This window comes from Peromyscus californicus, unplaced genomic scaffold (genome assembly GCF_007827085.1).
Source record: "Peromyscus californicus insignis strain IS unplaced genomic scaffold, ASM782708v3 Scaffold_12__1_contigs__length_115047231, whole genome shotgun sequence".
Lineage (NCBI taxonomy): Eukaryota > Metazoa > Chordata > Mammalia > Rodentia > Cricetidae > Peromyscus > Peromyscus californicus.
The window spans coordinates 10,261,348-10,333,436 of record NW_026294413.1 but is presented as its reverse complement, the minus strand read 5'-3'; the positions used below and the strand labels follow the sequence as shown (position 1 = coordinate 10,333,436).

General features: G+C 38.2%; 1 long non-coding RNA gene across 1 annotated transcript; it reads right to left on the bottom strand.

Annotated features, from left to right (window-relative positions):
* Positions 1–47,602: 47,602 nt before the first annotated feature.
* Positions 47,603–52,708, bottom strand: LOC128107823 (uncharacterized). Its single transcript, XR_008217220.1, has 3 exons — positions 52,578–52,708; positions 52,330–52,403; positions 47,603–51,248 (listed from the first exon to the last, which is right to left on the bottom strand). It is a non-coding gene; the product is annotated as an uncharacterized LOC128107823 (long non-coding RNA).
* Positions 52,709–72,089: the final 19,381 nt, after the last annotated feature.

Sequence of the window (72,089 nt, the reverse complement as noted above, 5' to 3'; positions counted from 1 at the left end):
TTCTCTGTCATTGGGCGATCCCTGTGTCTTTCTTGGGGTCCTGTTTTCCGGGTAGCCTCCCTGGTGATGTGAGTAGCAGACAATTCATCCTTGTTTCATGTCTAGTATCCTGCTATGAGTGAGTACATACCATGTTTGTCTTTCTGAGTCTGGGTTACCTCACTCAGGATGATTTTTTCTAGATCCATCCATTTGTCTGCAAACCTCATGATGCCATTGTTTTTTTCTGCTGAGTAGTATTCCATTGTGTATATGTACCACATTTTGTTTATCCATTCTTCAGTTGAAGGGCATCTGGGTTGTTTCCATGTTCTGGCTATTACAAACAATGCTGATATGAACATAGCTGAACAAGTGCTCTTATGGTGTGGTTGAGCATTTCTTGGGTATATGCCCAAGAGTGGTATAGCTGGATCTTGGGGGAGATTGATTCCCAATTTTCTAAGAAAGCGCCATATTGATTTCCAAAGTGGTTGTACAAGCTTGCATTCCCACCAGCAGTGGAGGAGAGTTCCCCTAGCTCCACATCCTCTCCAGCATAAGGTGTCTTCAGTGTTTTTGATCTTAGCCATTCTGACAGGCGTAAGGTGGTATCTCAGAGTTGTTTTGATTTGCATTTCCCTGATGATTAGGGATGTTGAGCAATTCCTTAAATGTCTTTCGGCCATTTGAGTTTCCTCTGTTGAGAATTCTCTGTTTAGTTCTATAGCCCATTTCTTAATTGGACTGTTGGGCATTTTGATGTCTAATTTCTTGAGTTCCTTATATATTCTGGATATCAGTCCTCTGTCAGATGTGGGGTTGGTGAAGATCTTTTCCCATTCTGTAGGCTGTCGCTTTGCCTTGTTGACCGTATCCTTTGCTCTACAAAAGCTTCTCAGTTTCAAAAGGTCCCATTGATTGATTGTTTCTCTCAGAGTCTGTGCTACTGGTGTTCTATTTAGGAAGTAGTCTCCAATGCCAATGCGTTCAAGACTACTTCCTACTTTCTCTTCTAGCAGGTTCAGAGTAGCTGGATTTATGTTGAGGTCCTTGATCCACTTGGACTTAAGTTTTGTGCACGGTGATAGATATGGATCTATTTGCAGCCTTCTACATGTTGATATCCAGTTTTGCCAGCACCATTTGTTGAAGATGCTTTCTTTTTTCCATTGTGCACTTTTGGCTTCTTTGTCAAAAATTATATGTTCATAGGTGTGTGGATTAATGTCAGGGTCTTCAATTCGATTCCATTGGTCCACATGTCGGTTTTTATGCCAGTACCAAGCTGTTTTTATTACTGTAGCTCTATAGTAGAGCTTGAAGTCAGGGATCGTGATGCCTCCAGAAGTTGTGTTATTGTACAGGATTCCTTTGGCTATCCTGGGTTTTTTGTTTTTCCATATGAAGTTGAGTATTATTCTTTCCAGGTCTGTGAAGAATTGTGTTGGTATTTTGATGGGGATTGCATTGAATCTGTAGATTGCTTTTGGTAAGATTGCCATTTTTACTATGTTAGTCCTGCCTATCCATGAGCATGGGAGATCTTTCCATTTTCTGACATCTTCTTCAATTTCTTTTTTCAGGGACTTAAAGTTCTTGTCATATAGGTCCTTCACTTGCTTGGTTAGTGTTACCCCAAGGTATTTTATGCCATTTGTGGCTATAGTAAAGGGAGATGTATCTCTGATTTCCTTCTCCACTTCTTTGTCCATTGTATATAGGAGGGCTACTGATTTTTTTGAGTTGATCTTGTATCCTGCTATGTTGCTGAAGGTGTTTATAAGCTGTATCAGTTCCTTGTTGGAATCTTTGGGGTCGCTCAAGTATACTATCATGTCATCTGCAAATAGGGAAAGCTTGACTTCTTCCTTTCCAATTTGTATCCCTTTAATCTCCTTATGTTGTCTTATTGCTCTGGCTAGAACTTCAAGTACTATATTGAATAAGTATGGGGAGAGTGGACAGCCTTGCCTCGTTCCTGATTTTAGTGGAATTGCTTTGAGTTTCTCTCCATTTAATTTGATGTTGGCTGTTGGCTTGCTGTAAATTGCCTTTATTATGTTTAGGTATGTTCCCTGTATTCCTGATCGCTCTAATACCTTTATCATGAAGGGGTGTTGGATTTTGTCAAATGCCTTTTCTGCATCCAGTGAGATGATCATATGGTTTTTTTCTTTGAGTTTGTTTATATGGTGTATTATATTGACGGACTTTCGTATGTTGAACCACCCTTGCATCCCTGGAATGAATCCTACTTGATCATGGTGGATAATTGTTTTGATGTGTTCTTGGAGTCTGTTTGCCAGTATTTTATTGAGTATTTTTGCATCAATGTTCATGAGGGAGATTGGTCTGTAGTTCTCTTTCTTTGTTGTATCCTTGTTTGGTTTAGGAATTAGGGTAATTGTAGCCTCGTAGAAGGAGTTTGGTAATGTTCCTTCTGTTTCTATTGTGTGGAACAATTTAGAGAGTATTGGTATTAACTCTTCTTTGAAGATCTGGTAGAATTCTGCGCTGAAACCATCTGGTCCTGGGCTTTTTTTGGTTGGGAGACTTTTAATGACTGTTTCTATTTCGTTAGGGGTTATTGGACTATTTAAATAGTTTATCTGGTCTTGATTTAACTTAGGTATGTGGTACCTATCCAGAAAGTTATCCATTTCTTTTAGGTTTTCCAGTTTTGTCGAATAGAGGTTTTTGAAGTATGACCTGATGATTCTCTGGATTTCCTCAATGTCTGTTGTTATGTCCCCCTTTTCATTTCTGATTTTGTTGATTTGGATGCTCTCTCTCTGTCTTTTGGTTAGTTTGGATAAGGGCTTGTCTATCTTGTTGATTTTCTCAAAGAACCAACTCTTTGTTTCATTAATTTTTTGTATTGTTCTCTTTGTTTCTATTTTATTGATTTCAGCTCTCACTTTGATAATTTCCTGGCGTCTATTTTTCCTGGGAGACTGTGCTTCTTCTTGTTCTAGAGCTTTCAGGTATGCTGTTAAGTCTCTAGTGTGAGATTTCTCCAACTTATTTATGTGGGCATTTAGTGCTATGAATTTCCCTCTTAGTACTGCTTTCATAGTGTCCCATAAATTTGGATATGTGGTGTCTTCATTTTCATTGATCTCTAGGAAGTCTTTAATTTCTTTCTTTATTTCTTCCTTAACCCATTGGTGATTCAGTTGGGTATTATTCAGTTTCCATGAGATTGCAGGTTTTCTGTAGTTTTTGTTGTTGTTGAAATCCAACTTTAGACCATGGTGGTCTGATAGAACACAGGAGGTTATTCCAATTCTTTTGTATCTGTTTAGATTTGTTTTGTGGCCAAGTATGTGGTCAATTTTAGAGAAGGTTCCATGGGGTGCTGAGAAGAAGGTATATTCTTTTTTGTTAGGATGGAATGTTCTGTAGATATCGATTAAGTCCATTTGAGTCATGACATCAGTTAAGTCCTTTATTTCTCTGTTAAGTTTCAATTTGGGAGATCTGTCCAGTGGTGAAAGTGGGGTGTTGAGGTCTCCCACTATTAATGTGTGGGGTTTTATATGTGATTTAAGCTTTAGTAATGTTTCTTTTACATATGTGGGTGCCCTTGTGTTTGGGGCATAAATATTCAGAATTGAGACTTCATCTTGGTGGATCTTTCCTGTGATGAGTATGTAATGCCCTTCTTGATCTCTTTTGATTGATTTTAGTTTGAAGTCTATTTTGCTGGATATCAGGATGGCTACACCCGCTTGTTTCTTAAGACCGTTTGATTGGAAAGTCTTTTCCCAGCCTTTTATTTTTAGGTAGTGTCTATCTTCGAATTTGAGATGTGTTTCTTGTATGCAGCAGAAAGATGGGTCCTGCTTTTGTATCCATTCTGTAAGCCTATGTCTTTTTATAGGTGAATTAAGTCCATTGATATTGAGGGAAATTAATGACCAGTGATTGTTCATTCCTGTTATTTTTTGGTGGTGATGTGTGGGTACTTCTATACGTTGGGGTTTACTGCTGTGGCTTTATCTGTTGCCTGTGTTTTCGAGGGTGTATCTGACTTCCTTAGGTTGGAATTTTCCTTCTAGTGCTTTCTGTAAGGCTGGGTTTGTGGATAAGTATTGTTTAAATCTGGCTTTGTCATGGAATGTCTTGTTCACTCCATCTATGGTGATTGAAAGTTTTGCTGGGTATATTAGTCTAGGCTGACATCCATGGTCTCTTAGTGTCTGCATTACATCTGTCCAGGTTCTTCTGGCTTTCAAAGTCTCCATTGAGAAATCGGGTGTTATTCTGATGGGTTTGCCTTTATATGTCACTTGGCCTTTTTCCTTTGCTGCTCTTAATATTCTTTCTTTATTCTGTACGTTTAGTTGTTTAACTATTATGTGGCGAGGGGACTTTTTTTGGGGGGTCTAGTCTGTTTGGTGTTCTATAAGCTTCTTGTATCTTCATAGGCATTTCCTTCTTTAAGTTGGGAAAGTTTTCTTCTATGATCTTGTTGAATATATTTTCTGTGCCCTTGAGTTGGTATTCCTCTCCTTCTTCGACCCCTATTATTCTTAGGTTTGGTCTTTTCATGGTGTCCCAAATTTCTTGGACATTTTGGTTCATGACTTTGTTGGCTTTAGTGTTTTCTTTGACTGATGAATGTATTTCTTCTACTGTATCTTCAACGCTAGAGATCCTCTCTTCCATCTCTTGCATTCTGTTGATTATACTTGCATCTGAAGTTCCCAATCGTTTTCTCAGATTTTCTATTTCCAGCATTCCCTCTGTTTGTGTCTTCTTCATTTTTTCTATTTCGCTTTTCAGGTCTTGGACTGTTTCCTTCATTTGTTTCATTGATTTTTCTTGATTTTCTCTCAGTATTTTATTGTTTTCTTCCAGGACTTTATTGATTTCTTCTAATTTGTTTGCCCTTTCCTCTAGTTGTTTACAGCGTTCTTCACATTTTTTTGTCTTTTCCTCTACACAAGCCTCTAGCTTCTTCATGATGTCATTCATAAGGCTGTTTTCTTCTGCTTCTTCCAATTTCTGATGTTCAGGTCTAGGTGTTGGAGGAGGGCTAGGGCCTGGTGATGCTGTATTGCTATTCATTTTGTTGTATATGTTTCTGCCTTGACGTCTGCCCATCTCCTTGTGCTTCGTTACTGGCCTTATCAGCACACTTGGTTCAGCCAGACCAGTATTCCAAAAGGGAAGTCCGGAGCAAGATGGGAGCTGAGGGCCGGCCTCTAAGTCTCAGGAAGAGGCTTGGGGCTCAGGCGGATGGGCGTGGGGGCAGGGCGTGGAGACTGCAGGGCCTGCCAGGGGTCTTGGAGAAGGGGATCCTTCCCGGTGGGGCTAGCAGGGAACCTGCCCGGTGGCCAGAACCTGGGGCCAAGTTGGGTAGGTCTTCCCTGGAGTGGCTGGTGCCCAGGGATGGGGTCTGGGGCAAGGAAGGGTACTCACCAGTTTTCCAAAAGGGAAGTCCGGAGCAAGATGGGAGCTGGGGGCTGGCCTCTAAGTCTCAGGAAGAGGCTTGGGGCTCAGGCGGATGGGCGTGGGGGCAGGGCGTGGAGACTGCAGGGTCTGCCAGGGGTCTTGGAGAAGGGGATCCTTCCCGGTGGGGCTAGCAGGGAACCTGCCCGGTGGCCAGAACCTGGGGCCAAGTTGGGCAGGTCTTCCCTGGAGTGGCTGGTGCCCAGGGATGGGGTCCGGGGCAAGGAAGGGCACTCACCAGTTTTCCAAAAGGGAAGTCCGGAGCAAGATGGGAGCTGGGGGCCAGCCTCTAAGTCTCAGGAAGAGGCTTGGGGCTCAGGGGGATGGGAGTGGGGGCAGGGCGTGGAGACTGCAGGGTCTGCCAGGGGTCTTGGAGAAGGGGATCCTTCCCGGTGGGGCTAGCAGGGAACCTGCCCGGTGGCCAGAACCTGGGGCCAAGTTGGGCAGGTCTTCCCTGGAGTGGCTGGTGCCCAGGGACGGGGTCTGGGTCAAGGAAAGGTACTCACCAGTTTTCCAAAAGGGAAGTCCGGAGCAAGATGGGAGCTGGGGGCTGGCCTCTAAGTCTCAGGAAGAGGCTTGGGGCTCAGGCGGATGGGCGTGGGGGCAGGGCGTGGAGACTGCAGGGTCTGCCAGGGGTCTTGGAGAAGGGGATCCTTCCCGGTGGGGCTAGCAGGGAACCTGCCCGGTGGCCAGAACCTGGGGCCAAGTTGGGCAGGTCTTCCCTGGAGTGGCTGGTGCCCAGGGATGGGGTCTGGGGCAAGGAAGGGCACTCACCAGTTTTCCAAAAGGGAAGTCCGGAGCAAGATGGGAGCTGGGGGCCAGCCTCTAAGTCTCAGGAAGAGGCTTGGGGCCTGTTTTTCAACTTTTTATTCTACAATTTCTGGAGTATGAGAAATCCCCTTCATTCATCTAACCATTAAACACCAGGAGACCCAGCTAGATTCTAGACAGCTTAGAAAATACATTCATCCTAAAAAAAACAAACAACAACAACAACAAAAAAAAACTCAGTTTGCTACAGAAAAGAGGCAAACAGCAAATTAAAGTGGCCACCTAATCCTGACTCATCTTTGTTACAGAGAGCAAGCACCCCACAGAAAGTGGCAGTAACTTGAGTCTCACAGGTAGAAGTTGGGGACCAAAGGAGGTAAAGTGATCCATCATGTCCCACACAACCTACACAGCAGTTCACACCAGACATCAATGAAAAGCACTGCAGACAGCCAAGGAGATAGTTCTTTTCTACAAGTACAAGGAAACCCATTGGCCTTTTGTTTGGGTGTAACAGAGTTAATGACACCTAATGGTTTCCTTCTAGAAAACTTCCTCAGGAGAGTGTAGCTTAAGCTTCTGCAGTTGGCTGAGATAATAGGGCAGAAAGTGATTCTCTTCACAGAACTGAGACCAAAACAGACTAAAGGTCTTAGAACATGGTAAATGATGGGTTTAATTCAGTAATATTGAACTTGTGATACTTTTAAGAATACACAAGAGAAGTCTGGCAACAAGATAGCTGAACAGCTATAAAAATAAAGAAGAAAGACATGGCCCCCAGTGTAGATTTGGTGACGGTAACAGTGATCATTTTAATCAGTGATTGAGTTAGGATACACTCATGACATTACCAAGTCAGTAGAGCAAGAGCCAATGCACCCAAACTTAAGACCTGGATGAGAAAGAAGCTACAAGAGATGAGGACAGCCTGTGTGGGAGCCCTTTCCCTGCACCTGCCAGAGACTGTTTCCCTGAATTGACAGACATTGCTAGCAACAGGGGATTTCTTAAAAAGATGTCCGTTTATTGCAGTGATGCTGTCTTTCTTGAAAACACTTCATCTGGTGCTCATTTGTCTTGACTCTATACTAGTGATATTTTGTTTTTTATATTATCAATGGTGGCAAAACTTTATACTTTCACAATCAATACATTCCCTTCCATAGTGCTTAGATGTCAAACAGGTGCAGCTGCCTAGGAATGATCTGTAGTTTTCATCAGATACATTAAAATTTGACTATAAAAATGATTTCAATGGGAGGAGTTAAAGGTTAAAATAAAACGTTATACATTAGCCATTTTCAGAAAAGCATAAATTCTCAGGCTGAGCAGAAGTGACAGGCATGTTTCTGCTAGGTTGGTAGTACTTTCCTTTACCTCTGTTTTTCCTCTTCCCTTTCTTAAAGCAATAAAGAGCAACTCAAGATGCTTTTAACTTCAGAAATGTAAGTTAAAATCTTCATGCCAGAGATGTTTTATCTTCTTCAAGATATCTAATTCATCACCTTGCTTAAATGTAAATATTCCCTTACACTTTTATATACATTTCCCTTCCTAAATGTATATGATTTTCTATTTTGCAAAGAATATTTTAATACGTCAGTTTATGATTCATCATATATCATAATGTGTATACTACTATCATAAATATCCTGACTTCTGAAGGTACCTGCACACACATGGTGTATATACATATACCCAGACGCACACACACGCACATTAAATAACTCATAAGAGAAGACAGATCCTATTAGTACTCCATTAAACATCTACTTATTACTGCATTCTGTGCTAGGGTACTCTTATACATTAACATAACTATGGTGTTAAAACTCTGTGAACTCCTGAATTGTGTCCAATTTATCAATTTAATTCAGATAAATATTCATTAGGCCATTAGGAATTCTAGTGTGATTGAGTAATATTGTCCCTTAAACTTTTTCTCATCAGTACCTTTCACACACACACACAAAAACATCAGAAAACAGGCAGTGGACTTACAGATTCTGGTGGGGAGGGTCTCTCCATCACTGCATTCATGACTGTGATGAATCAGGTTTTCATACCTTAGTGCACACTTATATTATGTTTCAATAGCTATCATAACTTGCAACTCCTCTGTTCCATGTCCACCTCATGTGATAGACTATTTCATAATCTTTTCCATGTATCATATCACAGAATACACCACCAGCTGCAAGTTTTCTTACACATCATGATAAATTTTCAAAGACATACAGCAACCTTGTATTTTAATCAGACACACACCCTTTATGTCCGCATAGCCTTTCACAGTTTGTGTAGTCAAGAGTCAACCATTAATATATTACTATGAAAGTACATATCCCATATGTCACAGAATAAAGCACGGTAGTTTAAACATCCCATAGATGCCAATACAAAGAAGCAACAAAAAATAAAATTATGGAATAAAGGAAAATACGTGGCACTTGTACTTTTCTAAGATGGAAACTATGAAATCATTCACTATAAGCATGTGAATAATCATAGGACATTTGTGCTTATATGCGACATATGTATAAGAATACTAAATTGCACTAATAAATCATTATACTGTTTTCATGGTAAGGCCATACAATAAAGTTTTTTAGTAAATAAATAACAACCACTGAATCTTATAAAAGAAGGAAAATAAAATGAATAAAGCATCAAATAGCTATTGAACTTAAATTACACACAAGACAACATGTTGGATCCATCTTTGCACTTGAAATACTATTCAATACAGCTGGGTACTCATGAGACACATGTGTCAGTCAGCCTGTGGGAGATTCAGACATCTTCTAGCATAATAATTAGGAAAATTTCTTTGGAATAATGATAACAAGTGCTGTGGTTTGAATACGAAATGTCCTCCACAGGCTCATACGTTTGAATACTTGGTCCCCAACTGGTAGTGGTGTTTGAGAAAGTCATGAAGCCTTTAGGAGCCAGAGATTTTCTGAAGGAAGAATATTACTGCAGAAGGCTCTAAGGCTTTCTATCCTGGTCTCACATCTTGTTCTCTCTGCACTTCTGGACTGATGATGGAATGTGACAAACTGGTTTCATGCTCCCTCTGCTGTACCTTCTGCAGCAAGGGATCGAACTCCCTGTGGAACGCATGCTAAGACAGCCTGAACTCCTTAGGTTGCTTTTTAGGGTGCTTTACCACAGCGGCAGAAGTGAAACTAAGATGCCAAGGATGAGTTGCTCACTTGAGTATTGTAGGTTTTGACACTCAAGTTGACTGTCACCTTTCAGTTATCTCTAATTCCCCTTTTCCTTAGCCTCAAGTTAGAGATTCTCTGCTCCAACCCCAGTTACTTAAAACCCACCAACAGTCTAGACTGTGAGCCAGGTGTCACCCAGAGGGACAGCCTGTGATCTGATCACGGCTTCCAAATTCTCAGTGGATTGTCAATAGGAGCTTTTTCTTTTCTTTTCTTTCATAATACAAGCTTGATAGAAGTTGGTAGCCAAGTTTATAATCACTCAGAGACTCAGTCAAACACAGCATCTCTACCAATATTGATGCCCCCTATGAAAACTGAGGCAGGAGAGAGCACTTCAGGGTCTCAACGTAGCAGTGAAATTCTCCCACCTAAAAGTGCACAGAAGATCTCACAAAACAAGACAGAAAAGTCTGTGTTTGTGTTCTATGAGAATGAGGTACTGGACTCCTCCCATAACGAAAAGGAGAGACCTCCTATGGACAGCCTGATTAACTGTCACACCATACCAACTCCTCCTTGCGCACAGACACACACTTGTTCTTCTACACTCTATACTATATTGGGCATAAAGAATTAGCTGTTATGTCTAATTCATTTGTCAAAGTAGGCCACTGGGTAGTGGCTAATCATCTGCATTTTACCGTGTCCACACTGAGGCACAAGAAGCTCCACCTTCTGTTACCACACCAATCACACTCAGTAAATCAAGCCTTCAGCCAAGATCTTGGGCTTTGCACCCTCAGCAAGTGCCCAATATCTAAAAGAAAATTTCAAATGCTTTTGCATATTATGTATATTCCCCTAAGACTGTTTTATTACTCTCTAGCATCATTTCTTATTGCCTTCAGCCCTTAAACTCTGATGTACAACCGTAACAAATCTCTTGCAATTTTTTGAGCTTTGTGTCTGTATACTTTTCACATGTAACAAGTTCATTTTGAACAGCTCTTCCTTGTCCTTCTGACAAACATTCATCTTATTTTCAGTTGCAGTTCATACATCCATGACTTCTATGACGGCTTTTCTGATACCTCATTCTCACACAAGACTTAAGTGACATATCTTACCGATTCACTGTATTTCTGCTGTACTCTATGCATACCAGTTTTTGTTGTATTTATAGTCTTTCATACCTGTCACTGTCACACACTCAAGTTACTGTGGGGATCCCTCTCCATCACTTTTATGACTGAGCATCAGTGAGGTTGTGTTGATGATTAATACATAGGCTTTTTATCAAACATTTCATAAGCACAGAGGATCCATGTAGCAGTGAGAAAGCACAGGCTCTGAGAATCAGCTTCTCTCAACTGCAATCCTGCCTCTGCCCTGGTGGCTGCCTGCTGCTCTCCAAATTTGCTGCTCACTCACTTTCTTCCTTGATCAAGTAAGACAGTACTGCTATCTTTCAATTGTTCTGTTAAGGTTGTTGTGAGGATTAAAGAGAACATGTGTGAAGGCTTTAAAATAGTACTTACTAAAATCAATAGCAATCATGCTGGCAGCAATTATAGTAGCTGTAGAAGCAGAGGTAATCTTTGACATGTCTTCAGCCTATACAGTTATTATAAATCTTTCTTTATGGGTCTTATTTCAGAAGCCAACAGAACAAAGTTGCACAAAATTAGGAAAATAATCATAACTATATTGCTCAGTTAATGCATTCAAAAAACAATAAGTTAACAAATAAACATATTAAAAGTATAACTTTGAGGGTTATTTTTTCTTGGTGGTAGTTAACAGTAAAGAGAGAAGGCTATAGGGTGTTATCATGCCAAAGAAGTGATTGATCTCAAGTATAACTATACACATTTTCCCCATTTATTTCACAGGAAATTCAATCAATGGCTACTTTGAGTAAAAGAACGAATTCAAACAGACTGATAGGTTTAGATAATTCCTTCCTGACTTGTGTTCTGTTCATATGGCATTAAACCCCCTGTAGAATATACCCCAACACCACTGGAAATGAAAAGGCTCAGGATCCATGGCTAGAGCTACACAGATATACTTAAAATGTTTTCTTCATTTGTTACAGCTGAAGAAAACAGGAAATGGCCATAAAGAAAGAAGAAATATTTGAGCAATATTGGAGAGTTATCTAGCAAGAATGAGATCACCTTTATTCATATTAAGATAAGCATTAAAAGCTTCAAAAATTGCTTACGATCTTGGAGGTGTTCAAGGGTTCTATGAAAGTCAAAGAAAGTCACATTGAAAGGTTCCTTCCTACAGTTTCCACATTACATATGTCAGCCAAAAGTAGCTGTATGTATGTCTCTGTACCACAGGTTTTCCAGGTACCCATAAAGGCCAGAGAGGGCATCAGATCCTCTGAAACAGAAGTTCCAGGTGGCTTTGAATCACCATGTGGGTGTTGGGACTTGAACTTGGGTCCTCAGGAAGAGCAGCCAATGCTCTCAGCCACTGAACTATCTTTCCAGACCATCATGAAAATTTGGATCTTAACTTATAGATCCCTTCCACTAGATATCAATGGTAGCTTTAAACTAGTGAAGCCAGAATTATATTTATTCAATATAGTTTTACAGTTGTATTTTCCTATAGTGAGCAATTTTTGTACTCCGAACTTCTAATTTGTAAATAGCTAGAACTTGATTTGTTTCTATTTGGAACATTGTATAAAAATGAAGAAATATTTCTGGAATTGATATGATAGAAAATCTGGTCATGTCTCTAACTTGAGACACTCAGAAAAATTCTTAATAATCATTTGATGTGATTGTTCAATGCTAGGAGGATTTCAATAGTCATCACTCCCATAGCATTACATTTCTTTATTATCCATGACCTAGAACTGACCTGAAGTAAAGTTTTCCTGTTTATGACAGTAGTACAGTAAATTAAATTATTAATTTCTATGTATTAGGAATATCAGTACCATAGTTCGAGGATGCATAAGTTTTGTCTCATTCTCATCAGGTACAATTATGGTTTATAGTTCATTTGAGTATTGGGCCTGAAGACTATAAACTAAGAGAACAATATGCATGAAGGTGTCCAGGTCAAACAATAATTAATATTGGGTTTAGTATATGATGCTTAGAAAATACCCTTTTAAACCTCTCACCCTCTGTTTCAGTTGCATTTATATTGCTGTGATAAACGCCATGACCAAGAGAAACTTATAGAAGAAAGAGTTCATTAACCTTGGATTATAGTTTCAGAGGAGTAGAATCCATAGCAAGACAGCATGGCAACAGTTGACAGGACGAGGAAGGTAAGAAATCCCATGTGAAAGACACAGAGGAACTAAGGAAAGCAAGCAGGAACAGGGATGAAACTATAAACCCTCCAAGTCTGCTCTCACTGACCACATCTTCTAGCACGTCTGCATCTCCCAAGGACTTCCCAATCTCTTCAATGGTGCCACCAAGTAGGGACCAAGTTTTCAAATGTATGAGTCCCTGGTCAGGGGACATTTCTCTTCCAAAACACAGTTACCTCCTGAGGGATATCTAAAAGATAACTGAGATTTTTATTATATACAATTAAAACCCCTCCAGTTAAATTTGAAATGAAGCCTGGAAGAGAGAGAAAGTTCACTTTATTATGAATTAAATATTTCATGACTTTCTCATAACTTAACAATTCTCTTGAATTTTCATACAAATGCTGAACACTAGATTTTAACAAATTAGCTAAATTGCTAAAGAATTTGATGTTATTTAAAACTAAAGGTGAAAAACTGAGAAAAGCATTTACCATCAACATGATCCTCCGTTAATGTCCAACTTTCATAACAAAAATATTATTGCTAAAGTGATTTAAAAAAAGCAAGTATAACAAAATCAAAATAAATTTAACATCTGATTTAATTTCCCTGAAGAACATACATGGTAAAATCGATTATTACATTGAAAAGGCTTTGGTTTTAACTCCTACGTCCTTACAAAATGAAGGAACAATTTTAGAAATAGTGTCTCTCTCTCATATATTAAACTCTTTATTGAGGATACTTATAAGAGAACAAATATTTTAATCAAAACATTTTATACTATATATGGTAAGACAAATGTGAAAAATGTGAACAGCCATGACCAGTAAAGAAAGACTCACTTACATTCAAAAGTGTCAGTAGTAGCTCAGCATGAAATCATTCCTGAACTCTGAAACTGTAAATGATATCTTAATTATCTTATTTCTGACAACACTTTGTGTTTATTAACCACCTTCCACTTAATTGTGGTTTGAACTCAGCTGTGCTACTGTCTTGTCTTTCCTCACCTTAGATATTGCACTACACCTCCACAGAGATAAGGAGCAGCATTACTCAGTGTGCGGCAGTCTCCTGCCCACAGTAAATGTTCAATAACTGTTTCCAGCATCAAAGACTGGAAAGAAAATTATCAAAATTCAGACAGCTGCCCTGAAGAAACTGAATGTAACTCCCTAGTAATAATCCTTCACCTTCTGAGTGGGTTTTGAAGCAAAATAGCTTCCTGAGTAGGAGGAATCCAAACAGATCGAAGGGCCTGTCCCTGGCCTCCAGAAGTGCTGTTTCTCATGTGTGCATGCACATGAGAGGAACTCAGTTGAGATTTTCCTCTTCAGATACAAATAAATGACAACTGTCTGTTTCAAAGCGCCTTCTATGGTGGAAAATGGGAAAGGCCGGTGGTGACATACAGACTACTTTTATTTTAACAAATTTCCTTAAATGAGTCTAAAGTCGGTTACTTTTTCTCTACATCTTGAGATACTGTTGACAAATTTCAAACTTAGATAGTCATATGTAGCAGTAGCTGCATGCAAATGGTTCAGAAATAATCCAGTTTTTCTATGGATCTTTGAGTCCCTGGTCAGGAATGTAAATATTCACATTGTGCTATTACAGTGACACATCTCGTATATCCATTTAAAATGCAAAACTACTCTTAGCTTATAGGCTAAGGCAGACCAGATTTGGCTTTTGGACCCTCAGTTACAAGTCAATGATATACATTAGCACTAGAACAAGTATGAATATTGGAGCATTCAACATGGTATTTGGTGTTGGCTCTATGATTATTATGTCAATGATACTTTGTCTTAGTTGGTTAATTTCCTAAGTCCTTATCTTCCTAGCCTGTAAAATTGGTTTGTAGCATTTATCCCAGACTTATTGGTAGGGTTTCATGTGGTATAACATCTCAAATAACCTAGAAGAATCTCTGCAAAGTAATAATCAATATATTCAAATTTCCTTCTTGACTATTGGTCTGACTTGGCTAACTGGAGTCCCTTAAACAGACATTTTACAGTATGAAAAAAAAACAGAAAGAAATGTTTAAAAATTAAATACTAAAATAATTAAGTAGTTAAATAGCTTAACAATGAGGAACTGAGACAAATGATAAAATGACATTTGTATTTGAGCTTAGTTAATATTCTCATTATTTTAATGTCACCCTTTGAGGTCATGTATATTCTTTGTATCATTAAACTGGTTGTGTATAAATGATAATATTTTAAATGCCTCATTTGAAAAATACAGAAGACATTCCTGAAGTATAAAAATTTTGTAAAATCCAAATTTAGTGTCCATAACTTTACTGGAAAACAGCCCCACCCCTTCCTTTAACGGCTAGCCATGACTATCTGCCTACTACAACATCAGAGCTGAATAGCTGCAATTAGGAGTGTATAGCCTGAAAACAAGGCAGTGCTCATTATTTTCTGGCTCCTTACAGAAATTTTCAGTAAATGGTGTTATATTTTGTTGCTTTCTCAGTAATGTGAGTCAGTATCTATATATGTGGTCAAAACTTAACATGGTTCCACAGGCAAAAAATAAAATGAATAAAGAGTCACGCCAAGGAAGATGAGGAGTGATATTTTTAAACAGCCAAGATGCGTCAGATACCGTCACTTGCTCTGCACTTTCTTTTCCACACAATTTAGAGTTCATTGGCTTGAAAGCTTCTGTGAAGGCTTGCAGCACTTAATACATGCATGCATTAAACCTCTCAAGTTCACTTGGTCCGAGTGTTGTGGAAAAGATCTTGGAGGCAATTTATCATATAAAAAAAATGTCGCTGATTAACTCTTTCTTAGATGTGTCACTGAGCAGAAAAGTGAAGTGCCCCAGCAGTTCCGACAGTCTGTTTTCCCACCAGCTGGCAGAGACACCACTTACTGGTGCTAAGATGGTATGTCATTTGTACTACGGCATCTCCTATCCTGAGAACCGAGACCAAGATCCACTTCCCCACCAGCATCTTGGTTTTGTAAAATCTAAACTTTGTGCATTAGAAAAAAGACCCTAACTTAATCCCAAAACAAGTGAATAACTCTGGAATTTAAGCTTTATGAACATGAGCAAAATTATCTCTTTCTCAGAGAGTAAGGAAAGAGCAGAAGCCCCACGGAAGGAGGCTAGTCGCATTTGTTAATATTTTACAACATAAAAATATCAGTGTAATAAAGTATCAAGCAAATTTTCCATATTTCAGTAGCATCTAGAGTCAAGAAAGTCCTTCTCATGTAACTTTAATACCTACAAGTGAAGTCCTCCTATCTAGATTCCCTTTCATTCTCAGAAAATATCCAGCAGAGGAGCAAACTATTACAGGAGTCCCCAAATGGGGAGACAGCAGAAGTTCACTCTTGCCGGCTTCACTTCAGTCCATTACTGCTCACTTTATTACATATTTTTTTTGAGGCTGAAACTCAGAACTACGAACTAAAGCAGTTCCAGGCTCTCGTCTGGACTCACTGTGTGTCCAAAGCTTCAGAGACGAGGCCAAATCTCCCAGTGGCCTTACTCACTATACCACTCAGAACAAGAGCTTCCATCCATATGAACATTTTCTGGCCTCTTTACTCTATTTGCTCCCAAACTTTCCCCTCATTTCTTCACCTTTGAATCCAGGTTCCTTCCAAGCATTAAGTTTCTAAGGAGTGGAGTCAGAAGAACAAAACAGGAAAATACTGAACCAGGTGGTTGGAATGCAAAAGTTAGTCCTAGGACTAGGTTGAAGCCAGATCTGAAAAAGCCAGAGTTGGAAAGTCTGAAATGAAAGGCCCAGTTGTGATCTTCCTGACAAAAGTGGTCCCTGTTGCCACGAGGAAAGAAGATGAAGGTTTTACTCCTATATGCCTTTGAACAGAGCAAAGACTTTCAAATGTCAAAGGAAAGTGTGGAATAAATGGAATAAAAGAAATAGCAGAGGGGAAGACATGAGGAGATCTTGGCCTGAAGGCTGATCTCTCTTCTTATTAGCTATTTAAGCTCTCAAACTTCAAGGTTTGTCAGGCATTTATAGCATGGGAATTATTCTTCCAAGACATGGGTGCTGTCAATAAGAAATAAGAGAAGAATTTTAAATGTTTTGTTCCAGTTCTGACTCAACTATACTCATGGGTGTTAGGTACAATCATCTTCAGAATGTTGCCTTTCTTTAAGAAACTCTCCAATTAAAACAGCATGGTACTGGCACTAACAGAGTCACTGATCAATGGAATATAATTAAGGACCCACACACAAACCCATACACATACAGCAACCTCAGTTTGTTTTATAAAGACACCAAAAATTATGTTGGAGAAAAGACAGCATCGTCAACAAAATAGTGCTGGTCAAATTGGATAGGCACATGAAGAAGAATGAAATTCAATCCTTATCACTCACCACATAGAAAGGTCAACTCCAATTGGACAAAGGACCTCAATGTTAGATCTGGTACCTTGAATCTGATAAAGGTAAGAGGTATTTTTTAACTCATAGACACAGAGAATGACTTTATGAGCAGAACCCCAATAGCACAGACATTAACACCCACAATTAACAAATATGAGCCCATGAAAGAAAAATGTTTCTGGACAGCAAAAGATATTGTCTCTTGAATCCATGCACTTTACAGAATGAGAAAAACATCATTCCCAGCTTTGTAGTTGACAGAGCGTTAGTGTCTAAAATATACAAAAAATTCAAAACCTGAGTATCAAGAAAACAAATAATCCAATCTAAAAATGGGACATGGATAACTAAAAATAAGGGATTTTTTTTAAAAAAGCCATATAGAAACTTCTATGCATATGTGAATGGAATTTAAATGAAGTCACCGTATAGTGAGGGAAACAATGCCTTAACTATACATCTTATGTAACCAAATCAAACCTTGATTGCTGGGAATGAGTTACATTTTTCAGAATCATTGGCCAAGGAGGTCCCATAGAACCCCTCCCCAACACCATAGACTATCGCTAAGGCTATTAGTTAATCTCCACAACCTACTGGTAAGGCCCTGATGCTGAAGACACAATTTACTTACTTACATCATCAAACATGGAGAAATTGAGCTGGAGCCCTACTGAACTCTGCATCCCCTCTGGCTAGCATTCATGATGAATGTAGGTAAGAAGTAATCATTAGTCTCATTAGCTAAAAACATTGTGACCTACAACAATAACATGCCTGCAGAAATATACTGGTGTAATAAGACCAGAGTAACCGATCGCTTTTTACAAATTGTATTTAAAGCCTACCCCATGAGATGGAACCTGCACCTATCAGTGCTCAAGGGCCAAGTACCTGAGTCTAGATAGGTCATGGCTTGAGACAGGAAAGTCTACTACTATCATTCTGCTAAAAGAACATAGCAATAACAGAAGAGAAGCCTCACTAGGTTACAAAGAGAACAAGACAGAGGAGTCAGGACCACCAGAAGAGCACTGTGCCATGAGGAGACAGATTAGATAGAAGAATAATGATGCATATATAAATCTCAAGATGAAATTCATTATTTTGTCTTCTAACTTTAATGTTCATTTTGTAAAAATTAAGAAATAGAATTCTTTAAATATCAGATTTCACAACACAGAGTCTTCCTTTCTGTGAGACAACAATGAACTTGGAATAACAGACAACCACTCTCTTTGCTTGAAACTTTCCGGCTTGGCACTCTGAAATCTGTGATTTTGTTTTTCCTCCAGCAACCTTCCTCTACATTTCAACAAGAGAGTGCCCCGAGGTTATGAAATGTCCTTTTCCCGTTATTTCTGGTGGCTTTCCACAGAGTTCCTTCACTTATAAAATACATGTATGTTATTGTACTGATTGTGCACAGGCTCGTCCGTGCCTGTGTGTGTATGCATGCAGGTGACTGCATAGGTCTGGCTCCCTCTCCCTGCCCGCCTTGTCTTAAGTACAGTCTCCACTTTCTTCCTTGATTACATCACTCCCCTCCTTCCTCCGGCTTCTTGGCCTGTCTGCTTTCTGCCCACCTTTTGACTTTCTACTTAACTATTGTTCTCTTTATTCTGGAAAAACTTTCCTGAAGACCAGAGAGCATTATATCCTCTCATTATCTATTTTTCCAGTGGTTTAAATGTCCCCTTTGTAGAATGTACCAGAACCATAACAAAATATTTGTTTAATATCTTTCCTCATAGAGCCTGCTGAGTATATCGTGGCAGGCCTTCGGATGCTTCTTCCTGTGCATCTTTGTATGAACACTGTTTGCTGTAAAGTGTGCACATAATAAATACTTACTAGTCCTTTCATTAAGATATTCTTGACACACGTGTTAAAGGAAAAGTTATATGAAATCATTGAGGCTCCCTTTGAGAAGTTCAAATAAAATTTAAACGTACCCCACATAATTTTTAAATGACTTCATTAATGACTATAGGCTAAACTCAGTGAGCAACCTTATATCTTATTTGTATAACACAAATGATTTTAGTATAAATAACTGTAAATGCATTATCCTAAAAACCACATCACCATGAAGTTAATGAGTATTCCAAATCTGTACACAATAATTACAAAACACCAGTCATTAACAATTTCTGTTAAATAGTAATTGCCCTTTAATAATGTTTTTCACAATAAAGAGGCTTAGAATGCCTATGTTAATCTTACCCAAAGTTTCCAGAAAAAACTACAGCTGTTTTAAATGTTGTAGGAGAATGACTGATGAATTAGAACTTCAGTGATTGTGGAGGTGTTGGGATGTTGCAGGTCCAGAGCCTAACAATCTTAAGCTATTTTAGCCTCTTAAATACCATTTATCACCTACCTCATGTATGACGTAATTTTGTGATAATTTTGAAAAAAAAAATTTGAGACAGAGTTTCTCTGTGACACAATCCAGAATGTCTTAGAACTTGCTTTGTAGAGCAGGCTAGCCTTGAACTCACAGAGATCCACCTGCCTCAGTCTCCCAAGCACTGGGACTAAAGGCATGTGCTGTCGCCACCACTGCCTGGTGGGAAAAAATCTTTGAATGTGTGAACAGGCCCCTAGACCCACCCACCCACATACTAAGAATGGCATCAGACAGTTTCTGAATTCTACAGCAGAGCTTTCCCCCATTTTGCTGCTTTCTGATATTTTCACTAATGCATCTAAAAAGTCTAGCTTTATTGTCCTGACACTATAAATAATAATAATGTAACTAAATGGTCATGTAAAGATATTCATGAACCTATACCATTAGTGGCCATATCCACTGTTATTTGGCTACAAAATAAACTGTCACTTATTGTCTGTGAGTTGAGAGCTGTGCTTTTACATCAATAGTAGTCATATTTTGTTTATTTCTTACCATGCAGCTTTAAATTAGAAATATAATTCACAAAATATATCCATAGTCAGACAGATCAGGTGCTTCAAATTGTTCTTAGGAGTAAAGTGAAAATAAATTCATGCTTGTATGAACGCATTTACTAATGGTGAAATTCTGGGGCCTTTTAAGGAAAAAAGCAAGTTTGACCATCTTGAGAGTACATTTTGGGATAAATGCTATCATCCCTATCTTGCCTTTGCCTAAAGACCTGGAACGTTCACATGTTCACTTGGCCAAAGACAGATAGTTGCCTCACAGTCTCCCTAGACTTAATACTTGTTCTCCTAGTACAAGCCATCCAAGGATCTAGGTCCACCATCTGTGATATGTGGCTTCTTCTTCACTTGTATCAATTTCATACAATACAAAGGACTGAGTGACTTCACACTGCAGGGGTAATTCATTCTGGGACTTAAGTGCTGAAGTTCATCATGTGTACAGGTCAGAGAGGGCTGGGTCATGATGCAGTAACAAATGCCACTCAATACTGAAATGACTTTACACACACACACACACACACACACACACACACACACACACAGGTTTTATACCTCACTCACCCTAAATTCCAAAAAGAAACAGCACAGGGTTTAACTATCTGGGATCATTGAGCACTAGGCTGAACTCATTCCTTGCTCCTATAAACCACTAGGCTAGGAAAACTATGTTTATGGTCAAGTGCCTAGGATTACTGACAAAGGTCATTGTTATGCATAAATAACATCAAGTATGGTCACTGAAGGGAGAAGTGAGGCAGAACAACCTAGGAGCATCCTGAGAGGAGTGTGATACTCAATGGCCCTCTTGGAAAGAGTAGGAAAGGCAACGTTTCATGGCTTAAACATTATCAGTAGCTATACTTCATTGACACTTTCAAATCACAGTGGTTTTATGTCATGTCCTTCAAATTTATTTCTTCTTTATCTCTGCAAATTTTCCCTTTCAAATCATTATTCTTATCATTAATTGCAAAGACATGTGGACTTTTGTCTAAGGCATCAAAAGAGCTATCATGTCTATACACCTTTGCTAAATAAAATGGATTTTATGTAAAGTTTTATTCCATGTTATCCCATTATTGTACAGAGGTCACAGATATTGGATAATGGAGTTAGAAAAGGGATAAGAAAAGTCACAAAGTAGTTTCTCATGGGATGTGGAAAATAAAAGATTTTTCAGAGAACAGATGGCACCTTCAAGACTACAATAAAGATGGATGGGTATTCTGTGCAGGCAAGAGAATGATCTGTAATAATTTTTGAATATTAAGTCTGCTAAGTATATAGAGAACTGAACTGGAGAGATGGCTCAGAGGTTAAGAGCACCAACTGCTCGTCCAGAGGTCGTGAGTTCAATTCCCAACAACCACATGGTAGCCCACAACCATCTGTAATGAGATCTGGCACCCTCTTCTGTATACATAGTAAATAAATAAATCTTTTTTAAAAAGTATGTAGAGAACTAAAGTAAAAGGATAAATAACAAGTATTTAGGTAGATGACAGATGATAGATAGATAGATAGATAGATAGATGGATGGATGGATGGATGGATGGATGGATGGATGGATGGATGGATAGATAGATAGATAGATAGATAGATAGATAGAAAGAAAATTATCACCAAATATCATCAAACTAGCCACTCAAAAGATCCAGCAGAAATAAAGCAACTTGGTAGTCTTTTAAGTCATCTAGATGAAGTTCTTCATCAAAGATTCCTGAGCAAAACACTGAACCCCGTTGGGTGAGGCTTCGGAGTAAAAGAGCAGTTAGCAACAGACAGACGTCATCAAATTCATTGTTGGCAACATCAGACAGAAACAGACTAAAGAAGTTGAAGTATTTAGTTAGAGACGTTGATTAAGATTTCTCTTGCAAAGATGAGTTCCCCATGGCTGAGCTTTTGACTTCATTTTATCCACTGTAGGTACTTTATATTGTAACATATAGTACTAACATCTATTGGAAATGGTTTATCTTAGGGCTTTTCTCAACAGCATGATGTTTTTCCCTTTTGATCACAGAGTTGGGAGGGAGTCAACCATCTTTACTTAATGATTTAGATAATGGACCTTGGAGGCTCCTTAGCATAAGCAACCCTGGGTATAATGTGAATGGGGCAACCTCTGTACAGAACCAGTTTGCAATGGGCTCAGACATCACATGGCAATTTATCAATATAATGTATACTGCAATGGGTCATTAAAACTGTATATATATATATATATATAATTTTCTCATTTTTTCTATAAAATTTACTATAATTATGTCTCTCCAACAGAGGGTTAATGGTTCCGTTTATCTGTTTTTTTCTCATGATGTTATATGCCACCAAGGTCTTCAGTTTCATGTTTTTTTCCACCATTGCTGTAATTTCAATTCTTTATTCCTTTGGTTGGATACCTTACTCCATTGAACAATGTGCTCAGAGACGACATAGCATTTAACATTATATTTACTGTTTAATGTCAGGAAGCTCATAAGCTATTTCATTCTTTTAACTTAAAATAAAGTCTAGTTCATGGGTCATATAAGGTAGTTTTGTTTTCTAAGTTTTGTTTAACTAAGCTTCTTGCTCCAGTTATTAAAAAAAAATTATTATTTCTCTTGAGCTCGTGGAGCGGGAAAGATGAACAGGTCTATGTCCTGGCAGAAAGCTCCACAGTCACACTGAAATTAGAACTGGAATGATAAACAACACAAGCAAGCCCACTTGGGCACAGCCCTAAAGGCCCATCCTTCCAGAGATGCCCCTCATGCAAGGGAATTGTGCTGAAAAAGTTGAGGTTTAAGACAAAAAACAAAACTCTGCTATCAGGAAGTGTAGCTAGAGTTTTCCTGCCTGGCCCACAGTCAGGAAAAATCTCTGTCACCCACCAGTCCCTCAGCCACTCAGACCCAACCAAGTAAACACAGAGAGACTTATATTGCTCACAAACTGTATGGCCGTGGCAGACTTCTTGCTAACTGTTCTTATATCTTAAATTAATCCATTTCTATAAATCTATACCTTGCCACGTGGCTCGTGGCTTACCAGCATCTTCACATGCTGCTTGTCGTGGCGGTGGCTGGCAATGTCTCCCTTTCCCTTCCTGTTCCCTTAATTCTCCTCTCTGTTAGTCCTGCCTATACTTCCTGCCTGGCCACTGGCCAATCAGTGTTTTATTTATTGACCAATCACAGCAATTTGACATACAGACAATCCCACAGCACTTCCTCTTTTCTTTCTTTCTTTTTTTTTTTAAAGAGGAAGGTTTTAACTTTACATGTCTCCAAAGCCAGCTTGGTATGTTTGGGAATTTGGACGTAGATTTTCTTACTACTTCCTGCTGGAGGAGGGTGCTGTATCTTATGGTGACACAAAGAAATTTTAGGATTATGGAGTAGTCCGTGAGGGTGTATCATCTGAGCCAGTTGCCTTGAAACGGTTGTGGATGTTGGATCATCTGGGCGTTGGTGTCATTGGAGACCTTTCAGGCAGTCTTGGCTGGTCAAACCTGATATATCTTAATCTGGAACAAATCCACGGCCTCTTGCTTTCTGTGGAAACAAAAGCAGAGCCTCCTTTCCAAAGAAACATATCCTTACATCCAAATTTTGAAGTCAAGGTACCTTTAAAATATACATTTTGGCATAACTCAACACCTTTTGCAATCAAATGCTTTTCTTCAGTTACAAATATCAAAGAGAACATAATCCAGATTCTCTGTGTGGTAGCCATCTTTACGTGGCTTATTTTTTATATTACCTTGAGCCTATTGCTTTAAACTGCAGCATTCTAAGACTGAAACAGAGCTGTGGCTGCTGGCTCCACCCACTTCAGCTTCCCAACATGGCAGTGGTATGTTTTCTGCCACCTCTGGGAGCCATTAACTCTCAGAAATAGTGGGTCTATGCTTCTATCAAAGCAGTGTGTAGCCCAGAAACCTCCTTTTTTGTTTTGTACTAGCAAAGGCTAAATCCATGACGCAGCTTAATGTGCCACTTGCAGAGGCCTCATTCCCGCCATACTGCAGTTCCAACACACATGCCAGGAACCCGTCATAGTAGCTCAAACACTCAGGCTGCCGCTAACTTGAGAGAGACAGCTAGGAACTGTTTTTAGCTCTGTTTTAGAATCTTTTTTCTCAGGTTTTAGGTAGAAACTATTGCCCCACATTGGGCGCCATTTGTAGCTAGAATTTTCCTGCCTGGCCCACAGTCAGGAAAAATCTCTGTCACCCACCAGTCCCTCAGCCACTCAGACCCAACCAAGTAAACACAGAGAGACTTATATTGCTCACAAACTGTATGGCCATGGCAGACTTCTTGCTAACTGTTCTTATATCTTAAATTAATCCATTTCTATAAATCTGTACCTTGCCACGTGGCTCGTGGCTTACTGGCATCTTCACATGCTGCTTGTCATGGTGGTGACTGGCAGTGTCTCCCTTTCCCTTCCTGTTCCCTTAGTTAGGAAGTGTGTCGGGTGCAGCTCATCAAGAACAGCAGATAGACCAAAGCGTCTGGGTGCAATGATGGCTGCATGAACTTCACTGAGGAAAACAATGCAGTTCTGTTTGCTGGATCTGGTGGAAAAGACCACATCATAGGTGATATTCCTGGAGTCTGCTTTAAGCAGTGAGCAGTTCTCTTTGGCTCTGTACAAAGGCAGGAGGGAAACTCTGAGTTGGTAATTTTTCTTTCCTTTGGTTTTTTGAGGTAGGGTCTCTGTGTGTAGCTCTGGCTATCCTGGAACTCTGTAGACCAGGCTGGACTTGAACTTACAGAGATCCACCTCCCTCTGCCCCCCAAGTGCTGGGATTAAAGGTGTGCACCATCACTGCCCATCTTAAGTTCATAAATTTTGAAGATGGGAACTCAGTAATAAATTTTCATATTCTGAAATTTTTTTAAATCAGTTTTAATTATTTTTGAGATTCCCTTATGAGTACATGAAATTGTCAATAATGATATATGATAATGAATAGTTACTAGATAATGGGGAGGGTTTGGGGGAAGAAAGAGACAGTGTATGGTTAATAGCACACTCATATAGCTGTATGGGAGGAATGACATTATCGTTCTTAACATGGTAGGATAATGAGGGTTGACAATAATTCATTTACTATTTCAAAAAATATTAAATGAGATTTTGAATGTTTCTAACATGAAAAAGATATATATGTCAGAGTCAGAGGTGATATATATATATATATATATATATATATATATATATATATCTCAGTTACACAATCCAATAATTACATGCAGTATAGATCTCTTGATATATCTCTTTGTGGCATATATATGTGTTTAAGTATGTTAAAATGTGTCACTAAAATTTTAAAAATTGGGCTGGTGAAATGGCTCAGTGAGTGAAAGTGTTTGGCACCTGCATGAGGACCAACAGGGTGGAAGGAGAGAGCTAATTCCTAGGACCAACAGGGTGGAAGGAGAGAGCTGTCCTGGAAGTTTTCCTCCCACTTCAGAGACTGCAGTACCTGCACCCACCACCAACATACACACTGGACTGAATGCAACTTAACTTATGACATCAAAAAAAACTCGAAATAGCCAGGCTGTGGTGGCACACGCCTTTAATCCCAGCACTCAGGAAGTAGAGGCAGGCAGATCTTTGTGAGTTCAAGGCCAGTCTGGTCTACATAGTGAGTTCCAGGACAGCCAGGGCTACACAGAGAAACCTTGTCTCAAAAAACAAAAACGCAACAAGAGCAAGAAAAAGCCTAGCTTTATGGGGAATTATTAAACACATCCTATTCCATAAACACTGTAAAATGTTAGCATTAAATAGAACATGACACTCCTCTAGGCATTACCGTTTATTGAAAACCATGGATACCTGCCACAACTTCCTGATCAGTCATAGCATGTGCTTTAAAGCATAATTACAGAAAGAAAGAAAAAAAAACACCCTAGAGAATTAAACAAAAAATTGCTTTCTAGTCCGTCAACTTATTGTAGCTGAAACTCCATGGACACATTTGCTTCCATGGAGATATCCAAGTGAAAATGGGCCAGAGTGACATCAGCATGTGAAATGAGGGATGCTGGATGTCAAGGGAGCAGCACCCATGTTTACTCTCAGAGTTGAATGAGAGTTCATGTACTGCCTCAGCTTATGTGGGCTGCTGCTAATCTCTCAGTTATCTTCTTTCTAGCACAACCAGGTCCAAAGCTCCCCTAGCTGCTGCCAGGTTTCCTCTTTCAGCTTTTTATACAACTGGTCCTCATGAGCGTCCAATATTGTGCTTGAGGGCATGCATTGGCTTATCCCCAAAGCACAGCAAGCATGGAGGTGACGAGAAATAGGGTAGTTCCAACATGCCATTGCTCTCCCCACTTTTTTCCAGATGCCTTTCCTGCCAACTCCAGGCCTAATCCTACAAGCAAAAGCAGCTTTCAATATAATGTTCCACAAATACCCAAACTGCCCATGGTCAACCACTATAATAAATTCCCTGTTTTATATTCTTCATTGTCTTTCTGCCTCCTTAACACATGAGTGTTTACAATAACAACACAGAATTTTGTGAGTGCCACAATGCTTAGTGTTCTTGGAAGAATTCCTAAAATAATGCATTCTTTTAGAGTTTGTGGGTAAGGAACACTGGTAAATATATGCAAATCCTATTGTCTAAGAGGCATCTCAAAGTGTGTGGCATGCATGAAGTGATTTTTAAAGTATATTGTAATTATAAAGTTAATTTTCAATGTTTTCTAAAAAATAAATTTGCTAGTGTAGATACATTGTTAGAATTTGGATACAGTATCTCCAATTAGATATCACATTTTTCTATTTTTTAGATTTCTTATGTTTATATGGAAGGAATTCATACTATGGCAATCTAATGTCAAAGCATGTATAAGTATTTAAGTGTTCTTCATTATGAATTGACTTTGTCAATTTCTACTTTGTTATCAACTACATATGAAGATGTTTGAGTTTTCCAAATTCTAGAGACAAAAAAATAATACTGAGGTAGGTTGCCAGGGCTCCAGGGAAAAAAAGAAGGTAGTAAATAGTGTTCAGTGGTATGCAAATTAAGTTATAAAAACAGAAAAGAGGCATGATGATTGATGACTAAGGAGTCTACACAGCATAAAAAGGGGCTTAACACTACTGAAGTATACATACACTTATTATAGTTAAGAGAGTAAATTGTATATCTTTTACTATAAAAAACATGAAAATTTTTGAAGTAAAAGTATAGCTCAAAATATACCTAACAATGTGAAATGTAATTTTAATTTTACTAGTCAAAAATATTAAAGGTTTCAGAAGGCCAAAAAATTAAAGTACATTAAATAATTATCAGCCTCTTTATTTGCACTTCAGACATTTGTCAGATATCCTTACCATCCAAGAACATGGCAATCCACCTCTACACACTCTTTCCCTTTGACTGGGGATCAAATTCTTCCAAGAAACCAAACTCCCTTTGTAATAAAGGTCTGAGTTAAGTCTAAGGCATAAAAATTATTGATATTTGAATATTGACGTTTCCTTGGTAACAACAGTCAATATGACTCTTGGAGGCACAGATACATGGAGATTTGTTTAGTTTTATTTTGTTCTGCAGAGATGACAGTCAATGTTGTTTCCTAACATCTAGGAGTTAAAGGACTTTACATCTGGCTTGCAGTTTGCAGCCTGTGTAGATAACTTTGATCCATAGTTGAAGCTACTTTGGTGTGTGTTTCTAACATAAGCACAGTGAGTCTTCTCTTTCATTGTGTATGTGAGAATTTCTTTCTCTTGTATGTGCTATTACATATTCACATATAGCTTCCTAAATTTATACATAGACTAACATTTGTCTGATAAATTCTGACAACAACATGAGTGCTTGAGTAATCGTAGAGCATAGAGATACGGTTCATGTGTCCTATTTTTACCTCTATTTTTAAAAATAACACATTTAAGTACTTCTGGTACCACCCTTAGTCTTCCTCTTCTGGACAGCACTTCCTACTGCTTACAATTTCCATGACCATCCACCTGCCATGCACACAGTATTCAGTTCTGTGCAAACAACGAGAGCTCATCCATACAAATACAGGTTGCCATAAACCGTCATGATCATGCCATTATTGATTGCCAGTCATTTAAAAGTTACTCAGAGTTGTGCATTTCTGTCATTCATCAACTATTTATTAAATACCTTCTATGTGACAAAGACCATCATACTTTGTTGTGTAAAATACCAGAAAATATTCTCTTCTCCATGGAACATATCACACAAGGAAAGGATGGTAGCTTTGTTGACTGAGATGGGATGTTGCTGAGCCAAGACTTAATGTAGACTAGAAAAGAGAAATAAAGATATCTGTGGTGGTATTTTACTTGTACTGAAATGTGGTTTTAATTGTATGTTCATAAATAAAGTTGCCTGGGGGTCAGAGCTATTAGAGCCACAGCAAGTGCGTGGCGGCGGTGGAGCACGCCTTTAAGGACCTGGAGGGCGGTACATTCAGGCAGTGACAAGACAGTCACATGTTTGGGTTTACAACCAATGAGAAGGCAGAACAGCTAGAGTATATAAAGACATACACACAGGAAGTAGCCCCCTTTTTCAGAGAGCTCTCTTGGCTGAAGAGGATCCCTGAATCAGGAAGGGTGAGGCTCTTAGCTCTGACCTCTTGGCTTTCTTCTCTGAATCGGCTCTGTGTTTCTTATTTAATAAGACTGTTGGTTACATCTACATTTGGCACCCAACGTGACAAGAATCCATTAAAAACCGCTTAACTTGGCTTGGCGGCAGGTCCAGTTTCCCGCCAGGGCGGCCAGCTCCCTAGCCCGGGCCCAGGTCAGACTAACCTTCAGCTACTTGCTTAAAGTGGGTGCTACAGACAACTCAGGCCTGCCCTGCTGAACAGGGCCCCTGCCTGTAAAGCCAACACACGTGGTTGGAGCTTAAGGTAGCCAGAGCTACCTTAAGAATGGATATTTTTACCAAATAAACCAAATAAAAAATTAAAAACTTATGTGGAAAAAATCTCTGACTTGATTTGGAAAGGAAAATTGAGACTTCGTCAATTAGCAGGAATAGACCCAGCAGAAATTGTCATACCTTTAACTAAGGAGGACATTGAAAAATTATGGACAGAAAGTGAACCTTGGCAAAGAGCTTGCAGTAATTTTTTGGGAGAAATTAACAGCAAATATCCCAAAAGCGATAGAATTGATCTTATAAAGAGAGCTGATTGGATCTTGCCTCGAATTGTACGGGAAAAGCCCATATCTGGAGTTCATACATTTTATACAGATGCCAACAAACAAGGAAAAGCAGGTTACAAATCAGAAAATTTAAGTAAAGTGGTTCAAAGTCCTTATAATTCAGTTCAGAAATCAGAATTGTATGCTATTCTGTTGGTATTAATGGATTTTTCAGAACCTCTCAACATAGTAACTGACTCTCAGTATGCTGAAAGAGTAGTATTACATATTGAGACTGCAGAATTTATCCCTGATGCTTCAGAATTAACTTCACTATTTATTCAATTACAAGATACAATCAGGAAAAGGAGCCATCCTTTATATATAACTCACATTTGATCCCATACTGGTCTGCCAGGCCCTCTAGCACAAGGCAATGATGAGATTGATAAATTATTGATAAGAAATGTGCTGGAGGCCTCAGAATTTCATAAAAAACATCATGTCAATAGTAAAGGTTTAAAAAAGGATTTTTCCATAACCTGGCAACAAGCCAAAGAAATAGTAAAGAAATGTCCTACTTGTTCCTTCTACAATCAAACGCCATTACCAGCTGGATGTAACCCAAAGGGTACTCAGAGGAATGAAATCTGGCAGATGGACGTGTTTCACTTTGCAAAATTTGGAAAACTGAAATATATACACCACACTATCGATACTTATTCAGGATTTCAGTGGGCAACTGCTTTGAGTTCTGAAAAAGCTGATTCTTTAATTACTCTTATGGCCATCATGGGTATACCTACACAAATCAAAACTGATAATGCTCCATCATATGTCTCTGTTAAAATGAAACAGTTTTTTGCTTATTACAATATAAAGCATATTACAGGCATACCACATAATCCTACAGGTCAAGCAGTTATAGAAAGATCGAACAGAACTCTAAAGGATATGCTAAATAAACAGAAAGGGGTAACAAAAACCCCCAGAAACAGACTGCATAATGCTCTATTAACTTTGAATTTTCTTAATGCCAATGAGAAAGGAACAACAGCTGCAGAGAGACATGAAACAAAGGACTACTGATTCTTGCCAAAACAAGTGTGGTTATGGCTTTATCAAAAGGCATCTTCTGAGGCCAGGACAATATGGCACCATCCCTGCAATGGCCTATGCAATTCGGAAAAGGTACAGTGCCCTTTTCTTCGAAGGCAGCTGAATAGGCAGTGGGCCAATGGCTTCTGATGTGCAATGGAACAGCAGCTGAAACTGTTATTCTTGAAGAGTAACTAAGCTCACGCCTCTCAATAGTAAACTGGCATTTGACAGAGGGATGTGGAGAAGAACGAGATGCTGAGATGAAGCCACATATACACAGCCAAGAAGAATGGACAGCTGAATTAAAAAACCATCAACAATTTCCAGAATTTAAAATCCTGAATCATGACATGACACTAGTGGAATTCAGGTGTTTCTGGTACATGGACTGCTCTCACCCAATGTGAGGTTGAACTGTTGACCTTGTGTACATCCTACTTCACAAATGAGTCTGTCAGATATGCTAAGCCTATAGGCTGAAGATGATGCCCCAGCATTGTGGAGAAACCTCAGGTGACTGTCCAGGCAGCTGGCTGTTTCTGTCAACTCACAAATTTTTTTTGGAAGTTGCTTGTATGCACTTCCTGTTTTTATTTTTGTTAGCTAATATTATTTCCTTCTTGGGTCTCTGAGGGAGTTGAAGATTAGTTAGTTATAGTTGAAGGTTAGTTAGTTATGGTTGAAGATTAATTAGGATAGAAAGTGAATTAGATACATTTTGGACTTAACAAAATAGGATAGATAATGAAATTATTTTCTCTGAATTTGTCAAATACAAATGGACTAGACATTGTTTAGACATTTATTACTTGTATATATTGTATATAGTTATTGTACTTTTGCATATAGTTTTTCTTTTGTTAGTTATAACCTTTTTCTTTTTTTTTCCTTTTTATTAAAATAGAAAAGGGGAAATGTGGTGGTATTTTACTTGTACTGAAATGTGATTTTAATTGTATGTTCATAAATAAAGTTGCCTGGGGGTCAGAGCTATTAGAGCCACAGCAAGTGCGTGGCGGCGGTGGAGCACGCCTTTAAGGACCTGGAGGGCGGTACATACAGGCAGTGAAGAGGCAGTCACATGTTTGGGTTTACAACCAATGAGAAGGCAGAACAGCTAGAGTATATAAAGACATACACACAGGAAGTAGCCCCCTTTTTCAGAGAGCTCTCTTGGCTGAAGAGGATCCCTGAATCAGGAAGGGTGAGGCTCTTAGCTCTGACCTCTTGGCTTTCTTCTCTGAATCGGCTCTGTGTTTCTTATTTAATAAGACCGTTGGTTACATCTACAGATATCTGAGAGACATAATTTCAGGAGGATAATTTTCACAAAAAGACCCAGAGGCAAGAACATCTCTGGTTAATGTCAGGGATAGGATCCAGATATGATGGGTGGTTGGTTATATAGGTTATGTATAAGTTATTTCGATGCTTGGCTTTGTTTCTATAGCAAGATGGATATTGTCTTGTTTACTTTTCATGTTTCTGTGACAAAAAATACTTGTCATAAATGACATAAAGAAGAAACAGATGGTGTTGGCTCACAGTCTCTCAAGTTCCAGGTTGTCATAGTTAAGACTTAAGAATCCTCACATTGCAGTTGATGAAGAACCCAAAACCAGAACCAGAGGGCAGGCTACAAACTTGAAAGGCCCATGTCTGGTAACCAACTCCTGACAGTCAGGCCCCATCTCATAAAGGACTCAGTCTCTCAAAATAGTGCTCACAAATGAAACTAATGCACAAAACAACTTGTAGGGAATACATCAAATTCAAACAATGTCAGATATCCAGTGAGAATGTTTGGTGATGAATACAATTTGCCTTTGATTTGTAGTATTCACATGGGTTATAGAAATAAGAATAAATCAAGAACACACTGTAATGGGTAAAGAAATACACTTATGAAGCTACTCCAGTCATCTGTTTCAGAGAACAGAATACTTTGAAACGTGTTATTAGAATAGTGATATTCTATATAGGACCAATGGTATGTTTGCACAGTAGTGAAAATGGTCCAAAGAAAATGAAAAAAAATGATAATATAATGATTACAAGGAAATACTTGAGACAATGTACTTATACAAGCAGATGGGAAATGTGGGAATTAATCTTAGTGACTAGACCAGTGATTTCATCTTTAACAATTGGAATGTGAGAATATGTGCCCAAATGCAAGTTCATGGACAGAGACATCAACTATTAAGGTTGCTTTTATGAAATAGAGGTAAGAGATTTTTCCTATAAATAAAAATACATTAAGGATGGCACTGTCACACAGAATTACAAAAAACTATTTAAATACTTATTCATTAAAAGAACATTTATTGAATTATTGCAAGGTACAATGGAGCTTTTCTGGACACAACAAAATGTTTTTGGTAAGGTAAGGACAAACATAAAAATGTCACAAAATACATGCCAAAGCCAACTTTAATGGGGAAACTTAAAAGTTGAGCTGAAAAAGCATGATTTGTGAACTCATGCAGATAAGAGAAAATTGGGACTTGGTATAAAGCAGAATATGTTTGGAATAGTGCAGCCTAATCATGTGGCTTTCTAACTGTATGGCTCTGAAGAGAGTGCAACCTATTCCTTCTATACTAACTTATTTGTTTAATCTTTTAAAACTTTGTGTAGACACAGAACAAGTTCTTTGGAAAGTTTATTGACTATATTCTGTTAGAGGAGAAAGAATTGCTCTATCTTTCTTCAACTCACTCCCCCAAAAAGACAAGAACATGATTAGATAATTATATTTCATATTTGCAGTTGTTTATTCTAGCCCACTCCTTTATCAAATTGCATATTTTTTTATAATATGGGGCTCAAACAAACTTCACATTAGTATTTCGTTGCTCTGAGGTGGACTAAATCTTTCAGAGGAAGGTCAAAAAAACAAATACAAGTCCTTACTGATTATTGCACTTGAATAGCTAAATTAACATGCTGCAGGCATTGTAACCTAAATCATAACCCAATTGAACTGATTATAAAGAGGCACTGATAAATGAGTTGTTTTAATAAGCATTTATTTATGGATTTGTTATCAGCGTTCCTTCCATTAAAGTAAAATAATTAAGGCGCTGAATCAGATCAAGATGACAGGGCCACAAAGCAACATCTTTTCTTTAGGAGAGAACATGAGAGTGTTTGGAAGAAAGTGAAGCAGTATTCTCTAATGAGCACAAATTCCTTTTCAAATTATTCCATTGCTCATAGAAAGACAGTTATTTAATAAAAAAGACTTAGCTATAAACATCAGTCACAGTTACTATCAGTATATACAGAGAGGCAAGGAACAGCAGCCATGTTTCTACTTTGGCATTCAGGATGTTTTCTCTTAGAGTAGATGCTATAAAATGGAAAGGTTCATAGTGGTATAAGCACCCAAGTGAAAACTATGATTTGATTATTATTCCTTAATGAGTTTACTAGAATACAGGCAAAGTCAGAACAAGGACACTCATAAATCCATGCCAAGGACTCCAGTCTTTGAGGTCACTGGGACACTAAAGCTCAAAGCTGTCTCACTGTTATATCCACCTGGATTTCCTGACACTTCTAGGTGCCATATGATATATGCTATAACAAACACAGATATTATTTCCAGCCCACCCTGATCCAGCTCTCCTTCATGCATTTTCCTCCTCTAACCCATGATCCAGAACTCATATCAGCATATCTTCCTTTTCAGTGATTTTTTTGCAATTAGCATGAAAACTTTCTATCTCACTAGAATTCTCTTAGAAAATAATTTCCTCCTTTCTAATATGGAAATAATATATTAAAATAATTATGCAGTTTAGTATGCTGCTATATCAAGAGCTTATAAAATCAAATCACTCTTAAAAGGCTGACGTTTCAGTCCTGGTGATTTGCTGCTAAATTTTATGGGTATCTCTTAGGTATAGTGTATTAAATTTACTATAAATTAAGTATGTGGTTATGATATTGTTCTATATGGGAAACTGAGGCATGAATTGATTAAGAAACAAAGAGGTTATTTTGACTGGTCAGAATGGCAATACAGAAGCATAAATTCCAGCAGGCAGGACATGCACTCTAGTGTTTGACAAATTTTGAATCTATTTCAAAGGTAAAAACAACAAATACAGATGGAATCACATCGGTTGTCTCTCAAGACTCTAAAATTGTGCAAACATGGAGGAAAATTGTCCTGTGAAGAACCTTAAGATCTGCATTGGACAGTTCCTTAAAAGGAAAAGGAAAAGAAGGTCCTGAGAAAAGAGAATTAGAGGTACAGTACATCTTGCCACCATCTACCAAATCAGAATGATACATTTTCCTGTAATTCATGGTGTCAGCATACAAATCAAAGGATGTACCAAATCTTAGCCTGGGTGTTTTCAATATGTGCTGGGGGGGAAAGATTTCAGCTTTCTTAGTGTAGGAACTCTCTTGGGTGTAGATGTGACTGCAACTTGGTGCCTTATAGCCCCCTTGCATAGTATTCGAGGCTACCTCCATCTGCCTTTTTCTGTTTGATTTTAATTTTTTTTCATACAGAGATATTATAGCTATAGGAATATATATCTTCTGTACAAGTCAATATTCTCTCAACATTCATCTTAAGCAAATAAATTTCAGCATATTTTAAAGATTTTTATACCTAATTGTAACCATGGGAGTCACAAGTCTTAGAATTTTTCCCCTTATGAAAGATGTTTTAGTCACTGAATCTTCTAAATTAAAATTCTCTTTGATGGACAACTGAGAAGGAAATTGCAACTGATGAGCATGGTAGATATGGAGTTCATCTAGTTTATTAACTTCAAGTTGAGAATAAAATAAAGATTTTGGTTAACTCAAACTTTCCCTTTTATTTGCATCCTGTTACCAATTCCTTAAGTGATATCATTAAGCATGGATGAGCCTCCCTGTGATTCTCACAACCTATATTCTAAAAAATTAACCATGTAACCATGACTATTTCGTAGTGAGTAACACTGTTTTTATTTTACATACTTGCCTTGCATCTGATAGAACTGGAAAATAACAGGATTTGAACAACTTAATGGAAAAAAGATTGACTAAGACAGAAAGAGGGTGAGCATAGGGAAACAGGTAGAAAAAATTACTGGGGAAGAAATTACTTCCCCTCCACATGTCAATGAGTTAGAATTCCTTAATAAGCCAGTTGTGACTATATGAGCTACACACACTCCGAGAGAGAGAGAGAGAGAGAGAGAGAGAGAGAGAGAGAGAGAGACTGAAACAGAGACACAGAGAGTGTGTAGGTTCATCACCAGTTTGCTTTGCACAGTAGCTGGTAAGAACCTATGTTTATATTCAGCAAATAGAGAAGGAAAGAACAGGATTCCTTACAAAGAAATATCCAAGACAAAGTATTAGCCATTTGTGTCCCGTTCTTAATGAGTAAGAACTGTGTGTGGTGGGTGTAGCAAATGCTGCTACAGTTCTTTTTCCACATCTTCAGGAGTGAGATTCTTCACTGTACACTGAAAACCTAAACATATTTCTCTTTCATGTTGAATCTTAGGATAGCAATCTCTTTGGAGACTGGTTGTCTGAAATTCTCTCTGGCATGACCACTCAGGCTTAACCGTAATCCAGCTAAAGCTGAGTCGTTGATTGACACGAGGCACTAGGGCAGGCAGATGAATTTCTCTGGTTTAAAGTTTAATGGAACAGATCTTTTGATCTCTGATTCTGTTAGGAATGTGAAGTCCATTTTCTCCCTCCGTTTTTGTTGGTGTTAGCTAGTATGTTGTCCCACACAGATTTCGTTTTCATGAGTTGAATGCAGTGCAGTTGAGGTTAGCATAGAGTTTTATATCCATATTTCATGGGATGTTAGCCTGATCACTATGTCTTCTTCATCTAGCCAACACAAATATGACATAGGTTTTTTTAATCTAAGGATGGGTAAGATGTTCTAACATAGTCTAGATAATAATCTGATAGCTCTGCATTTAGATTCTATTTCTGAAGCTAGTACAGAATCAATTTAATGGGTATATAAACCCTAAAACTAATATACATTAATATATTTTAATATATTAGCTTGTAAAAACATCTACCATTATCTGAATCGGTGGAGGAGAAGTATGAAGTGAAATGCATTTTCCACAGTACAACTTACTTGGTAATCCCACACTATTTTCAACACTGCAGCCTTGACACTGAAAAATCTAATTGAAGTTCTTTGATTCTGCATGTTTACTTTACTGAAGTTTCTTCTTTGCTCACCTATAATCATGGAAACACAAATCAATTTGTCCATCCTGAGGTAGAGCAGAGCAATTTTCTATTTGCAATAGCCCAAGGTCTACTCCAGTTTGCAAATCCTTATTACCAATCAAAAACAGAAAGTTTAAAGACATAAACATCCCATTTTTCATTGAACTTCTTTCTGTGTAGAATATTATTATAATATCCATTCTTTCAAGTCTTTGACAGAAAGTTGAGGATAAGGAATAGTTGAGCTCTTTCACCCAAATTCACTCATATTCAAATGAGTAAAAATTTTAATAGAAATAGGCTGTTAGCATGAAAAACATAACAAAATATTCCAAAACATCAATTCTTCTGTAAGTATCACGAATAAGCTTCCTACTCTTAAGTCTGTAGTACTCTTAACTCTTTGACCAAAAGTGATCAAGTGCATTTTTGTTCTAATGGAGCTTTTGGGGGGAATGCAAACTGTTGATAAGGCTAGTGAAGCTAGGCTTTTAACCTTTTTTGCATTTCAGTTACATAAGCGAAACCTGATAACACATCACACACTCAGAGCATGCCATAGGCATTGCACAGAAAATGAAAATTAGTTCTTTAAAGCCTTTTCATTCTTTGTGTCACAGTGTGGCTCATTTCCTGGCTATACATGAAAGAGGATCAGAAGCAAAATGAAAAAAAAAATGATTATGGCCGTGAGTGAAAGCAAAGCTCTGAGAAAAAAGAAGAGCATCGATAGTTGAAATAGAAGACTGAGCGGCTGTAATTAGCTCCACTGTTTTATGAGAACAATAATAATAAAAAACAAAGCTACTTCAAAACTATAAGCAGGCAGAATGCCAGCTGAGATAGTGACTAGGTCTGTAGCAAACCATGGTAAATATTGAGCAATATGAAAGCAAATAGTGCCTGTGGATAAAAGTTTGACATCAATTCCAGCAGCTACAGTTTTCATAAAATTACCATATATAATAAAAGTCATTCTGCTATATTACTTTTGAAGTGAGGCAACATTTAATACCAAAGAGGATTTTAAATAAAAGCAGAATATCCTCACATATCCTCATTAAACAGGCACACAAGGCAATTTTAATTACTGTGTGTTTGAGCAAGAGTGAAATTTCCTGTTTATAGATATTTTCACTGTGAGAAGCAGTGCAAAAATAATAGATGTAGTGAAGGCCTTCTCCCCAACATTTAGCACTAATTTCTTCCCTGCATACAGTCTACTTTTCTTATTTAATTAAAAAATTACCCTAAAATGTGTTCAGTCAAAACACATCTATGTGTTTTTTGTATGTACATGCAAAAGGATACAATTCTTCTACCCTGAACCATATTCAATTGGTTGATTTCAATGAATTCAAGCAAATGTGCTCAAGATACATCAACAGAATACATACGTGTGTTCTTATATTGGAGTTTAACATATTTAATGGTGATCTTAAGATGACCAATTTCTTTCTGTTTTTATTTATTTATTTTTTGAAGGGCAGATCTCCCTTTGCGAAGACTGGTAGGTATAAAATATAGCAGATCATGACTTTGAACCCCTGACCTTGCCTAGACCTCAAAATTGCTAGAATTTTAGGCTCGCACCTCTTCACTAGTTCAGCATCTCTTCCTGTGGTAAACATGACCAAGAGCAGCTTGTGAAGGAAAGGGTTTATTTGGCCCAGAAGTCACAGCCCGTCATTGAGCGAAGCCAAGGCAGAAACCAGGAGGCAACAAGTGAAGCAGAAGTCATGTCTGAAGCTGTTCACTGGATGACACTGCATCACGTGGGCCAAGCCCTTCCACCTCAAACATTAATCAAGAAAACACATCACAGACTTTTCTATAGGCCAATCTGAGGAGAGCATTAACCAACTGATGTACCCTCTTCTCAGATGACTCAGCTTTACGTCAATTAAAAAAAAAAAGCTCAGCCACCATGCCCATCATTAAAGCAATCAATAAAAATAAATGATCTTCTTACAAACTTGCCTAAGACATACACTAGAGAAAGATGCCTCAGAACTATAACTACATTTCCTTAGTTTTGTATCTCTTTTTAATCACAGAGTTTGCAAAATTATTGTGTGTGCATGAACCACCATTCCTTTCATGTATATAAAGCATGAACAGAGCTTTGTGTCTGCTTAAGCATGTGCTCTGTAGAAATGCTAGTCAAGAGAGTTATTCGAAGTTCTGCAAACAGTTCATCATTTCCATAAACCACACCATGAGTTTGCAGTTATAGGTACACATGGCTACACAGAGCACTGATTCATGAGTGACAGACAAGCCATCCCTTCTAATACGGGAAACTATGAACACCTACACATCCACCTACTGTATTTTTATTCTATAATATCCTCACCTTATTTATTTGTTAATAATTTTCTCAGATAAGAACTTCAGAACTATAGGAGAAAGATGTGTCTTGTCCATTGTCACATGCCACAACACAGCTAGTTATGCCTAATTGTTTAGTTACTCCCCCAAACTCTTCTCTTCAGAAGCCTGCACTCTTAAAATCTACCAGTTCCCTCTTAACTGCATTGAATGGCTGTTACTCCTCCTTCTCGTTAATGTTTCTGCTATGTCTTATATAACTTCCAACTGTTTAAATCTGTATTAGGGTCAACTCATCCCTTTCCACTTTTCCTGGTCTCCTTGTAATTATCGGAGCTTGCTCCAGGTTAGTGGGCAGATTTAAGCCTTACCTTCTTGGAGGAGGGAATGGGGGATGGGTTGGGAGGATGAGGCTGGAGGGGCAGGAGGAGAGAAGATGGGGATTTTTGATTGGTATGTAAAATGAATAAAATTTTCTTAATAAAAAATAAAGATCGTGAACACATCCTAAACACAGGTTCTTCATACATAGCTCTCCTTCCCATATCATCATTCTAAAAATCTCGGCCACCTTCCTATCTTCAATTCTCATGGCTATATTCAGGTCTACAAACAGATATTTGTCTTCCTGCAATGAAGTTTTAAGATTTATCCAACTAGAAGAAACTATACAGTTCAGGCACCCTTTAGACTGTTGCTAGGAGTCTTAGCTGGGGTCATCCTTGTTGATTAGTGGGAGTTTCCTTGGGACCAAGTTTCTCCCTAACCCCAAAATGCCCCCCATCAAGACATCTCTTTCATAACTCTCCCCATCTGTCCTGCCTGCAACACACCCAACCTGATTCCTTATGTTCCCATCCCCCCATTTGTCCTTGCTCCCAGTTTACTCAGCAGGTCTCTTCTATTTCTGCTTCCCAGGGAAATCCATGTATCCCTCTTTAGGCCCTCCTTGTTACCTAGCCTCTCTGGGGCTATGGATTGTAGCCTGGTTGTCCTTTCCCTTACAGCTAATACCCACTTATGAGTGAGTACATACCATGTTTGTCATTCTGGGTCTGGGTTTCCTCACTCAGGGTGATTTTTTTTCTAGTTCGCTCTGTTTGTCTGTAAATTTTTTGATGTCACTGATTTTTAACTCTGAGTAACATTCCATTGTACCACATTTTCTTTGTCTATTCTTCAATTGAGGGGCATTTAGGTTGTTTCCAGGTTCTGGCTATTAGGAATTACGCTGCTCTGAACATAGTTGAACAAATATCCTTGTGGTATGCTTGAGCATCCTTTGGGTATATGCCCAAGATTGGTATAGCTGGGTCTTGATGTAGATTAATTCCCAATTTTCTAAGAACTCACCATATAGATTTCTAAGGGTGCCTGAACTGACCTTCTCCTGTAATCAGGTTGGTGACTGCCTTAATTGTCATCAGAGAGAGTTCATCCATTAACTGGTGGAAGGAAATGCAGAGATCCACAGCCAAGCACTGGGCTGAGAGCATCAGCAATCCTGTTGAAGAGAGGGTTGAGGGATTATATGAGTCAGAGGTGTCAAGGTCATGATGGGGGAACCCACAGAGACAGCTGACCTGAACTCCTGGGAGCTCATGGATTCTGTACCAATAGCCAGGGAGTCTATGTGGGACTGACTAAGCTCTCTACATGTGTGTGACAGTTGTGTAGCTTGGTCTGTTTATGGGGCTCCTAGCAGTGAGATCAGGACCTGTCCCTGGTCCTTAGCTGGCTTTTGGGAACCCGTTCCCCATGCTGGATTACGTAGCCCAGCCTTGATGCATGGGGAGGAGCTTGATCCTGCTTCAGCTTGATGTGTCATGCTTTGTTAGCTCCCACGGGAGGCCTGTGTCTTTCTGAATGGGGATGGAGGAGGAGTGGATGGGGTGGTAGATGGGAGGTGGGGGAGGGAACAGGAGGAGAGGATGGAGGGGAAACTGTAGTCGGTATGTAAAATATGAAAAATGTGAATTAAAAACCTACAGAGTGTATTTTGTGTTTCTTTTGCCCATTTCAGTTCACTCGTGAGAGCTGCATCCTTTCATTCATGGAGAAACCACTCTTCTTTATGCCGTCCTTACAACTTCTAAGCTCTAGTATATCTTAACATGAAACAATCTAATCTATTTCTCTCATTTCTAAAACCTTGTAATGTTCCCAGACCCTCATATCAGCGTCTTCAGAGCATTCTTCCTTTGTTGGGCCAGAATTATTCACTCACAGCTTCAATCTCACAAGCCCCTTGATAATTATAAAAGAACCCTTTATAATAACCGTGATTATTGGACTCTACATTATTGGCACAGACTGCAATGCCCATTACAACAGGGCCACAACCTCTCTGAATAGCTTATCCCATAATTGACTTTCACAAAAGTATCGTCTTTAGCCTACCCAGCCTTTTTAATTGTCTTCTCCTACTTACATGCTGACTGATGATAGTTCTCCTCACTGGGAACGTATCTCACTTGTTTACATCTATTCATCCCATGCTTTCTGCCAGAGGCCTTCTAATGAAACTGCCATTTTGACCTCCAGTGGCTGATGGCCATACTAAAGTTCTAAAATTATTATTTCCTAGTGCTTTGTCATTGTTTTAACACTCCTGATGGCCTGTAATTTAAGACTTGGAATACACCCCCTCTCTCCTTTTATGTCTGCCTTTTGTCTTTTACTAGATCAAAATGGCTTGAGAGCACATCCTGTACATTACTCTATTCATCAAATTTACATACTATATGTGAGCTCATTTGATAAAGGCTGCTGGTAGTGAGCTTTATTAACAAGTGTTATTATCAACTTCATTCCCCATCGAACACAAATTTGAACCATTCAATAAGGAGTAGGCATCAAAATGATTTGTATACACTTACACCCAAGCCCAAAGCTCCTCACTTGACACTCAGTGCTGTCCTCTGGTTATTTCAGTGTGTGCATGCCATGGTTTCATTTCCAGTTCTCTGTGCTGGGTTCTTTTCAAAAGTCAGATTTCCAAACCATTTTTAAGAAGTTATATTTAAGGTTTTCAATTTTCCAGCAATCCTAATGTAATTGTACTATTATTAACTTCGAGGAGTTACAAGATTATCTGTACACCTTTCCCCTAAATTGTTAGCTTTTGAATATTTTTCCTATGAAATTTCACAGCATTTACAGCCCATACAAAGCATAAATTCCCTAGGCTGGGGCCAACAGGCTGATGTTCTCCAGTGTATCAGAAGCTTCTGGAAGCAAGGCAAGTGATCTAAGAAAGGCAATGCCTTCAAGGCCCTCTCTGCTCCAAGCACGGACTTCAATGGTGACTCAAGCAGACAAACTGGGTTTCATTTCTTTCCCAGCTGTCAAGGCTGAATTCTCACCATATTTAGCTCAGTCAAAATTTCATTCATTGGTGTCAGAAATTAAAAGCTCTCATTTCTTTTATAATAAATAAAAGGGTGGTACATCATCAAAGTGTCACCTATAAGGAAGGTAAGGTTATAGAAATTTGATCTCTACATAACATTGTGAAAATAGGGCCTGCATGGAAACACTAGACTATTGATTTGTCAGAGAGATATTAACATACTTTGCAAGATTTCCATTTATAAAATGACTACTAAAAATAAATATTAACTAATGCTGGTCTACAAATAGAGTGTATCCATTTTTACTAATGATTTAGCTTTATTGCAAAATGAACATTTGGAAATTTTTCAAAAATTTGGAAAATAAACATTTGGAACAATTGGAAATACTTTCCCTCATTCCATTTGAAATCCATGTTTATTTGACAAACACATGCTTAGAAATGGTTAAGCCAAGATAGTTAACCATTTAGTTTGGTTTCTGTTGCCACAACACCATGACTAGAGGCAATTTGGAGAGGGAAGGGTTTATCTTACAGGTTACAGCCCATTGTCATATGCCAGGGTAGGAACTGAAGGCAGGCACTTGAAGCAGAGACCATAGAGCAATGCCTTTTACTGGCTTGCCCCCTCCAGGCTGCTCTTATTGAGCCCATCCTCCTACCTGGGATGGCACTGTGGGCCAGCCCTCCTAGGTCAACTAGCAATTAAAAACCGCCTCACCAACATGATCACAGGCCAATGTGATGGAGACATTTCCTAAATTGAGTGACGCTCTTCCCAAATAACTCTAGGTTTGTGTCACGTTGACAGCTGACACTAAATATGACATTAACAAGTGTATTAAGTCATTATCTTCCTAGGGTGCTCTTGTTTGTTTTGTTGGTTGTCTTTTGTCAGATTCTCATTTTGAAATCCAATCTGGCACAGAACTCTCTATGTAGCCCAGGCTAGCTTCAGACTCATAGCAACTTTGCTATCAGCCTCCCAAGTGCTACTATTACAGACATGTGCCAAACCATATCCTTGTGAAGACAAGATTAGTCCTTCAAATTTTTTGTTCAGTATATTAGCTGTTTTCACTACATTGAACGGTGAATTTCTTTAACTTGTGACTCTTAACTAATTGAAATTTGCATCATTTCACTGTTGTCTCCAAATCCTGCTCTATCATTTTTAAAATCAAATAATCAAGTTGTTACTTATTTCTTAGTATTTACCTGTCCTTCCTTTTCACCTCCTTGACTCGAGCTAAAACTCTGTGTTTTATATGCAATTTATATATATATATATATATAATTTAAATGCAATTTAAAACAGGCAGCCTTCTGATTCCATGTTATTCTGTATTTCATTTGAAAACATAGGCTTACTTGTCTTTCTTTCATTGATTGCATGATACATATTTCAAGAATTACAACTGTGTCTTTGAACTTGGAATGCTAAAAATAATTAGAATGTAAATATTATCAAGTATAAGCTTATTATATAGAGCTGAAAGTGATAAAAAGAAAGGGAGAGAACCCATCTCAGAACTTCCTAAAAATCAATAGTTAACAGTCCTGACTTAATAACCAAAGCTTGATTCAGCATTTTTGTGAACTCCCTTTATTTTACCTTTTCTGCTAACTCAAGCTCTTAACTGCCAACTCCTGCAGTTATCGACAGAGTTAGCTCTTGAGTTCATCAAGAACTCACTGTTACGTTCAGGAAGGAAGTAGGAGCTTCTAGCCTCTTCTCCTTAAACTCCTTCCTATTTCTACTTTAGAGTTAAAGCAAGTGCTTCCTTCACTTCTAAACATAGCCTGCCAAGTCCTTCCCCAAACTTTTAATATAAAAATTGTCCATATTGGAATGTGATACTCATTAAACAAGCATACTGTGTGGAATGACTGAATCAAGCTAATTGATAATCAATCACCTTATAATTTTGACATATAAGTTCTATTTCTACATTACTATTGACTATGGAGCTATGGGATACATCTCAGAAGTCATTCCTGCCTTCATATAGAGCATGTTATTACTGGACCAACAATTCAATATGTGCTGTGCTCACTGGTGCACACAGGTGTGTCTGGTGGATAACCCAGAATCGAGGCACAACCTAAGAATCTATAATTGCATGCCATCAAAAGGACATGAAAATACTAGATTTTCACACAGAAATTATTGTATGCTTAAAAAGCATCTTTCATAGCATTAAACCAATCAACGGAGTCAGAAAATACCATGCTGTAATTTGTATAAATTATGTCACATTAGCTAAAAATAAAGTAAAATACTTACACAAATAGCATTGGTAATACATCTATCCATTTATTTCAATTTGTATAGACTTCAATTAGCCTGACATATATATATATATATATATATATATATATATATATATATATATATATATATATATATAAACATAAAAATTAAAAATCAGTAATAAAGTAATGTTAATAACCTCAAACGTGGGTATTAACATATATTGAAAGTATGTTGAAATTTAGCACCAGTGAAAACAGTGTTTTACAGCATTTAAAAAAAAATAAATAGCTGGCTGTTCTAGTTCTGTAATCCCAGCAATCCAGAAGTTGAGGCAAGAGGGTTACAAGTTTGAGGCCAACCTAGTATCAATAGTAGAATTATGACTCAAAAAACAAAAGAGAAGGAGAGAGATAGTACCTAGAACAAAACTGATAACAATAAGTGGATCTACTATAGCACAAAATTAATCATAGAATCATATTTGAGAAACTAAGGATAAAGATAAAAGAAAATAAAAGGAAGAAATTCATCATAGCAAATACCCATGGAATTTAAAAGCACACAAAAAAAAATAGGAAAAGTTTTGGTGTTTTAAGTAACAAAGAAATGTGATAACCCCCTATAAAGACGTATCAAGAACAGAATATGTATTTATCAACCACAGACATAGAAAGCAAACATGTTTCAGGTCTTACTTAAGACAAATAACAATGTTACTCACAAACTCATTCTAACCAATGTAAGTTATATGAAAGTACCAGTTTGTGAAAATTTTAATCTAGCATAGAAATTAAAATAAGATTATTATTATATTTTCATATATTTCTAATTTAAAATATTTATAAGCATACACATGTACACCAAAACATTTTCAAGGAAGAATCTACAATCTAAAAATCAGCCAGCTCCAACCTAAGTCCAAACACGGCGTTGCTGTTCTAACAGTGGAAAATTACAGGCCAAACTCTTTCGTGAGTATTAAAATAAAATTCAACTTTACAATTAACTGATCTATCAGAATAGGACATATGCTTGTCTTGTCTTATTACTTTTCTCTTTCTATGATAAAACACCATAGTCAAGACAACTTATAGAAGAATATGTTTAATTGGGAGCTTACAGCTTCAGAGAGTTAGAGTCCATGGAATGAAGTCATAGTGGCAGGAGTACATAAGAGATTTTATCTTGATCATCTAGTTGTGAACAGATAGACACTGGGAATGGCCAAAGTCTTTTGAAATCCTAAAGCCCACCCCCCAGTGGTATGCCTCCTCCAGCAAGGTCACATCACATAATCCTTCCCAAACAGTCCCATCACCTGGGACCAAATATAATACATGAGCCTGAGGAAGCCATGTTCATTCACACCATCACAATGCTGTGATAACCAGTAGAGTTTGCTTTTGAAAAGACTATGTTATTTAGTATTTGAAAATCAGTCAGTGCCACTCACTGTACTAATAGGTAAAATGGAAAAATCATTTCAACACATTCAAAATATATTTGATAATATTCACTGGGATTCAGAAAAATTGTGTGAGATTTTTAGCAGTGTAATAATATAAATTTTTCTTACTTTATGTAAGTGTCTCTTCCCACACACAGCCTCCCAAAATGGAAAACATTGTAATAGCCATAGTGTTGTAGTGTTTAAGTTGTTTATTTAAATATGTAGCTGTTAAAAAATGTTATTAAGAATTTTTTTTAATTTTGTGAAGATGTCATGGGAATTTTGATTAAGATTGGACAGAATCTTTAAAAAACTTTTGGTAGAATATATTAATTTTATCAACTCATGAGAATGAGAAGTCTTTCCATTGCCTGGTGTGCTGTGGGATGGTCTGTATGTCAAATGTGTTGTTGATTGGTCAATGAATAAATCACTGATTGGTCAGTGGCCAGGCAGGAAGTATAGGCGGGACTAACAGAGAGGAGAATTGAGAGAACAGGAAGCTGGGTGAAGGAGACAGTGCCAGCCACCATCAGGACAAGGAAGATGTAAAGTACCGGTAAGCCACAAGCCACGTGGCAAGGTATAGATTAATAGAAATGGATTAATTTAAGCTGTAAGAACAGTTAGCAAAAAGCCTGCCACGGCCATACAGTTTGTAACCAATATAAGTCTCTGTGTTTACTTGGTCGGGTTTGAGTGGCTGTGGGACTGGCGGGTGTCAGAGATTTGTCCTGACTGTGGGCCAGGCAGGAAAATTCAAGCTACACTGGTGTCTTTCTCAATCTTTTTTCAGAGATAGAAAGTTTTCATTGTAGAAGCCTTTTGCCTTCTTGGTTATATTTATTCCTAGATACTGTATTTTCTTTGAAGTTATTGTTAACGGGAGTATGTCTGTGATCTCTTTTTGATATAGATGTATGTTTGATATAGAAAGGTTACTGATTCTTTAAGCGTATTTTGTATCCTGTCACTTTGCTTAAATTATTGATCTTTCAAAAAACTTTCAAGTGGAGTTCTAAGATATTTCATAAAGTATGTATTTAACCTTAACTGTTTTGATAAATGCAGCTCAGTGGTGGGAACACCTGTTTGAGATGCCATGTTTCATCCTCAGCACCATAAAAACAAAAAAAGAAGTTACACACACATGCACTCACACACACACACACACACACACACACACATACTCATACACACATATATATACTCTCATACATACGCACACACTCATACACACACATGCACACACATACATACTCATACACTCACACTCACATACACTCGTACACTCACATACACATACAACCACACATACACAAACATACACATTAATATACTCACATATACACACATTCGTACACACACGTACGCATATACACATACACACATACATACACATATACACATACACACACATATATACATACACATACACAAATATTTCACACACACAATATGTAAATAAATGTAAATTGTGTGTCTCCTCTGCTCAGTTTCCTAGTATCACCAGAAAAATATCTGGAAAATGAAATCTGCTTAATGAGTAATTATTAATAAAAGAAATTTATAAAATAGTAGAATGATATACTAAATTCTTACTAAGCCTGTTCATGAATCTTTCTAAACTTTTCTATGATATAAGAGCACTACTACTGCACATTGATCCTGAGTTCAGGGCTATCCTGAGCTTTTTAGTGAAACCTGGACTTAAGAAAAAGATGCCAAACCTTAAAAAAATAAAATAAAATGACCACAACGTATTCATTACAGTTAACATTCTGATGAAAGTTTACAGAGTCGCAGATATTGCAGTTTATTCCAGAACAACATACTAAAGAATAAATGAAACCAAATAATAAATATTGTCACAATCTTTTCATTGATATGCATTTATCTTCTTTGAAAAATCTATAAACACACTGCATATTTTCTCATTATCAGGTGCTAAAAATAAATAATATTCATCTTTTGATTGTGCCATAATGCAAAGCTCATGAAAAACTATAGTACCTGAAGGAACATACAAAGACACCTTGTGTTTCTTTACAAAAGAACAAAGTGCAGCTCGGGTACGATCTCAGGATGGAATCCTTACCAAGCATCCCACTGCAGAGTGAGCAGAAATTAAGAGAGGAAATCAATATTTCACCGCAGAGTATTTTTAGAGTTCAAAATTATAGGACACAGAAGGCTCTGACAGAGAGCAAGCGAACGGTGCACAGTGTGTGTGTCTGAAATGTCTAAAAATGCTTCACTTGACAGAGCTGTGCAAAGGGTTACCTGGGTAGCTGGCACTGAAGACAGTTTCTCACCTGTCTCTCCTCCAGATCCGAGCAGAGAAAACGTGCCGTCTAGTCTTACAGTGTCTACTACAGCTTACGTGCTTGAATTAGGTCCGATTTTCCAAAACGTTTTAATGGCATGCAAGGTCTGTCCACCATAACATAATTTTCAAAACACGAACAGGTACCTAGAAGAGGTCATCAAATATTTAAATAACTAGAAGTCACCACGGGCACTGGGACTGGCAGAGTGAGACACTTCAGAGTGGCCTCGAGTCTCAGCTGATTTCATTGACTTTTTAAATGAAAGTTCAGACCAATTTTAATGGCACTCTAGCATTTTACATATAAATGTGCTAAAGTTTATTTCAGTAATTCCCTGGGGCATTACAAAGATGTCCAGTGTGTGTTTAAAAACACAGTGTGATAAATATCTTTCATGAACTATCAACAAATTTTCCCCTTTACTTTGATTTCTGATCAAAATTAAATAAAGTTGGTGGGAAAAATCAAACTATTAGCAGAAAAGTCAAAATAATTTATTTTCTCACCCGTACCAAAATTTCCATTATATTGCTAATTTCTCTTTTATTTCTTCATCTGGTTATACATATATTACTGACCATTCCTTATTTAATGCTTTTGTGTGGGGTCTATATATCAAGTGAAAATATAATTTTATTTGTCACAAATATTTGCTCCTCCTTTGTGTATGAGGATTACACAGCCCCCACCTAATCTCAAGAGGCTTTTGGAGCCTCCTGCAAGGTGCATTCATGCCTAGCATGTAGGAAATCAAGTTGAACTTTTCCCTTTTCACATGAACAGATACAATATCTTTCATCGATGAGCAGAGCCTTTCTAAAAAAGCATGGCATGCTTCTCTTTTCACATTTTCAATCCTTTCTCTGACAAGTAATGTACCTCCCAAAGGATACCTGCTTCTGTCTCCTGAATCCTGAAGAGGAGACACCTGTCCACAATCCACTGGGACCCACGGTTCAAATGTAACATGTTATGTTAAGGCACAGATTCAAACATTCTATCTTACTGTAGCAAAATACAATGTTCTTTGAAGATCATTCACTTAGATAAATGTCTTTGTGCTGCACAATTTGAGAGCTGTTAATGAACATCAAAGCTAATACCCAAATGTTTATCATAACCGTGTCTTAGAAAATTTGGGCACTTCAATTTTTATTGTAACTTTCCAGTTAATTTCTTATATGTGTATTTCTGTTTTGTGTAAAAATATCATTTTGAAATAATAATTATTTTAATGGGATCCTTAGAATGCCTTCTGCATCCTGAAATTATAAAACCCCGATATCTTGCTGCTTATTTTAGGATTGAATTTTTCTTAAGTAAAGAATCGAGTGCTTAGTACGTTGCTTTGTAAGAATCTTGCTCTTATTTCTAAGTTATTATCTGAATTTCAGTTATTGTAAAAAAACAACCCATCTCATGTATATGTTATTGCTAAATTATATTCTGAAGTACTGCTGGAGAATCATTTGTGCATATGTAGGTTTAGCTGTGTCACTCAATACCACTTCCTGTTCCAAATCAACTCACTTGACTGCAAAAGGAGGGGATAAAGGATAACACTCTGGGTCTGGCCGGGACACCTCGGACATCTCAGCATCAGCACTTATGCAGATGTGAAACCTGGCCAGAAGTAGACAAGACTCAGGCGTATTGGTGGAGAAGATGAGTAAGAATAAAGGAATCCATTCTGGTGAACTGGTTAACTATTTGGCTACTCATTCATCAGTGACATCACAGTGGAAAGACTTCTGAGGCCTCCCACATGCTGTGTAAATGGCTTCTAAAGACTCTTTCAAGACTCAACTACACAGTGTATTTGTGTACTTATATATACATGCATGCATTGGTATATTTCACAAGACCCACCGTCTTTCATTTTCTTCAGGTTTTATATTATAAAAGCTTCCACATAAAAATCTATAATCATATGTCAGTGCAATGACTTAAAACCAATAGTTCCTAAAAAAAATATTATTTCTTTACTAGGTTAGCAACAGGTTTAAAATATAGTGGCACCAATATATTATGGTCCTATATGCTTGCTAGAGTGAGCATAAAAGATTCAGTCGTCCACACTGAGAAATGGAACAATGACTTCATTTCTTTCTAGACACAAAGAACCTTAAAATTTTCAAATATAAAGTTTGAAAGGAAGGTAATTCTCCTCATGTTCTTTCATAATAGTTCTTTGAACACAATACACATTAAGAATAACAAAAAGAAGTCTTTCATTTTACAAAGAGAATCATTTAAGAAATGAAAATGTCATAAGAAAAGAAAATGAAAATTGGAATCTAATTCTCTATAAATGTCTCCTCTGTTGAATTCATTGTCATTCATATAATAATGTGAGTGGAGTGGAGTCATCAAAATTGTCAAAAGTCTGCAAATATTCTTGTCTTGTGTTATCTGATAAAAATGAAATCACCTCGAAATATGTATTGTATACAAGATTCTTGGCATTTCTCCAGTGTCCTATTGGATATATTATTATGATAATTGAAATGTGTATATTTAAATAATATACTCTTACTGTACAACCATCAAATAAGAAGAGCCACAATTAATCATTGGAGCTAGAGTGGATAATTGTAAAGGAAATTATGAATAGTATTTTCTTCCATCTTTCAATTATTTGAACTTATTGCACTAACAGAAATAGAAATCTCTCTAATTGTTTCTTGAAGAATTCTCAATGAATAACAATACATTCTTTAGCTACCAAGAATGCACCACTATTCAGAAAGCACCTATATTATGTAAATACAGTTTTACTTGATTGATTGTCCACTGTAGCATTCCTGACTGGTTTTAGAAATGAATATTTGCCTTATTGGGTTCATGCATAATCACTATAATACTGTGTGATCACTCTGGCTTCCCAGGGAAGGTCTTATGTATACTTCAAGGAAGCAGTGCCACTATATGGAGGTAATGTTAAAAGGAAATTCAATTGGTTATTTCCTTGTTCATCACTGTCTGTGTTAGCTTTCTGTTGATGTGACAAAATACCTGCAAACAAATAGAAAAAAACAACTTTAGAGATGGAAGACATATCTTAGTACATGGCTTAAGCTGCTTCAGTTCATGGTTACTTGACTCCACCACTGTATGCCAGAATCAAGTCTAAACATCTTGACAAGGAACGTGTTTAGAGCAGCTATTCACCTTGTGGCAACCAGAAAGCAAAGAAAACAGAGCAAGGGGTTCAAGAACAAGATACAACCCCAAGGGGGCTAACCCAAGTGACCTCCTTCCTCCAACTACAGTCTGTCTCCTAAGTTAGATCACCTCCCAAAGGTCTATTCAGCTATGAATCCACCAGTGATTTATAAAGTGAAAGCATTCAGGACTCAATCTCCTATGAATACTGTTGCCTGAGATACCAATGTTCAATGCATGAGCCACTGAGGGGAATTTCAAATTAATTCATAGCAACTGAACATACCTGATGAAAATCCAAGGTTTACCAAGTGATAAATCAAATCACAACATAACAACATGTATAGATCTTAAACTTAGGGAAGGGATTCAGGAAGCAAAGAGATGTTTTAGGTTCCAAAGGGGATAAAGGGGATAAAGCTGATGTTCACTCCCTCCTTCATGCTTTCTACTTAGACATTTATCCTACATCCTAGATTAATTAGAAATAACATCAATTGGTCAGCTATTATATGTACTATATACTTTATATAATCATATGTCTTAGGAGTTTCCAACATTCTCTATCTTTTTTGCCCCAGACACCAAAACAATCATCTACAGCTCAATGAAAGTCAGTTTTTCTTGAAATAAATTATCAGACCATAGCTGAGGAACCAGAGGAGGAGGAGGAGGAGAAGGAGGAGGAGGAGGAGGAGGAGGAGGAGGAGGAGGAGGAGGAGGAGGAGGGGGAGAGGAGGAGGAAGAGGAGAAGGAGGAGGAGGAGATGCTGAACAACAATTTCCACCCCCTCCCTGGTTTTCCCAACTGCTATGCACACAGTGCATCTACTAGCAAAATGCTGCAGAGGAAGGAAAGCCATAACATAGGCAAATATGGCTGCTTCTTTTTTCAAAAAGAAAATGACAGTAGTCTCTTTGACCCGACTCACCTGCCAGCAAATCTCAGACTTTCTTCAGGTACTGAAGGTGTAAAGATCCAAAGTGGCAAGAGCTCATCATCTCTCTGAATAGAAATAAAAACAGTCCAATTTTAGGAAATGAGAAGAGAAGACTACCACAGGAAGCAATCCTGTGTCGATTACACGGAACATACCTGACTGCCTCAGAAATAAAGCTGCTGAAGTATAGGGTTCTGCCACTGTGTTTTTTAAGAGAGAGATCAGTGTGATTTTCTCACCTTATCCTTTTATCTCTGTCTTCATATTCCGATATGAGACTTGTTCTTTTGACTCAGCATTAGTGAGCTGCATCTTGTCACTCCATCTTACTTGCTATGTTATTATTCTTCATACTCATAAAATGAACTCAGTGAAAGATCTTATCTGTCATAAATAAAAGTGAGTCACAACCTCATTTATTAAAGTATAAAATATGCAAGGAAAATTCTACAATGATAATAATTTGGCTTAATTTATTTTCTTATTCTTTTCTGAGTTGATGACCATATAGAGCTTTGCTGCAATAGTAACTATTTCTCATAGCTCATGTATATAGGAGATGTTCCATAGTGCTTTTAAATGAACTCACAGGTATGTATTCAGTCAAATTCCAGCATAATGCTGTTTCCAATGATTGGTAATATGGCATGGAGCTAATATATGATGTTATTTTCAGTTCAGAAAATCGTTAATGGATATTAAAGAAGGATATTTTGAAGACAATAAGATTACCTTCCAAGATGCAATTTGGAGTAACTCTGCAAAAAATCTTCTGGTAAAAACTCCATGTATCTGCAGAGATCTACAACCAAACATCAGGCAAGGCTCCAGGAGTCCAGTCAAAGAGAGAAAGAGGGATTCTATGAGCAAGTGCATCAGGATCATGATGGGGAAACCTGCAGAGACAACCAAACCAAACTAGTGGGAACTCATGAAAGTTGCATCAATGGCTGTGGAGCCTTCATGGGACTGGATTAGGCCCTCTGCATGGCGAGACAGCTGTGTAGATTGATCTGCTTGAGGGCCCCCTGGTGATAGGATCAGAACCCATCCCTGGTACATGAGTGGACTTTCTGGAGCCCAACATCTATTATGGGATACCTCGTGCAGCCTTGAGGCAGGAGGAAGGGCTTGGACTTACCTGTATTGGATGTGCCTCCCCATGGGAGGCCTTGCCTTCTTGTAGGGGGAGTAGAGGTGGGTTGGGAGGGGGAGGGTTGGAGAGCAGGAGGAGGGAAGAGGGGGATCTTTGATTGGTGTGTAAAGTGGATGAAAAACTTTTCTTAATAAAAAAATTAAAAATAAATAAATAAATAAAACTCCATGTGTCATAAGCTCCATGCCAATCACAAAGCTCATTCTTTTTTTTAATGGGCAGAGGTAAAGAATCTTGAAAAAGTAGTTGATAAGGAAAAAGACTCACAATTTAGTGTGTACATTTCCCACTGACACCTGAATGATATCAATGCATGCAAATTCACATGACCCAGGTAAAAAGTAAACTACTGATCTGAGATGTAAACTATCATTCAAGAGAAAGCCAGATTTCCTTGAGTTTATTGTCTCCTAATAGAAAATCAATGTCCATTCAAACACTGTGATAGAATTCAGTCTCAGGCCCTCTCTCTCTCTCTCTCTCTCTCTCTCTCTCTCTCTCTCTCTCTCTCTCTCCCTCCCTCCCTCCCTCCTTCTCTCTCTCTCTCCCTCCCTCTGTGTGTGTGTGTGTATGTGTGTCCTCTACATATGTGTGTATAATGATATAATATAAAGAAAAAAATGTGATAATTTCTTATAACATGAAAATAACCAAAATTACCATTTAGGTCCAATAGCAGAAGTGGGTATTCCTATAAGCACTTCCACAGTGAAACAGACTTGTTACTTAAAGTCTGATACTGACAAATTTTTCTAAAGGGCTGATCGGATAAAAGTCAGGGACTTCTGTTAGCTTTCTAGTCATACTTCATTAGGTGCATGAAAACAGAAACCCGCTGCTGCCATCCAGAGGAGAGAGAGGCTTCTGGCAGCCTGCTACCTTCCGGGATGCCAAGAGTTCTGGTCCTGGAACACTGGCATCAACTTACAACATGGGTCTTCGGAAGTCTAGTGGCCCGCTTCCACCACTGCTGAAGGAAGTGTCTTTGTATTATTTCACCTTTCAGATATTTCCCAGATAAATTTCACTGACAAAACCTAATCACATTTAAACCTGAGAGCAGGGAATTAGTATTCGAAGGTTTCCAGACCCTGTATAAAGAGTGAGGATGAATTGAGAAGTTAGCCAATATGCAACAGTACTTCTAGCTAATTCACATGAAAAATAAATATGAAAAGTATTAAAACATATGTCAGGTGGTCCAAATTACAAGATCTTTCCCCTTTTTGTTTCTAGTGATATTCGGGCTTCTAGAATCATTTATTAAAACTTAAGAATTTTGTTTTAGCCAATGAGTTCATGAAAAGATGTTTCTATCCAACAGGGCAAAAGTTCTTCTGTAAAATCAAGAAGAGCAAGGAAGTTGAGGAGGGGATGCCTCGATGGGGTCTGTCACCCAGACAGGAGATAGATTGGATTCCTGCTGAGAGATGTAGGGATCAGAAATGAAAAGCAGAGCTTCAGAAAATATGGAACACTTTTGTATAAATAGACAATGCCTGTCCCATATCTGTGAAAAAAAAATATTCTCTGGTTTGCCACTGAAATGTATTCTAACACAGTAGGAAGTAAATAAAAATATACCCATTTGGCAACTTGCACTGTTTATGTTTTAGGTAGCTTCTGGATGCAGAAACTTGGAAGGGAATTCAACCACCAACATTGCAGACCATCTCAAGACAGAAGCCATTGAAAGGGGCTTGTCATAAGTTCTACTTAGGTTGTAACTAGAATGATGTTAATTCTCAGCAAAGGAACATGAGGTATTAGTTATTAGGTTATATTATTTATTAGTATGGAAAAGACTCGTAATTATTTTGAAGTGGCAAGATGGAAAGCAAAAGCCTTACTTTTGTTTTTAGGCAAAGAAATGCAGTAAGAAACATTACTATGACTACATATTTTTCGCATAAATAGAAAGGCTATGAATGTTTAAGTTAGACACACATGGAGTTGTCTCAGTCTCTGTCTTTTCTCTGACTAGGCATTATGAACATATCTCACTTACACATCTGATATCCAGTTCTGATGCCCTGAGCCTTTTTACAGTACAGTATTTCACCCTTGTTAAATTCTTACTGAAAAACTGGGCAAATTCCTCTAGCTCTGAAGAGAAAAAAAAATGCCCTTTCCAAATAAGCTTGAGAAAAGCCTGACAAAGGCTGCTATTGAATCAGAATTTTTACTTGAATGTGACAAAGAAACCTCCATGAAATTCTGGGGGACAGGAGGCAAGGAAGCAGCTACCAAAGCCCTCATTTCAGCTTGGCCCCTTCTCTCCTGGAAGGACATTCTTATTCTGACACAAAAGCCAAACCAGGAGGTTCTTTGACAGGGCATTTAATATAAGCAGTAATTCTCCCATCCAGTTTTACTATCTTTGAGGTACTTACTCTGATTATCTTCGTTTTAAAAGTCAAGAAACAGGCACAGAAAGGTTAAATACCTTGTTCAAGTACTCTGTACACGTGGGTTACATATTACATCCGTCCTATGAATAGAAACTGAATATCTTAGTTTTCCAGACTCACCTACTGTAGAAAGATACTTAGAACCTACAGCATCTTTCTAAACATTTATCTATATGTTTCAGGGGGTGTTAATAAGGATTGGTTTGTGTTATGCTGATTCACGAAGAGGAAATTTTTGAATGTGGAAATAATGTAGAATTCCAGCTTAAAGTAAAAATCATTCATCATAATTTGACACATACATTTTATTTATTTATTGTTTATTTTTATTTATTCATTTATTTATTTTACATCCTGGCTGCAGTTTCTTCTCCCTCCTTTTCTTCTGGTCTCTCCTGATTCCCCCTCTGTTCCCATCCCCCAATCCACTCTTCATCTGTGAAACATAAATTTTAACTTACAAGCTATTGAATTCTTTTTCTTCCTTTTTTTTTACTTTTTCTTTATTAAGGAATTTTCTACTCACTCCACATACCACCCATAGATCTCCCCTCCTCCCTCCTCCCTCCTCCCTCCTCCCACCCCCCCAGCCCTCTTTCCCAAGCAATCCAGCATCCCCACATCCCCCAAATCAAGGTCTCCTATGGGGAGTCAGCAGAGCCCAGCACACTGAGCCTAGGCAGGTCCAAGCCCCTCCCCACTGCATCAAGGCTGCGCAAGGTGTCACACCACAGGCACCAGATTCCCAGAAGCCTGCCCATAGACCAGGGACAGGTCCCGATCCCCCTGCCTGGGTGCCCCCCAAACAGTTCGAGCCAAACAACCGTCTTCCATATCCAGAAGGCCTAGTCCAGTCCCATGGGGGCTCCACAGCCACCAGTCTGCAGTTCATGGGTTTCCACTAGTGTGGCCAGTCATCTCTGCACATCCTCCCATCATGATCTTGACCTCCCTTGCCTGCAGAATCCCTCCTCTCTCTCATCAATTAGATTCCCTGAGCTCAGCCTGGTGCCTGGCCATGGATCTCTACATCTGCCTCCATCAGTCACTGGACAAAGGCTCTATGATGACAACTAGGTTATGTGTTAGACCGGTCACCAGAGTAGACCAGCCCAGGCACCCTCTGGACCACTGCCAGCAGACCAAGGTGAGGTCATCCTTGTGGATTCCTGAGAGCCTCCCTAGGATGTGGAGCAAGGGGAACACTCCTCCACTGTTGGTGGGAATGCAAACTTGTACAGCCACTCTGGAAATCAGTATGGCAACTTCTCAGAAAATTGGGAATAAGTCTTCCTCAAGACCCAGCTATACCACTCTTGGGCATATACCCAAGGAATGCTCAATCTTACCACAAGGACACAAGCTCAACTATGTTCATATCAGCATTATTTGTAATAGCGAGAACCTGGAAACAACCTAGATGCCCCTCAACTGAAGAATGGATAAAGAAAATGTGGCACATATACACAATGGAGTACTATTCAGCAGTAAAAAAAAATGATATCATGAAATTTGCAGGCAAATGGATGGAACTAGAAAATATCATCTTGAGTGAGAGGTAACACAGACTCAGAAGGACAAACGTAGTATGTATCACTCATAAGTGGATACTAGATGTGAGGGAAGGTTGGAATAGCTACACACTACAGGGAAGGGATGGCCAGACTGCAACCCACAACTCCAGAGAGGCTAGCTAAACAGGAAAAGACCCTAGGAGGGACACATGGATGACCCTGTGAAGGAGAAGTGGATGAGAGCTACATGAGTGGACTGGGTGTGGGGGGTGGCAGAGGACGAGGAGTGGGGATGAGAACATAGGGAAATGGGAGGGTCAAGCTGGAACAGGGACAGAGTGGAAGGGCAGGGAGGAAGATACTATTGAATTCTTATAATTATAATTTTCCCCATTTGGAAAAATAGATCTTTCAAAATTGAACCAATGCTATAATTGAAATAGAAATTTCTTCTAAAAAATCAGTTTGGTACAAGACATTTTGATATATTTTTTATGTAACCTTAAATTATTATATAAGCACAAAAGAGACATACTTTTTCCCAAACTCCAATGATAAAGGTTAAATATTAGTTATTTAATAATTTTATGTTTTCTTCCACGTCGCCTATAAGTTTAACCACAAAGTGCATCTTGTCTCACTGCTTGCCATAGGTAAAAATATACAGATAAACTTCAAAAACAGAAAGAGGTGGGTGCAGTGTTGGGATTCTGCCGCACTCCAGCTGCATGACCGCACATGCACAGTTCAGGAGTTAGACAAGGGGTCTTGTGTCTTACATCATCAGTGTGCATGATGATTACATGCATGTGGCATGGTCATGCAATCAGTACATGGGGAGTGTAGCTCTGTAAGTCCACCTGCACATATTCATGGGAACCCTATAAAAGCTAGACTCAGACCTCACCCTCTCTGTTCTGTTCTTTCCCACCATCTCTCTCTCTCTGCACATGCTCCTTCCCCAGCCTGGTTCTCTTGTACCCCCCCCCACAACCCCTCTTCCTCCTAATAAAGCTCTGATACTGGGTAACCTTGGCCATGCCTTGCTGTGGGATGTTCTGTATGTCAAATGTGTCAATAAATAAATCACTGATTGGTCAGTGGCCAGGCAGGAAGTATAGGCGGGAGAAGGAGGAGAAAAAACTGGGAAGTGGAAGGCTGAGTCACAGAGACACTGCCAGCCACCATGATGAGAAACAGCATATGAAGATGCCGGTAAGCCACGAGCCATGTGGCAAGATTAAGATACATCAGGTTTGACCAGCCAAGACCCCCTGAAAGGTGACACCAAGGCCCAGATGATCCAACATCCAGAATGGTTTCAAGGAAACTGGCTCAGACGATACAGCCTCATGGACTACTCCATAATCCTAAAATTTTCTTTGTTTCCCCAGAAGATACAGCGCCCCCCTCCAGCAGGAAGTAGTAAGAGAAGCTATGCCCAAATTCCTAAATATACCAAACTGACTTTGGAGATGTGTAAAGGTTAAAACCTTCCTTTTTAAGAAAAGAAAAGGGGAAGTGCTGTGGGATGGTCTGTATGTCAAATGTGTTGCTGATTGGTCAATGAATAAATCACTGATTGGTCAGTGGCCAGGCAGGAAGGATAGGCGGGACTAAGAGAGAGGAGAAAGGAGAGAACAGAAAGCTGGGTGAGAGAGACACTGCCAGCCGCCATCAGGACAAGGAAGATGTAAAGTACCGGTAAGCCACAAGCCACGTGGCAAGGTATAGATTAATAGAAATGGAGTAATTTAAGCTGTAGGAACAGTTAGCAAGAAGCCTGCCACGGCCATACAGTTTGAAACCAATATAAGTCTCTGTGTTTACTTGGTCGGGTCTGAGCGGTTGTGGGACTGGTGGGTGGCAGAGATTTATCCTGACTGTGGGCCAGGCAGGAAAACTCTAGCTACAATGCCTCGTGACCTTTCCACATGGTAACCAGTACCGGTAACCAGCGCCACTTACCATTCTTACATGGAGGCTGAAACAAACTGAGGAATTTATGTCTCTAATGGATAAAAATGATTTAATTAAATTTGTTAGGAAACAGTTTTTAATCATTGTGTGAATAATTTAACCAATGGTTTTACTAGATCAACAACAATGTCACCATAGTCAATTCCTCCTATGTGACAATTAAGTTGCACATTTTTGTGAATTAAACTCTCTAGCCAGGTATCAAGATGGCTCAGTAGGTAAAGATGTGTGCTGCCAGGACTGATGACCTGAGTTCAATTCCTGAGACCCACATAGAAGAAGAAAACAAATTGCCCTCTGACCACCACACACATGCTAACAACATACACACAAGTCACACACACACACACACACACACACACACACACACACACACACACAAAATACAACACATACAAATACATAAAATTACTAAGTACAAAAATGATACCAAAAAATTTTAATTTTATTACAATTTTATATAGAGAAGGAAACACAGAGCCATAAGATGGATCTAAGTGAAATTCTGTTACAATTTTATATATGGAAAGAAACACAGAGCCATAAGATGAATCTAAATGAGAAAGTGTGTTCTGTAGCAGTTAATAAAATGTGGTTCAGTGTATACTCTCAGAAAATTTTATTCTGTCAATTTTCCCATGCCATCTAGCAAGCTTCTACCCCTCTGGGAAAATCACTTTGAGACTCCAGACATAACCAGAAGATACACCTCTCGAAAAACAGCACAATCAATCACATATTGAAGATAATACAATTCATCTAAATTTACAGAATTGACACAGATATGAGAGAGATGGGGAAAGTATTTATTTAGCTATTTACATATTTGCATAGTTGGAGATATCATTGGATAGTTGATTAATGACAACAGATAAGTGGTGTAAGACAGACAGAAAGGAAGGAAGGGAGGGAGGGATGAAGTAGAAAAAGACTTTAAGTTGATATTTTTATTCCATGAAATGTAATAAGGGATTATTGTGAACTACTTTGTACATGCACAGTAATCTCATGAAATATGAATGAATCTTAGATAAGATATGAAACCCGAGAGTTGGAGTTAAAATTTCTCCTATCAACCCCTCCTCTCCCTGTCCCACTTACTCTCTACAGATACTCGCCATTAGTGTCTGCTCCTCTCCGTACTTTTAAGAGATCCAAGGTTTGTGGATTCCACATATAAGGGTGAAAGTATAATATTTGACTTTATGTCTGGCTTATTTCACATGACAAAATGTTCTCCAGTACTCTCCACATTATCAAAAATGCCAGACTTCATTCAGCTATTCAGCCATATATGTGTGTGTATATACATACATGCATTCATGCAATGTAAATACAATATATATATATATACATATACAATATTGCATTATTTATTGACAGGCATTGATGTTGCTTCTACATTTTGACTAATATGAACAACACTACAACAAACACAGGAATACAAGTACTGTTTTGAGATGATAATTTCATTTCCGGTAGATAAATAGCCAGTAGTAGACTTTCTTGTTCTTTTATATGTCTAATTTCAGACATTTTTTATGTAAACTCCCATACAGTTTTTCACAATGACTGTTCTAATCTGTAATCCTATCTATTGTACAAATATGCATGCACTTTATGGGCAACTCAAAAATCAAGATTTTATATTGGTAACCAGACTGGTAAAGCTAAAACTGTTGTTTTATGAAATGTTGAAAAGGTCTTAGTAAAGTTTCAAGACACTTCAATTTAGACAGCAGTTACATATAAGTGCTTTGATGAGAAAGACTCCCAAAGGCTCAAGTGTTTGAGCATCTGGTCCCAGTTGGTGGCACTGTTTGGGAAGGTCATGGGACCTTTAAGAGAATGAGGCTTGCTGGAGGAAGTACATCACTGCGGACAGGATTTGAGGTGTTATGTCCATCCCCAGTTCCTGTTTCTACTCTCTGCTTCTTGCTCCTGTCATCATACCTGTCCCACTTGTTAACATGTCTTCATAGCCATGATAACCACATTCTTCTGGAACTTTAAGCAATAAGGCCTTTCTTCACTAACTTGCCTTTTATCATGGTGTTTTATTACAACAATAGAAAAATTTCTAGAAATTTTCATGTAATTTAGATTTTAGAAACAGCTAAAAAATGCTCATCTTGGTCTATGAGAACAACAGAATTTTTATTTGGGGCTCAGAAATGATCATGGATATGGAGTATTTAAATGTAAAGCAGATCAGGCAGTGGTGGCACATGCCTTTAATCCCAGCACTAGGGAGGCAGAGGCAGGAGGACCTCTGTGAGTTCAAAGTCAGCCTGGACTACAGAGTGAGTTCCAGGAAAGGCACCAAAGCTACACAAAGACATCTTGTCTCAAAAAACCAAAAAAAAAAAAAAATAAATAAAAAATAATGTAAAGCAGGATTAACAAATGTGATTGTTTTCAGAGGGCTGCCCTATGCATTAAACAGCAGCAAGTATCGTTGGCTCTGCCCACTAACATCTTAATGCTCTTTTCAGCCCTCTTATTAATTAACACATTTTTTTTAATAATGCCAAAAGATATCACCAACATTAAAATCATTGAGCCAGAAGAAAAGTAAAGCTCAAAGTATGGAGTGTGTTTCTGGAGTTGGTAACCAATGAACATCCAGGATAAGATGCTAGATTTACATGGTTTTCTGCTTTGGGATATGTGGAAAAGAAGAGTGTTGAGTAAATCTCCAAATAACCTGGCCTGATTAAAAAAATGGACATTATTTGTCCTGAAGGGAGGAACGAAGCTTTTAGTGTTGATCAAGACAAATCCTCAGTGATTGGAGTCGGTGCCTGTAAGCACAGAGGTCTTGTTAGTGATGGCAAATATCTTTATTATACAGATTCCAGATTAAAAATTGTCACAGCGATATTCAGTAGAAGAAAGGACACTGGGGGAAGAAGAATTTTAGCAGGAAACATAAAAGAATTAGTATGTACTTCTGAATGAAACTCTTGTGATTAAATATGCATGAAAGATGATCACAGGCACTGAAAATGTGAACAAGACATGCAGAAAGGAGAAGAGAATGTAGACCAGCATGGACACAGTAATGTCTATGTTTCATTTTGCTTAAACTGGTCATATCCAGTAATGTCTCCATTCTAATCCAAGACATGGCAGCTAGATTTTACTAAGCAGAATCTCATTCACAGTGTGAGAAAATTAACCTGAATTCAAATCAAGACAAATAAGAAAGGAGATTTCAGATTTCCCCCTAAGACCTTAAAAACTGAAATGAATGTACTATCTACCACCTCAGGATCAACTGCCTGTGAAACTGTACCATCTCCCCTTGAGTTTATAAGGTGTACCATTTTTTTCTTCTATCTGCCCGTATTCCTGTCCCTAATGGCAAGAAACACATCTATCAGGGAAGAGAACATAAAACTAGCAAAATATTGGTTGGTCATATTATTCTCCATTCTTTGAAAATCTATTTCTTGGTGTAAATTTTGCTTTAAAAAAAAATACAGACTTGTGTTTAAAGGCATGTTGATAACCCGGTCTTTCAGCACACACAGCACTATCAGAGAGTCCAAGAGATATAATCTGGACACACTTGAAGATGGCCTGCTTCCCCTCACTCACCTTTACAGAACAGTGTTTCTGCAAGAGGGAATCCCTTGATGGTGAGGACTCCAGCTTGAGCTCCCTGCAGCTGCAAGAAAAAAGATGGAAATGCACCATATTACCCTCTGTCAAACAGAAAAATGTGTGATTTTGCAGCACTTTATATCCTGTACTACTCTTTGACAAGCATGATGTTGAGTAGCATTAAATATTAATTTGTATAATGTAGTAGTCGTATAAAGCTTGGCATAAAACACAGCAGGGGAAATTGCATTTTCTTACTGTTAAGACTATTGTTACAGTCCTCTGGTACCTCATGCTGTCATCCTACTTAGTAGATTGATGTTTATTTTCCCAGAACACATTGACTGCCATCAATAGCATTACTAACTTGTCTACTGTTATGTTGCCCTCAGAAGCTGTAAATCTTGTCGCCTGCAATGGGGTGTTTAGATTCAAGAGACTACTCATAATCTCTTGACACGAAGTTAATCAAAATTCAGAAGTGACACATGAATGCTTGCCTCTAGCAAACAGTTTATGTTAAACCTGGGCCCAGCTCCGGATTTGATCTATAACTCATTGCATGATGTAAGGCCAGGCATAAAACTTGACTTCAGAGTGTTCTATTCTCTTGTTTTTGCATGTGCAGTCTGTATAAAACCATGTCTCAGTTCTTCTCTAATTCTCACCAAAGAAAGGTATTTGCCAAAAAGACCAGCTTACCCTTTACCCTGCTCATTCTGTTTACTCTTTAATTGTGTTCCTGTTTTAAGTATTGAAACTATTATTTTGATTCCATTTTCCCAGAATACCTACAACAATGCTCCTCAAAACTAAGTATTCAAAACCATTGCTTAAAGGCAATCTCTCCATTCATGTTATCTTTGGCCCCTCTTCAGCCTTTTTTATTTATGGTTCTCAGTGTCTATTCATGTGCATGAAGTGAGCTCTGGCCATCCATGACCAACTCAACCCACCCACCCAAAATCTTGTCGTGGGCTTTCTTCTCTGGAAGCTCTTCTTTTCAGACATGCAGTTGTTGAAGAGCAAGGATATGTCACTTAGAACCATTGTGTAACTGGCCAGCCATGGTGTACAGTCGTATTGTAGTACCTTATGCCTTGCATTTTGCCAAGTGTAGCCTTCCTTGATCTTTGTGTTTATTTTAGAAGGAATTTGATATTCTCACAGTCTGACATTCAAAATCAGAGCTTGTTGACAGAGCCTGAACTAGTCGGCATAAAGCCCTGGGCTCCAGGCCAAGCTCAGCCCCTATTTCTCTAGAAAATTCTTAAGTCAACCCTACCCAAGATAGGGAATAATTAACAGGCACAGATGTGAAATACTCAGAGAAAGCATATCCTTTTGGTTACCTGGTTTAAGAATGTGCATGCAGTGCTGCATGAGAAGGAACAAAAAACGCTCCAAAAAGGAACATCTGGAAAGAAACGCAAAGTGTCAGCTGAGTCAGAAGCTCTGTATTCCAATTCTTAAAGGAAAGGAGAGAAGTCCTCTCTCCCCTCTACCCTTCCCCCTACTCCTTTTTCTCTCTCCTCTCCCATCCCTCCTCTCCCCATCCCCATCCCTCTTACTCGATACCCTAGTCCCCTCTTCTACCTCCCCCCTCTGCCTCTCTCCTTTGTCTCTCTGGCATAGATAAGCCTTTGTTGCCAAACACTTCCATTTTCCTAGAGAGAAAAATTACTTTATTCTGCCTCTCATAACACTCCCATTTAGAGTGTTACATTGATTAATGGTAAAGTATTTGGATTACTCCTTCCACTTTTAAAAGTACTGCAATGTCTCACAAATGCATCCTGAGATAAACTGGATTCCAACTATTGTGATTCCAGGGCCAGAAGACATTTTAAAACTAGAGTAGCTACTTTACTATGATTTTAATATGTTGCATCAAAATTTCAGATATTGCCAGTGGACACTATTAAAAGGTGGGTCCTATCTATAATACATCCCCTCCTCTAAGGGCTCATGGACAAGTATGTAAGATATAGATTAAGAGGCAGAGATTCAGGAGGAACAGAGAGAAACAGCATCTGTGGATATGACAGGGCCACTGGACTCAGGAACACACAGCAGCTATGGTTGTATGCAGAAGATCAAGCCAGTCAATATTTGAGCATAAAGGGAGAGAGGCTCAGGAACCCCACATATAGTTGAGGAGGCATAAACAGTTGACAGCTTTGGAGGAAGAAAGAGAGTTTTTTAAGGATGTGGCCCCTGGCTGATTGAACATACTCCAGTGGTCAGCATCATGCCCAAGAGCATATAGACAGCGCAAACTAGACTTGATGTTTATATAAGGTTTATTTTTTATCAAGAAGTTCTTTTATTCATTTTATACACCAATCACATGTCCCTCTCTTCCATCCTCCCACCCCTTCAGCCTCCCCTGCCCAATCCACCCTCCACTCCCTCCTATAAGAAGGTAAGGCCTCCCATGGGGAGTCATCAGAGCCTGGTACATTCAGTAGAGGCAGGTCCTCCCTCTGACTCAAGGCTGTTCAAGGTGTCCCACCATAGGTAGTAGGCTCCAAAAAGCCTGCTCATGCACCAGGCATGAATCGTGACCCTACTGCCAGGGAGCCCCTTAAGCAGATCAAGCTACACAACTGTCTTGCTTATGCAGAGGGTCTATTCCAGTCCTGTGGATGTTCCACAGCTGTTGGTCTAAAGTTCGTGAGTTCCCACTAGTTTGGTTTGGTTGTCTCTGTAGGTTTCCCCATCATGATCTTGATGCCCCCTGCTCATAGAATCCCTCTTCTCTCTCTTCAACTGGATTCCTGGAGCTCAGCCTGGTGTTTGGCTGTGGATCTCTGCATCTGCTTTCATCAGTTACTGGAGAAAGGCTCTATGGTGACAGTTAGGGTATTCACTGATCTGATTACTTGGGTAATCCAGTTCAGGCACCCTCTCCACTATTGCTAGTAGTCTAAGCTGGGGTCATCCTTGTGGATTCCTTGGAACTTCTCTATCACCTGGTTTCTCCCTATCCCCATGATGTCTCCCTCTATCATGGTGTCTCTTTCATTGCTCTCCCACTCCATTCCTGTTTCAGCTTGACCATCCAAGTTTTATTTTTTAAGGACAAGAAATTGGGAGGTAGGGACTCCAAGGTGGAGCCTAGTAGAATTATGTGGAAGAATTGGTAGCAAATATGATCAAAATACATTGTATGCATCTATGAATTTCCCAAATAATTATGAAAATATGTCATTTTTTAAAAAAATTATCATATATGAAGATTTTAAAGAGAAGCAAGGGAAAGGTGTCTTTCAAGTGTTCTTTAATCCATAGGGGCTTCTCTTCATGAATGGGATTTAAACATTATAAATAGGCTGTAAGCAGTATTTCAGCAGCCCTCATGCCTTGTGAGAACACAGGCTCCTCCAGACAAACAAGCCTGGCAGAACCTGAATATTGGATTCCACAGCCCCTAAACTGGGATATTACAAACTTATATTGTTTATAATTTTCCCAGGCTCAAGTATTTTGTTATAGCGGCCCAAAACCAGAGAAGAAATTCAGATTCATATGTCTATTGGAATTACTGATCATCATTGAAATCTCTGCTTGAAATTTTGATGGGGATATTTCTGAGCTATTTCCAGCTGGTCAGATAGAGATTCACGCAGCATTAATGGTAAAATTCCATAAGTGTCCAAATAAAGTTTGTGATAAATTGGTGATAAAATTTGCTCGGGTGTCCAGAGACCTTGATGTTCTGCAAATGGAGGAGGCAGACCTCGCCGTCTTTACTCATGAATCCACTTAAGTGGCACACTACAGAAAGAAGTGAAGCCGCTTCTCCTGTCAGCTCACACCCCTGTTCGAACTAAAAACCCTGCTGGTGCCAGCGTCATTTCCTCCAAGAATTCTGGCCCAGGCTATGCTGAGGTCTGCTGCTTTATTGAACCACTCTTTTCCTGGGACTTTCATTAAGCAGATCTGGGCAGCTTTCCAGCAGCCTTGTCTGGACAGTGATTGATCCCAGGCCTGACCAAGAGCTTCCCACAGAGGTGTCTTACGTCATCCTGTCTACTATCGCTCTGTGCAACACAGATCATACTCTGCGGCACTTACAGTGTCACGTGGCATAAGAAGCATATTTTCTCGGTGGCCTAACCTGGGGGGGGGGCACTGGCCTGAGTAGTTCTGAGCGTGCGCACCACTTGGTCTTGGTGAAATACCCACGGGAGATGATCTTAAGGTCTGTGTGTACAGAAATCTTTAAGAGAATGGAAAGAGTAGGACGCTCCTGAGAACACAGGAACCAAGGCGCGAGGTGAACGGACTGTGTCAGATCCCGAGGTCACCACTGTCCAGCCTGGGGCTGCGGGTCTGTCTGAAGCCAGCGGCTTACTCCAAACACCCAGCACTTCCCTACCAAAGATGAGCTCCTGCACAGCATCCACTGAGGACTGTCAGCAGCTCCTACTGCTCAAGTCATTAGATAGAAACAATCACTGAGTGGTTTTAAGTTAATCTATAGCAAGTAAGCAAGGTAGAAAGAAGACTGTTCAGGCTAAAAAAAAATCATAAAGTCAGATAAATATTACTGGTTTGCCTCCCCCTGTCCCCAACTCTGGTGGAACCCCACTCACTGCTCTGGTACAGACCCAAGCAGCCAGCCAGCAGGTGAGAAACCAACAGGCAGGCTGCACTACCACTGCTGCCCAACCACTTGACTCTATTACCTCAAGACCCACTCCACTGCCCAACCACACCTACTCCAGCAAACTCCCCATGGACAGCCCTTGCTGGCAGCATCAGCAGCCCCTATAGGCACAAGCACCACCTACACAGGTTGGAAGAACGGATGGGTAAACACTAGTGTAAGAATATATTTAACAACATAAAGAACAATATGGCACCATGAGAACCCAGTGGTCCTATAACAGCAAGACTTGAACATCCCAAAACAGATGAAGCAGAAGAAAACAACCTTACAAATAATGTTATAAAGATGATAGAGGCCCTGAAAGATGAAATGAAAATTTCCCTTAAAGAAATCAAGAAAAAGACAAACCAAAAAATTGGGAAAAAAATTTTATGCATTATATATGTGTACACATAATTTATACCATTCTCTCCCCTCTCTACAGACGTCCTGTGTTTCCCCACTCCTTCTCGACTTCATGAGCTCATGCTCTTAATTGTTATTGCTATATATGTCACACTCCCTGTGCATCTGAAAATCCCAGGAATGCCAAGACTACAGTGATTTATTTTAAACTCTTTGTTAGTATTAAGATCAATCTAGCAACATAAGTTATTTCATTTTTTAATGAAAATCCTTCTAGATATAAAAATGGAGTTATAAATCCAAAACCCATATTTGAAGCTCCCATAACCTAAATAGAAGGAAGCGGGTTTGAGAGAAAATTATCCCGTGATAACCTGTGAAATATGCTGACCACACACTGCTGCCTCAGAACATACACAATAAATAACTGATGAAGTTGACAACACATTGCCATCAGACAACTCTCAGTTTAAAATAACACTTTAAAAACTACACCCTAGCATTTCCTAACATAAAGAATATTTATGAGTGACAGCTCTCTTCAACCCTTTGTGCCAGTGATTTAGGTCTGACAGACAATGCTAATATCTCTATTAGTCAGGTTTACATTTCTGAAGTTCAATGAAAAAACAGTCAAACACCCCAAATACATTTGAGTCCTGCCAATCCAAAGACTAAATAAAACTTTAAATAACAAAAATAAGTTACATACACTGCTAAAGATTAAGATGGGGTAGAAAAAAATCAGAAAATAAAATCTGGTGAAACAATTTGAATTCAAGAATAATGTTGGAAATGTAGAAGTTGCTGACAATTATAACGTGCTTTGGGAGAGTAGCCAATGCATTGTTCCCTTTGTCTCTAAATAAAGGACTACAACTCACAAAAAAGTAAGACTGCAGCGCGAGATCCAGGAAAGGCACAAAGCTACACAGAGAAACCCTGTCTCGAAAACCCAAAAAAAAAAAAAAAAAAAAAAAAAAAAAAGTAAGTCTGACTACAGTATGGGAAGTAGCACCTGCATTGTAGACTCAGTGAAACAGTTGGACTGTCTCTGAGATCACTTTATTTCCTAGTTGAAAAGACTTTAGGAGATATTTAGAGATGATGAGAGTGGCATGGCTACAGACTCAGAGTTTCCTTCCCGAACCTGGAATTCCTGGGCTATCTTCTTCAGCAATGCAGCTCATCTGCAGGGATCCTCTTAAGATCCCATCTACACATTTGTATGCTGCTATGGGACTAATAAATAAAGATATTGAAATAATTGGCTTTTTGGAAATACCTAAGAGAGTAAACAAGTATTTTTTATCATATGTGTTTTGTGAAAATTCTACAACTCAGTATTATGCCTATCACACAGATTTCATCAGAAAATAACCACCAGCTCTTATACCAAGGAGGAGAAGAAAATTGATATTAAACAATAGCCAATAATGGAATCTATTTGTCGTTCTATCCCACAATGATGTCCTGATTAAATGGTGTTCTTGGTGTTCTCTAGTATTTTGGGTAATAATGTATTTTCAAAGCAATTTTTTTTCTCTCCAAAGACAGATGAAACCCAACACCTAGACAAGGTCTATCCTTCCATTTCTGATGCAATATAGACATGGAATAAATTATTACCCTCTCATTCAGACTGACTTCAAAGTAAGCAGTGATTTCTCTTTATGTATAAAAAGGATTATGGAGTATCTAACAAATGGTGGCAAAAGTGTGTAGGGCACAAAGTTTAATTACCTGAAAGAATGTAATTATTTAGCCATTATTGGCGATTGATGGCTGTTGGGATAAAGGAAGTCAGTTTTCTTCAGGGATATAGCCTCCAAAACTTGACCCATGCTCTAGTCAATGGCCCTAGATCTATGCACATATGGTATAGGAACAGTAAGTGGACTCAGGGGTTCATGAAGAATAAAGGGCCATGTAGTTAGGAGGAGACAGAGGGGGAGATGAGAAGGGAGGGAATCAAGGTAGACTTTATTAAAACACATTATATACATGCATAAAATTCCTAAACAATAATAATATTTAAAAATTAAATATGGTGGTCTTATTTAGGAAAGTTGAATCATTAACATCAAATCTATATAAATAGCATAGAGAATAGAAGGATCACATAGAAAATAGATTGAATTTTTTTTTAATATCAGCAACAGCTTTCCCTAGAGTTATGAAAGAAACGACAAGAATCAAAAGCAGGGGACCTTTACAGTTTTCATGATTGATGTTACCATGTCAGTTAAAGTATCCATTTTAATCATTTTATAAGCTATGATTTGTTTGTTTTCTCTAAGTACATACTTTCTCTTAGATTTATTTTGTTTTTGATGGATACATTTTAGTGCAGTATATGCATGGATACATGCAATAATAAAATTAGAACAATGAACATATTTAGCACTTAAATGCTTAATCTTCTACCTTATAGACTTTCTTCCAAATACATAATTCTTATAGATGGGTAAAGATCAATAGGACAAATATGAATTGAAAGTTCAATGAAATGCTTTTAACTAAATTTATTAACTAAGGAATTACAAAAATATAGTGTAGAAGTCTAAGAATTTTCCAGTAGTTCACAGAAGAAGCCTTGGCAAGAATGAAAATGTTCTTTGGTAGGTTAGCTGTGCATTAAAAACTATTTCATTCCCATCTCTGAATTAGGAGATAAGAGCTACTATCTTTCATGCTTTGAAGCACTTAATGTTCTGGATAAATGTCCTTGAGCCTCAGAAGACACTTACCTTCCTTTGTAACATGCTCATATGTCAATGCTTAAAAAGTTTGAAAATTTCAAAGATAAATTATTTAGAGCCTACATCAAAATGATTGAGTGTATCAGTTTGCTAAAATATATTTATTTAAAATCTTTCCAATTATCCTTATTTGGATCACAAATATACAATGTCACTGGGAAGTCTAAATATAAGAAAAAAATTAAATGTATTTAAAAACTACATGGTTCGTATAGCAAAATAAAATTTGTCTAAATGGAGTAATCATGGAATACTGAATTAGTAATATTTGAAATTAAATAGTGTCACTGTGCCTAATTAACAATATTTTAATCTGTCATGATATCAAATAAATTTTAATAGTATGGAGGTTGATATAGATTTCAACATTTTAGTGAGTTCTTTGTTTCCTTTAAGATATGAGTGATGAAAATGAAGAAAAAATTTCCTACCCAGCTTTAATGTGATCATCATCATAATACTTAAGCTAGTAATTATGTTCATTGCCTTGAGTGTTACAATGTAGCTCCATTACAGATGCCATAAGCAAACAATTTTCTCTCTGGGAATCAGAAAAAAAAGGAAGATGGATCAAAGGTGAAATCTGAGAATCCTATACATTTATCTCTTAAATATTGTGTCAGTAAGCAGCAGTATTTATACCCATGGAAGCAGAGGGAATTGTCACCAAAGTGAATGTTGTGGATGTCCACATACAGCACCCAATCAATATATGGGAGTTGAAACCTGAAGAATACAAAAGCAGCTAACATAGCAGAAATACAGGTGACTGGTGACAATGATATCCAAATATTCTGATCTCCCAAATTCGGTACAATTTTATAAATTAAAAAAAAAAACCAACAATCAAAATCAATAGCTTTTGTTCTTTGAAAGTTAACATTGACAGGACACATAGTAAGAAAAGATACATGTGAAAGTTACATCTTATGAACAATTGCTCTCCAGAACACATGAAGAATTTATATATCTCAGTAGTCAGATAACAACATAATTTAGGAAAAAAAAATCAAAAGTTCTGAATAGATATTTCATCAAAGAAGCCACATACTTGAAAAGATGTATGTGAATGATCTTAGGAAAACAAATATATATGTTTATATACACACACACACACACATATATATATATAATGCATTGTAGTGAAAAGTATGTACAATTACGATGTTAATAAAAATATAAAGATAATTCAGAACTTTGGATGAAAAGCGACCCACTAACTGGTAAAATGGAAAGACTGATAACATCCAATGTCATCAAAGACATGTAACAGCTAACCTTTATGTACTGCTGTTA